This window comes from Coffea eugenioides, chromosome 10 (assembly GCF_003713205.1).
Source record: "Coffea eugenioides isolate CCC68of chromosome 10, Ceug_1.0, whole genome shotgun sequence".
Taxonomy (NCBI): domain Eukaryota; kingdom Viridiplantae; phylum Streptophyta; class Magnoliopsida; order Gentianales; family Rubiaceae; genus Coffea; species Coffea eugenioides.
The window spans coordinates 32,192,379-32,261,165 of NC_040044.1; the positions used below are offsets into that span (position 1 = coordinate 32,192,379).

Below are 68,787 nucleotides of genomic sequence, written 5' to 3' on the forward strand. Positions count from 1 at the left end.
TCAAAATTGAAGATATTATGAAATAAATTTATAATTGTGATGGGAAAAAAAAAAAGTCTGTTGAAACTTTTGGAATCACTTTCTTGGTGTATGGCTCAAATTCTGAGGACTAAAACTAGAATTTCCCCTGCATAATTTTGAGTACTCAAAGAAATCAGAACTGCATTCCACTGCAAATAGAATAGAGTCATAACATATACTAATTTCTTTATTTCTATGTTGCATTATTATATAGTAGAGAAGCAAATGCTGCGAACCAGCAGGTGAAGGAGCAGACATTGGTTCGTTATTCCGTTGACTGCAAAGATTGTGTTGTGTTAATTCAAGTCAGCTACAGTTGTTATGACTGTGACTGAGGATTTAACTGCATTAGCTACCTCCATTATTTTCTTCTTCTTTTTTAAGGATATTTAAATGGGATAAAATGATATTCCCTTCCACATGGACATCAATCATGTCTTTTTAGTTGACCAACTATCTTAATAATACTACCAGTTACAATAACAACACAAACAGTCATCTGGCCATCTAAATTTCTTGTCGCAATTCATGATCTACATAGTGCCATAAGGTCAATGAAGATCCTCAGGAAAACCCTCAATTTCCTCTGGAGAATGTACTGTAGTCTACAATAATGCTAATATTCTACACCCCCCCCCCCCCCCCCCAAAAAAAAAGAATAGGAAAATCCTTAGTTCATCTTGAGAAACTTTACTCTGCATTAGATATCCAATTGATCTTCAAAACCACACTGGATTCAATGCTTGTTTGCAGTAGTCTTTCTTGATTACATTATGGACGGTTTCATCATAATGTAATCTAATGTGTTTGACGTTAATGGATTCACTTCTTCATAACACTGAATAAATGTGTATATATGTTATTCGTTGAACAGTTTGGATCAGCTGTTTTTGGAATGTTTTTAAAAAACTTTACTGTAGCGGTGTATATGAAAAACTTTTTACTATAGATGATTAGATGTTTTTGGGAGTATTATTAATGGCTTTTTTTAGGGATGTTTATGAGAATATATTTTGAAGTATTTATAGAATTTAGGGCTTTAGTGAAATGTTTTTCTTAAAAAAAAATTAAAAAACCTAACCTACGCACCACCCCTCCCCTCCTTCCTCCTCCGTCCTCCACCACCATCACTGCACCTCCACTTTCCCCTCTCTCCTCTCTATTTATCCCTCTTCCTCCTGCTCCCTCCTTCCTTGCAACCCCCTCTCCTCCCATTCCCCCTTCTAGTTACGGCCCTCTCCACCTTGCAACATCAGTGTGTTTGGATTGTAAGTTATTTGAGATATTTTTACTGTAGCACTTTTTGTGATATGATGTATGTGAGATAAAAAGGTAATTGGGAAGATAAAAAGGTGTATTGGAAATTGTAATGGTGATGTAAACAAATATATTTGGGCAAATAACTTACAATCCAAACACAAAATATGTCATTTCGAGAAAGCAAACAGTCCAATTTCTTACCATCTGATGGAAGCATATAGGACAAGTTTATTTTTTTTTTTTTCAAAATGTCTTCCCTTTTTATTTACGGACAGAGGTAAATAATTATATGGAGCCTCCCTCGTGGCCTCTTTTGTTTTTCCTTCTTACTTAGCTTGGGAGATGGCAGAGATAGGGATGGGGGTTGTTCTTTGGTGGAATTTTGGAGAAAGAGGTGTTGGTGGTGGTGGGTGGTGAATGGTGGCAGTAGGTGAAAAAAAAAAAGAAAAATGGGATAATAATTGGTAATTTTTTACATATTTTTTTCTATTTTCGTAAGATGTATTTAAAATTGTACACGTTTTTTAAGTTGTTTTTGGTGTTAATGTAAACTCCAAAAAAAAAAAAAAAAAACAAAGATGCTAATCCAGACAAAAAGGTGCTAATCCAAAAAGAGCCAAGTTTGTCAAAAAAAAATACAAAAACAGTTTTTCAAAAAAAAAAAAAAAAAGGTGCTAATCCAAATAGAGCCAAGTTTGTCTCACAAGTGCCTGCTAATCAGTAATCACTCCTTAAGGTATATAAATGTAATGGAGTCAATCATAAGCGTAGTGTGTACAATGTCATACTAATTTCGATATAAATTGAGCGTACTAACGAGCGGCCAATGAGCACCATCCTCTGAAAACCCAATTCACGATATGCACTGCAAATGCAATTGTCTTTGATTTCCCTGTAGTTGTTTTGGCAGTTTAGCTTGGAGATGGACAGAAGGCAAGAGCTGAATGGGTTGACCTCCTCCTCCTTGATGACTTTATTAAAGGTAATCGATAATTAAATATAACATGGGGACTTCAAACCCACCTACTAAGTGGCACATATGTCGTCAGAAGTCAGAACTGTGAGAAAAATTTCTCATATAAAATTGGATACCTTGCAAGATGCCTATGGACAGACCTCCTTGTTTTCACCAAACCCCTCTTTTGATTTTTTCTCGTGGTCTAGAAAGCACATTTCAATTGTAATATAACCAACTTTGACATTACATTCTTTGGGACTTTTCAAAATCTATCTCACATGGTTGATGTCGCAAGCAAGAAAGACATGGTAGAAGACTTTGGCAATATATTGCTATTTGATTTCAAGGGTTTGGGCGGCTTTGAAACTCAGCAACATGTACAAGACTTTATTATGCTTAACCCAACCCTTGAGAGCAATTTCAACCAATAGTTCAAATTGGTTTGAGAGGGACGAAAGATCAAAGAAGATTTCAGAAAGTAGAAGTCTTGCAATGAAATAGCATGCACTAAATGTGGCACATATAGATTGGTGGATTGTGTATGAGGCACATATAGTATGTATTCAGAACAATTTATTCTCAACTAAATCCACTAAATATTTTGTTCCTTGCATGATCTGCAATTAGGTGGTAGAATTTACTGTTTAAACAAGGAAGATGAAATTCAGGTATTGATATTTGTAGAAAAAAATAGGAAAAGTATATGAATGCAAGTTAGAACGCAAAAATTGTTAGTGTGCGTGTTGACGTAATAGGTTAAGTATGATTTAAGTTTATACCAATGAGTTTCAGCTGGACTGTTTAGAAAAACCCTTTAAACAATAAGGAAAAGCAAAAAATTGAAATTAAACGAAGTTTCCAACATAATTACTTTCCCATGTTCACACCATATCCAACAATATTGACCATTATGAAAATTCAAATGTTTAACTTTCTCCAAAATGCTTCCAAATTGCCGTTCGCTGTCATAGTCTTGTCATTGCACTTTGATGTAAAGAAAGCCACTAAATGTATGCAGCATAAAATATAAAAAGATTTGGTAACTTTCTTTTTTGAAAAAAAGAAAAGAAAAGAAAGTGTACTAACTAACATAACAATTTTCATAAGTAGCTAGATTAGTTACCACAAAAAATAAATAAAGTTGCACTTGCTGCCCGTAATTACCAACTCGCAATAATCTATTCTCTTCGTCTTCATCTTGGTTGATAAGTTCCTTGATGTCTCTATAGTTATTTATCCTTGTTATATGTATAAGATTTCTTATTCGCGTTGAAAACAAATTTCTTTAATATGAATTCGAGCCGAAAAGTGTACAAAGTAACAACAAGAAAACCTAAAAATAATAATAATCATGCTAACAAGAAAACTAAAATATTTAAGTGCGCCCTAGTATGCATTTCTCAGATAATTATACAAAATTATTATGGGGTTAATTACTAAAAGAACGTACTAAAGCCATATTTTGTTCATCTCCTATGTCTTTATTATTTCACTTCCTATGTCTTTTCTTTTACTTATGTTAAAGATTTCTGAGGGAACTTATTCTTTACCAAAATTTTATTCTTTACCGTACGTAAACAATAGAGTTCTCATCAGACCCCAAAAAAGAAAAGGAAACAGTCTACACTAAACAAAATGTCAGAAGTTTCAATATAAATGCAAATTTTGATTTTGCAACACGTACAAGAAATGCATTTTTTGTATTATTGGCAAAATAATGCATCAGAAACTGTAAAAATTTCAAGATTCACACCATTGGTGTGCTGGTGTCTGAACAAATTAAAAGCCAAATTTCTAGAGCCAAGATCACTTGACGCATGACGCCTTCTTCAGAATTTTTACATATTTCACTGCCAAAACTAATGAATATTCCCTAGTGTTCGATATAACATGATTTACTATCAATTGCCTGGAGGAAAGAATTTTTATATGGCTAAGTATAAAAGTGCAAGAAAATTATACCTCAAGAAATAGCAAATATGCATTGACTGATAACTTGAAGGTAGCAGGATTTGTAACTCATCCCTCACATTATACTGAAGTAAAACCCAAAATAATCACTGGGATTCTGTAAATATACATGTTAGGCACATATTCTTCTTTGTTTATCTCATTAAGACAAGGAAAGAAAAAATTAATATAAAAAAATTAATAAAACAAAAACAAGAAAAAAAAGGTTATATTCATTGTCACTACGTCGTCCTTCTATACAGAATATGTATGAATATCAAACTCCTTGATACTAGCAAAACGTCAGCGCTAACTTTTTTCTTGAGTTGGCTGAGAATTTCCATAGCAAAATAGCAATATATGTTGTGCAAAACAATGCAAGAAAGAATTAATACTCACATTTACAAATACTACTATCCGTCACCTCAATCCAGAATCCAATTGCTATCTTGATGATATAACTAAAACACGAAAAAAGAAACACTACCACTTTTGGCGTGAGCCTGTAAGTTCAGGCCTTGATCATCAGTGAAATCTTTGAGAGTCATCTGCCCCTATGCCGTTGTGCCTTTGAGAAGGACCTGAAGGTGGAATGGGAACCCCTTTTGGCAAATATCCGTAGAAAGTTGTAGGAGAATAATTACGGGATGCTATTGATGGCTGCACCCTGAAGAACTGTGTATGTCTTGCTCCCTGAACATGATGATCGACAAGTGAAACAATGGACAGTATCATCAGAACTGATAAAAGCCTTAGAACTTTCCTGCCCATTAAGCACGTTAGGGCCAGTCGTATGGGTAGTTTGCGTGTGTGTGTGAGAGAGAGAGAGTTCTGGCCTTGGTATATTTATGAAGGAGGTTTGGGCAGGAGAAGGGAAACAGAGTTTCTTTTGGAGGGGGATTGGGTCGCAGAGTTGAAAAACTTGAAATAGAGGATGATATGGTCGGTCTTGAAAGCTATGTAATTTTTTCCACTAATAAATGTGAGTTGGGCAGCTTCTTTTTTTCTTCTTGTAACAAGAGGGTCCCCTCTCCAATTAGAGGGGATGAATGGGCGCAGGCAGGCATGCCAAGGGGAAAGTGGGGGCTGGCTAGGGTTATGGGTTGTGGGACAAAGAGCCTCTAGTATTAGGATTTAGGAGTAAGCAATCCTGATAAGCCATATTATAGAGTATAAACGTTCAAGATTTCCAATGTTTTTTAGAAAGTGAAAAATATGCTGTGTGTAAAATAACACGATATAAGTGTACATTTAACTTTTAACCCAAAACCGTTTGAAGTTAGTGTCAACTTAATTATTGAATTTTGAACGTGAATTGCATCTACTACTTAATAATAATTCTAATTAGTCTCAAACCATGAATTGTATCCAATAACAATTCTAATTTGTCTCTAAATCAGGAAGATGGTTCTTGGCGTAGGCAGTTGTCATGCTTGGTCAAGTGCTGCCCCTGCGGCAAGAAAATTACAAACAAGATATTGTGTGTGTCTTGTGTTGAGATGACTTGTATCTGAAGTATATGTTGGAGAAAACAAACAAAGCGGATAGGTAGAAACATGGGGCCATTAAATGCAGGCTCCGGTATATTTTTTTAGCATTCTAACCATTAAATTTTCATACCATGCCATCACTGATCACACCAAGATGTGTTTGTAAAGAGAAACCAAATATGTTCATGCACTATTATAGTCCTAGCCATCTTATTTTCAACTTCAGGGGTACTTTCCCAATGAGAACCTGTGCTTATGGTCGCTATATAAAAACTCATGAGACAAAGAAAAGTTGAAGCAAAAACCAGAAAGAGGAATGCCCAAAATGGTGGAGATGTGAGGGAGGAAAAAATGTAACCATGTCGCGTTGTTAGGTGAGCAAGTGGACCCAATGAAAGTAAATGCCCGCCTGGTGGTAGAATTGTTTAGGCTTGAACCCTCATCCACAGGGAATATTGTCTCTGCATAGGAGCTCTTAGCTGGGAAAATTCCCACAATTTTATTACTGTGTTTCCACTACATGTTTACTCCATGACAGCTTTAGAAGTACTTTCTTTCTTACTTAGGCTTGATATGAATGACTGCCCAAGAACACTAAGACCTCAAAGGTTGCCCCCCTACAATGTTTCCCAAGATTGATTTTGGTGAGGTTTTGAACGACTTGGGTGAATTTTATAGTTGAGGAGTTAGAGATTAGCTCCCAAGAGGACAGTTTTACATGGCTAAGATATATTAATAATACTGCACCATTAGGTAATTGGTTAGGTAAATCACTGTACAAATTGGTACGTGACTAAGTACTAAAGTAAAATTCCCAAAAGCATGTTGAAATTACTAGTACTGTTTTTCTCCACAAGTCAATGGCGTATCAGAGTAAGATTGGCTCTAATGGAGCAATATTTTTAATATTCTATCACTCATTTCGGTGCCACTGTGCTTCTCCCATCATCACTGTATTTCACTGCTTTTTGGTGCTTTCTTGTGATTTTTTTTTTTTGTCCTTTTACTGACGATATTTAAGGGAGGAAAGAAGCTATTACAATAATGTGCATTGAGTACAAGCATCCATAAAATTTCCACGAAGCCTATGGAATTGTTCACATTTTCGCATCGTCATACTCGAAGAAATTGTAATGTACAAGAGATTTAGTACCAGTAAGGTCCTCGCATATTTGAAGCTCCAAGGCTTCCCCCCGGGTCCGTCTCTTAAAGGAGCCCTTTGAAATTAGCCTTTATTTTTTATATCTCAATGTTGAAGGAGTATCCATTCTCCTTTTTACTTCTTACATATATACTAAAATACGTGAACTCTGCACAGTCGTAAAGCAACATTATTGTCTTGACAGTAGGGTTGTAATCAAATCGAGTTGCTTTCGAGTACCTCAAGCTCAACTTGAGTAACAAATGGAGGTACTTGAACTCGACCTTCGGTTCGTTGAGTACCTTTTTTTTTTTGTTTTCTAAGCTTGAACTCGAGCTCGAAATCGAGTTCAATCAAGCATGCTTGATCAAATATGAAAAAAAAATCTAATCACAAATTTTCAATAATCCACGTGCAATTATCCAAAACACTTAAATTAGTATTAAAACGATAAAAAAAAAAAATTAGCCATGTCTAGATGAAAGTATGATTCAATTCCATCAATAAAAAAAAATTAGAAACTAGAAACTAAAAATATCGTAAATATAAAACTAAAAGTAAAAAATAAATAATATAAAAATTAAAATAATGAAAAAAAAAAACTCAATTAGTTCAATTAGGCTTCCTAGCATAATATTTTAAAGCTCGAACTCAACTCAATTTGCTACTCGAGCTCAAGTTTGAACTCGATAAAATCGAGTCTGAGTTGAATTTTTCTCGAATCCAGCATCGAACTACTTATAAGTAGCTTGAATCACTTATGCCCCTACTTGAGGGTGAACAATTGTGCCCCTCAACTTTGCAAAAATGGAGAACATGTTTCAAAGTTTTATACATTTTAAAGCATTTCTTACAATCACTCCTCTCAACTTCGGAAAATATTCTTATCCTTTCACTTTACCCTCTTATACCTTGAGAAGTCTTCATCTCTTGTTACATGAATTGCCTTCCTCATCAACAACTTCTTTTGAACGTTTCTCCTATGTAAAATTGTTTCGGGGCTACTGTAATACAAAAGTGATCACTATCTAAAAATGCAATAACATTAGGAAATTTAAAGCCAACAAAAAAAAAAAGAGCTCAAAACAAATACATAAAGGTACAGATTTGATCCTGCAATGCAGTGAATATGGCATGAATTTAGGACAATAAGGTATTTGACGTGTGCATCTCGCTTTTGCAAATATTCCCTAACAAATTGTCTTCCAAGGTATTGGCAGCTTCCTCTAATGAACAGCCTTAAATTGTAAATTATTTGCCAAAATAATTTACAAAAATTATTTGGATTGTAAATTATTTGCCAAAAATTTATTTGCTTACATCATCATTACAATTTCCAACACATTTTTTTATCTTCTCAATTATCTTTTTATCTCACATACATCACATCACAAAAAGTGCTACAGTAAAAATATCTCAAATAATTTACAATCCAAACGGAGCAACGTGTTCTTAATTAATTATTTGAAGTTTATGATTTGGTTTTTTGGGTGAGCTTTCTTAATCTCCCGATCTTAAATGCAAAGCCCAAAAGACATTTGTATGAGCCACAATGTTGGTTTTTTGGTGTTGTCTCCCTGTTTTTGTTGGTAAGTTGTACGGGATCCTAAAGCCCAACTTTCGTGGATTGTGCCTTTACAAATCCAACAATGAATTTTGGGCTTCACTTCGCATGTAATTGAGGTTGCGGATGCTAATCCAAGAAAGATACGAGAGCCTTAATTATGGATGACTATGGTCCATGCTAACTAATCAACAAACCCACTCTTTTTTTAATTTTTTATCTTTTTGGTCTACTATGCACTAAATCTACACGTTTTTTTTCTTTTTCATTTAATCTACTGTACGCCGACCGTCTTTACACTTTTGAATAGACGATAAAATAATTATAATTTGAATTTAATATTCAAATTTTACATATGTGAAAATAAATCCAATTTTTCTAGTGTATATATTGTCAATATATAGAAAGATCAATCTCTTTCTCTCTTTCTTTCTGGGTATAAAAGAGAGAATAATATCAGCTAGTTAACGTTGGATTCAACCAAGGAAATTTTAATTCCTCCAATATCATCATAAGTTCATAATCTACACGTATTGTTTTGCTTTTGTTTGCATCAGAATGTCGTGAAAGTTACTGATTAGGAGTTGCAGAATATTCTTGGAATTTCACGATTGCTGTGAATTGGTGATAGCACTGCAGCCAGCAGACCTATGCAATTGCTCCCATGATAGTATTATAATGTTTGATTGATTCCAAAAAAAGAAAAAAAGAAAAAGGGGGCCACCTTATGGATCAATTCAATCCGTTGATATGATCCGTTTGATGCATTTTACGTAATAAGCAAAGAAACTGCTGCCAACATTCTCCCTACGCAAAGCAACCAAGTAATTTGGCCCGCCAAGAAAGGAATTTTCATTATACTGTTGTAAGGCTGTGTTTGAGATGAAAGCTTTAAAAACAGAAAAATCACCACCACCAAAGAAAGAAGAAAAAGGATGGGGAGATATTAGCTCAAAACAATGTGATTTTTATGGATAGATGATGCAGAAAACGGAGTTTGTTTTCATTCCTAGTGGTGCCTGATGCTAGCAAATATTAAGTGGCCTAGAAATCCTTCCTAATTAATCTTAACTTTCTAAAAATCTAATACTTGAAATATCTTTTAACGAGTGCCTAAATGGACACTCATTAAACAGACTTATTGCATACTAGAAAAACAAATAAGTTTGTTAATGTACTTTTTAAAATTGAATTATGAAATTTACAAGTTATAGCTTGTGGTATAGAATGTTTTTTGGTGTAACAAATTGTCTTATATTTGATAAGTGCAATCCTACTGCATTCTAAAAAGATATTAAGCCTCCCCAAAATTCTAAAAGTTAGATTCTATAATTTTTGAATGTGCCTATATAAACTTTGCGCAAAACAAAAAATTTCTCATCCACTAATAACCTAGAATTATGGCATCAAGTCCTGATCTTGATAATTGATTTTATTGGATGACAATTATGAGTGTTAAATAGAGTTATTCATGCCCTGTAAATATGTACTTATACCAAAAATATTGAAAAGATTCATTATTTGAAAATTTCTCATGTCCTTCATTCTCCCTAAATTGCCAAACCAAACCACATATATGATCTTTTATTTATTTTTTTTAACTATGATGTTTTATTTCTCTCCAATCCTCTTTTTTTCCTCCAAAACTACTTTTGACTCTATCCTCTTCTGCCCCCCACCCACAACAAAAAAAAAAAAGAAGAAGGAATCTACCCTCCTTGGTCACTTTCTCCCAGCTATCCAAACAGGCCACTACAATTGGTAAATTAGCTAACGTCAAAGAAGTGTAAAGAACCAAAAAGAGAAGTTTAAGAACATGGATCACTTTTACTATTTGTGAAAAGGCCCGAAATAAATGGATCCGGGCCACAAGATCCGCAGTTCGTGGGGTGGGCAGTTTGGGTTCCAATTTCAACTGTACACTCCACGTCTCCCTTTTTCTCAAATTCTTCAAGATTTCCACCTCCATTTCTCCCCCTCAGAGATCTCCACTCCATCCATATTTCCCTTCATTTTCTCCTCCTTTCCTCCCTCTAACCCACTAATTATTTATATCTTATCTGTAGCAGTGATCAACAAACCATATTACTACTCCTGAAGTAGGTCACTCATGAGTGAACGCTTCTTTGCAAGTGGAACACTTCCCAGGCAAGTTCATGATTTTTCTGAATTGGGTTTTCGATTTCTGAAAATGGGTCGGGCGCAAAATCTCATCTTGGACTCAATATTACCGTTTTTCTTTGAATATGTATTGGTTTCGGTTCGGGTTTCTGGGGATGCGCTTGCACTGTATGTTCATTTGCAGAATGATTACCAAATGTTTGTATGATTGTTCATGCGAAATTTCTGGTGAAGTCTGCAACTTTATATTCACTTATTGGGAACTTGAATATATGTTGAAACACAGGGAGAGCAAGGGTAACGAAATACTAATGAATATTATTAATGTACTCCAAGTTCCTTTATATGGCCTATATTTTGTTCTATACAATCTTGTTTCCATGTTAGCAATTTATTGACTTTTTCTCCTACTGTTGATCCATTAATTTAAGTGATGACTTGAGAAACAACATGAAATGATCATTGCTGGTGCTGTTGTGCCTTTTCTGCTTCTTGTAATCATCTGATAGAAGATTTTGTATGTTTGTAGACTCACTATTGAGTTCTGCTTGTACTGATATATGCAGCAAGTTAAATACAAGTTGTCACTTCATTTGCAGGTTAAATCAATTCATTTATTTCCAGTGTTTTTTCCGATATCATCGTGTGGTGATTCTTGAGTTCAGATGAGAAAAGTTGCAATGTGCTTCTCACTGTTACAATTTCCAAGATACAGGATTCATGCTTTGGCTAATTCTTGGTGGGAAACTTTTCCCATCCTGAATAGAAGGGCGGGAATCACTTCTAGCTTCAAGGTTCTTGGTTCTGGTAATTATGGGCCTCAGGGAAGACAGTATAGGAGGTATAGCAGACAGATAATAACCATGAAAACAGAAGGAAGAAAAAAGGATAGTTTAAGTAGCAAAGGAAACATAAAAGATGAGATATTGGAGGAAGCTTTAAGCACTAATTTGAATACCCATAAATCTAGTGTGGCTGACGTAGAGAGGACCCAAGTTCTCGATATTCGAAAAATGATTGCTGAAAACAAAGAACTGGCCAAACTTGTATCGTTTATTGTTTTTGATATTGAGACTACTGGGTTTAGCAGAACGGAGGACCGGATTATTGAGATAGCTCTCCAGGATCTTGCAGGAGGTAAAAACAGCACCTTCCAGACTCTAGTGAATCCCAAATGCTATGTTCCAAACTCGCATGTACATGGTATTTCAACCCATATGGTTAATAAACCTGATGTTCCAAGGTATTCCGTTCTAAATTATTATTCATTTTCTTGTCATATTGCTTACATTCAGCTTATATTGTGCGTGGTCTAGCATTTATGTCCTGTCAATTGAACCTACTAATGATTTTTTGCCATTCATGTCAATCATAATTCTGAACATTATGGAAATTTGGTAATCTCCTGAAAATAGAGTTTATATTATCTGCTACTCAAGTTTTGATGTGATCATGAGAATCCAGTTAAAGAAGTTACTTTTACATGTAAGTCCTGTTTGAGAATTCTAGACAAGACTCCCATGAAAAATATCGGAATAGCCCCAATGCTGAGGTTTCCTGATGGAAGCTTCCTTTCCCCCCCCCCCCCCAAAAAAAAAATGAGTAATGTTACTCTCACTATGTGCTCTTCACAAGCGTGGTAGTTGTCTTGGTGGATTCAATGCATGTTGCCTTGTTTCCAAAACAGCTTGCATTTTGACCGTGTATGGGGGCATGGCTTATTGCTAGAATAAGACTGGATCTCTTATGTTTCTCCAAAACCATGGCATACTCTTTTATTTCTGGAACAACCGTGAATGATTATCATCCAAGTCTTGTTAGCGAAATACTGTTTCTTTGTTTATTTTTATTTTCCAAAAAAAAAAATCAGGAGTGCGTCTGTGTGTGGTGGTCACCGGTACTGACAAAGAAAATGACTCTATTGAGCCAATAAGCATTGTAAGGAGGTTTACTAATCACCTTCCTGCAACTTTTGGCTTCAGAAGCACTTGTGCCACAAATTAAAAATTTGGTGCTTTTGAGATAACTTTCAATGTGAAAAACATTAAACAAAGGTTTGCCTATGTATGGGTAGCTCAAAACTAAGATTAGGGTAGCAAAATGTTCGGAAATTTAAACCTCTTATGAACATCAAGAGTAGTTATAGTAGATATACTCTCAAAAATCATAATCAAACACTTTTCTTTTTTGAAAGCACTTCACAAGGATTTTGAAACAAATACTACTGATTGGATAGCTTTTGCATTGGAAGGTTTAAAATAGCATGAAAAATGTCAGTAGAAAGTCTATGGATTTTTCTTTAATTGGAGATATTTTTCTTTGTCCTTATCTGGTTAACCTTTTGCAGGATGGAGGAGCTGATTCCCATTTTACTGCAGTACATTAAAAGCCGCCAGAAACCTGGTGGTTTTGTGGTTTTAATAGCTCATAATGCTCGTAATTTTGACGTTCCCTTCCTTGCTGGAGAGTTTAGTAGGTGCTCTTACAAGATTCCGCCAGATTGGCTCTTTGTTGACTCCCTTCCCCTAGCGAGGGAAGCTATGAAGTCCAAAGGTTTCACCCTCTTCCTCCTACCTTCCACTCATGCCCAGATTCTCGAGTAAAGTTTTCTGTTTGCATTGCATAATTGATGAGTTGACTTGGTTTTGATGTGGCCAAACAGGATTTAAAGGAGCTTTAAAGCTATCATTGCAAGCCCTTGGGGAGACTTTCAAAATCCCTTTAAAGGGCTCTGCTCATAGAGCTCTTGCAGATGTTCAAATGCTGTCCCTGATTTTCCAAAAGATCACCTTTGAATTGAAATTGTCGGGTTCTAGCATTATTGAGAAATATTCCTTTAGTGACTTAGAATTGAGAAACTCAAAAAAGAAGAAAAGTTCTAGCTAGACTAATACAGTTCTTCTGCACCTGTAATTGTAATTGTTGTAACATTTCTTACACATTCTTTATTAATGAAAAATTTTAGCCATTTTTATTACATTGCTCTGTTAATTCTTCATATTTTTGGTGTCAGTCTGTAATATTTACATTTTCAACTCGACCATTTCTGTGGAGTGGGGATGCCTGCTTGTTTGTCCTTGGACGCTTTTCATCTTGGCAGATTCAGTGCTCTTGCAACCTTGGTGCAGTTTCATATCACCACCACTGTTTGGGGAAAAAATCCTTTGTCAGTGGATGGCAAACTAGTTTACTTAGTAGAGAAACGTTCGGGTTTGTTCAATGATTGTTCAGACCAACTCTAAAATCTTAATCCACATCATCTCTCCAGTCGGATCTGTTGCAGAGTTGTGTTTCGATGAACTCTAAAAGGTCTGCTGCTGGTTTATTTGAGCTAATGCTGATGGAGTGTGACTTTCATTTCATCTAATGCGTTTAATATTCTTTTTCTTTTTCAAAGAGTGGTGTAGAGGGTTGAAATGGTGAACCATGAAGAGAGCCGTTAATAGTTTTTAAGTATAGGTGGCAAACAAATCTATTTAACTAAATTTACTCATATCCGCCCGTGAATAAGTGGATATGAGTATCTTCAGTTTTTGTATATGGGTATAAAAGGATTATCTAATAATATTCATTTATTAAATGGGTATTATTTGGTAATTCATCAAATCCAATTAACCCATTTAGATTTGTTTTCCTCCAAGCATCCTCTCTTCCCTTACTCATATTTTTTTTTTAGATTTTTCAATTTGTTATGATGTTAACTACTTTTATTTCATTATTATTATTATTATTATTATTATTTGTTGATTTTATCTTATTATTTTATTTTCTCGTAGTTTGTTAACTTGCTCATTTTTCAGTATTACCAATTTATTACAAGTTTTAGTCTCTTTTCCTACTTTTTCAAAATGAAATTTTAAATTTGCACACGAAAAAAATGCTAGAGGTTCAAAGTTTTTGTATTAAGTTTTTATGTTAACTTTCATAGTACTTAGTTCAAATTTTTATATTCTTATTGTTCAATTTTTAAATAGCATGTAATTTTGCGACATAGAATACGAATGGAAAAAAATTTGATAATTAGACTTATTGAACATAATAAGTAAATATTTAAAACTAATGATGGGTGCAAAGGGTGGTATAAATTGATAACTTAGTTAGCAAAAATGAATTTAAATGAATTTACAAAAAGTTAAAATAAAGGGTTATAAATGGGTAATTGGGTTACCCAACTCATTTTTTGACTTACCCATCTATACTCATCTAATTAAATGGGTATAAATGAATTGACTTACTTATACCCATTACCTATTTTAACCAACCTAAACCCGTCTAAATCATCCATTTTGACACCTCAATTTTGAAGTCCTTATTTCCACCCAAAGAAATTAAAAGAAAAAAAACAAGAAGAAACGGTTTAAGAAAAAGAACCATGAAGGGACGCAAAAACAGAAAATGCTTTATTTTTTGGTGTGCTTCTTAACTTTGATGCATGAAAAGAAGCAACACTTTATTGACGTTGGTGTTATTGGGCGAAAAAATATTCAAGTAAGAGGTGGCGTATGGCCACACTAAGGCTAAGCTTGGTAAAAATTGGGGCCGAGGACAAGCAACAAAAATTTGGACGGCTGCTTTCGTTGAGAGTCGAACTCAAGACCTCCCGCTTACTAAACGGGTGCTCTAACCAACTGAGCTACGAAAGCTGTTTGGGAAGTTTAAAATAAAGAAATTAAACATAGAAGATTATGCAGATTTGCAGCCAACGACACCCCTCCGCCGCCTTTTCATTAGGTATGAAAATATGTGGAAGATATATTAATGAAAATTTAAAGGGATAAATTGAGAGTTGTAACTAAAGAGGTATTATTAGGTATTAACCAAAATTTTGAGGCAAATTGGCCATAGAGTTGAGAATTTCAAACCTGTCATTATATACCTCTTCTATAACCTAGTTTATTATTTTTCTCTTTAAAATAGGTGTTGTTATTTGGAAATTTTTTTAAAAAAAGCTATTATTATTAAGCATAAATTTTAGAAAAAGAAGTTGTTATTTATAATTGTAAGTAAAATAATTCAGAAACTTCACGTACGCACAAAAGAGTATTGTATTGCCCACCAAGGGAGACGAGTCAGTGCAGTTGGGATCTGGTACGATTCAGTTCGATTATTGTACTTTTTACATTATATTATTGTATTTGAGATAAAAGCGATATAGATGAATAAAATATTTAGCATATGTTCAGTACAACATTATAATATATTTTGTATAGTAAAAATTTAAACATGTATAATAACTGAACGGAATTTCATAAAATATATAATTGTAGTGAGTCCTTATCCAGAAAAAGGATGTGTGTCCGAATTTATGGCTCAAAGCAGAATATCCACTTTGACATGATTTTTAATATAAAAAAAGTTTTGTATGAATCCACACGTCAATGAGAAATTGCTCAATTGGTAGCCCATTTCGGTTAGGCCATCATAGTTGCGAAGGATTGGCAAAAATACACCGAAAGAAGCTTCTGATCTCATGCCAATCAATCAAAAAAATATATACAAAAGGGCTAATTTAATTTCCAATTTGATAACTACAATCTACAATAGCTGAAATGTATCATCTCCTCTCGGGCAGCAGCAAAAGAAATAATCAATTGCAACTCATGCATCTGAATCTGTACACAATTCATTTAGAGTCTCTCTCTCTCTCACACACACACACACATACATATATATATATACACACACCTCTAGTAGTATACATATACATATATATATATATATATATATATATATAAAATGAAACTGAAAGTCTAAGGAACATGAACCAATTCATATCTACTTAATTTGCAAGTATAATTTAATTCTTTTAATGTCTACAAGATGCAATTCTTATTAGCATATCACTGAAAATTCTATTAATGATGAAGTTGAGGATGAGATAGTAGCTTTAGATCCTAGAAAAGAAGCACTCTAAGCATCAATAATTCTTCATAATTTCTTATCACAATATGAGACCAGAACTTTTAGATGCAACAAGAAAAATTAGGGATAAGATTCAAGTATATTTAAATTTTAAGAAAAACAAACAACAAAATACTCATATTTTTGAAAAATATGATATGTAATTTTAGTGAATTATTAATTTATGATATGAATGGGATCAAAGGATTATGTAAAATTTCTTAAAAAATTATTATCTTATTATTTTATCAAAATTATTCATTTATTGGGATCGAAAAAATCATTATTTAATAGAAGTTATTAATTTATGGAGTATTAATTTAGAGAGGTTTTACCATACTAAATTCTTGTTCTTCTTTAACATTTTTGGCCAAATGATGGTTAATTATGATTTACGTCATAACCTCCAAGCGTAAAGCTCGTGATTGACCATTGATCGGCATCTTGGAATTCAAGAGCACAATTAATCCAGTCCAAATCCCCTCATTCAAAACACGTTGTAGACTTTGTTACCAAACTAGAATTCCAACCAAATTCCAAAATTCAGCTGCACTAATTGCAAGATTGATTGCTTCTTTCCTGGCTCAGCTTATCTACATATATACGAATAAATGGAACATCCTCTCATGGTAAAGAGAAGAATATAAGTAATTAAATCAACAAACTCCCTCCGGAAAAAGGATTGATCTCTATCAAATATGTCTTTGCTAAGTTATGTTAAAATCTTCTCTACAAGTTAACTGAATCAGAAGATACACTGCTTTTGAAGTTGTAAATAATGGATGAAGAAAGATTTGATTATAAAAGCAATCGTTCAATAGTGATTTTTTTTTTTTTTTTTTGGTTAACACAGGGGTGTCCGGGCTTTGGCTCGACTAATCTCCTGCGCTTGTGCATCCTGTCCCCCCAAAAATACACAATACGGCAAAAGGAGTCGAATCCGACTACACGGTGTCAGAATCTAACTAGGCAACCCCAGCACCAGTCGAGCCAACTCCGAGGGGCAGTCGTTCAATAGTGATTGCACATCAAATCTATTCACTGGTATTGCAAAAATGGGTTTACCAATATACAGTAGAAGTGGCAAAAACCAGAGCTTGACATATTTGACTCATTTAATTTGCGATAGAGAAATCTTTGAAGGTAGAATGTTGCGAGAAATAAATCCATCAATATTTCATGCAATTTACACAAGTTCTTATCCTGTATGCATACCAATCACTACTATTAATAGGAAAAGAAAAAAAACATATATTGAACAAGAAATGAAATCATCATCAATTCTTTAATCATTTCTATCCCATTAGTCAATGAAATTTGTATCAGTGCAAGAAGTAAAAAGACATTAACGTCTCTTGACCGCATAGTCAAGAGTCTATAACACAATATTCAAACCGTGTGGCAAGTGTTTCCATCTTCTTTACTAATGCCAACCTAATACATAATACACATTTTACACACCACAGCATTGCTATAAGCTTCCTTTATTTTACACGCAGACACGCACTAAAAAAGACACACACACGTACACACGAGACAAAGAATTAATGACATATTTTTTTTTCCTTTTTCCAATCAAAAAAAGTCTTGATTGTTGACAAATGCCACTAGAATATAGCTAGAGGAGAACCCACATCCCTGAAAACATTGCTAATAATTTTCTTGATTTGGTTTGGAAGAAATCTAAAACTCTGGTCATTGTCCTGTCCGTCTTTGTCATTGCACCATTTTCTCTGGAATCCCAAGTTTGAAAATTGAAATAACTTTGGATGAAATTTAGGGATTACGTACAATAGAGGAATTTGGCACCATTGACTATTTGGTTCTTTAAGAACTAGCCCATGGTTATCTATTAGTATGTTCCATGACACAGCTTTAATTTTTTGATTACTCGTTTATTTGCTACTTGGTTTCTCATCATTGTACCTGCCAATGATATCTTAATTGCCATTAAATTGCCATAAGAGTATGCTTTTCTTTTCTGAATTTGGAAGAGAATATACTAGGACAATTTATTCGTATGGTAGAATAATAGGAGTATTCTTATACTAGAAAGAATACATAAATTTGAATATATAACCTCACATATGGTTAGACTGTAAACCCCAATACAATCAAGTATATGCACTCTTGGTATCCTCATGCCTTCCCTTCAAATCTTTTTGACCACTAAATTAAAACTTGAGGGCACAAAAATATTATTGTCTTTTCTATCCACTCATCAAGAAAGACTCAGTCTATATAAGAAAACTTTTATGTGCACATCTATTTTTTGAACTGTGCTCCATAGTGATTGATCAGTTGTTTTCAATTCAAAATGGGTTTGAAGTGTTAGGCAGGGAATAAGTGAGTGGAAGATGAAACAGCCTTCCTTGACACAGTAAAACCCTTCTTTTTACCTACCATGAAGCTACTTGCTTTAAACGCCCTTCGGGGTTCGGTTCACTGGTTGTAGTCCCAGTTGGGGGAGAGCCAGGTCACGGGATCGAATCCCCGGTTTACCGTGGCTGGTGATGCTTAGGGCGAGCCGCTCCCAGCCCGCAGTGGGATTAGTTGGGCCGTACGGTAACCAGTCCATGAGCCCAGATACCCACTGTGTAGAAAAAAAAAAAAAATGAAGCTACTTGCTTTAAACATATGGTGGTGAAAAGAGAATGAACAAAATAATACCTACATATTCCCTGGAATTGAAGTAGTTTTATATGAAGTCATATATAGTTCCAATGACTAAACAGTCAAGTAAGTAATATTACCCACCAAAATTAACTTTTTGCCTAACAAATTTGTCCCATAATGTACTTTATCAAGTTCTATGGTAGTGTTGGCAAGGATAATTACAACATAATTAATGTAGTGTGGTTGATGTGTGAATCCATCCAGGGTAGAAAGGTGCGCCAGGTTGAAGCTTTTCAAGTATCCTTGCATTTGACAATAAAATCTATCAATTCATGATAAGAGTTACATCCTTAGAAACCATGGGGTTCAAGGCCTGATATAGTGTCAAATCCAACTAGTCGAATCACTATAGACAACTACAAATTTTAGCTCAAGATATGGAGCAATCAAATGTATATTTGTACACGATATTATGAATATCTTCATTATTGGTTGTTTTCATAGTCCTGGTGCCCTTTTTTTTTTTTTTTGGGTTATTCTCTTATTTGTACACTTTCAATCAAAAGACTATACAAAGGTTTCCAGCGAGGATACACCGCCCACATGGATTGACAATTTGCATCATCAAAACTACTACAGCAAACTGGTGGATATCCCTACATATGAGGCCACTAATAAGAGACATCGATCATTGATTAAGGGCCTAGTTATTTAAGATTTAAGAAGGACCTTAGTCAAAAGATGGTGGAGTTTTTTAAGATTTTACAAAGCAGAAGTATCATACGTGTAAATTCTGAATGCATCATCAATTAAGGGCCTACTCATTTAATAAAGATATTTCCTTGAAAGGTTAAAATTGCTTACGAGGCCTCAAATATAACAATATTGCCCTAACACTTTCCCCCCAATTAGGTGTATATAACTTAAGTAAACTATTTCCCCTTCTTGTACCCAAGAAACTCTCTCTTGAAAGAATTACAATGTGTGTGTGTATATATATATATGTATGTATGTATTTTTAGACTCACACTTGGATATGTATGTATGATTTAGATTGTGTCACACCATCTCACCAAGTGTGTGGCACAGTGTGAGCGATTAGAATTTTTAAGACCTGGGTGGTCGGTCTACCCAAGTCTAGGTGCTTTTATACTATGTCCTTTTCAATTGATCTTATGGCAATATAATAATTTGTTCATAGAAACAAGAAAAATAGAAAAATAAGAATTCCTCTTTTACAATAAAGCTTTCACAATAAAAATCACAACGGGATTAATTACGGAAAATAGAATGATTAATATATCTTTAAGGAACAAATAGTGAATATCAATTTATATCACTTCACAAAAGAAAGTAGGAAATCCTTAATCCAGATGGAGATTTCCTTCGTAAAACCGAGTCCCCGTCTTGACAATTGGTCACAATAACAGCATTAGCGCTCCGTTGATTTGATGCTTTGCAAAGTTCATATTGTTGGCAATTTTTGGAATTTAACAAGACAAGTTGGGCTTGATTTATCTAGTTTAACAAGACAAGCATTAGCAATTAGTTATTTTATTCCCTCCTTAAAATATTGATTATGACCATAATTAAGTAAATGATATTGATGGCTATTGGGTAATATTATAGTGCGTAAATAGATTAGAAAAACTAAAAAGAATTGACCATTTTCGTGCAGATGATGGGAAGAGACATGCATGTAGATATACTTATGCAAGTAACTTTTTACTGTGGGAGTTTCTATGCGATTAATTCAAAAACCAAAAAAAAAAAAAAAAGAAAACTACAATTTTAACTATTAATATATGAACCAGATGAGATTAGAAAGAAAATAAATGACAATTAATATTGCAATACTTTGTGATGCTCTTGGCTTTGCAAAAAAGTGCAATTTGCGTCCAACCAAATAGACTATTACCTACCCTTGGAAGTTAGAACACAGACCAAATGGAGTATGTTATTCTATTTTAACCCAGCAGAAATAAAATAATTTAGCAGATTACATCAATCATGCAACATAAACCCATAATCATAAAATATACGTATTGCTCTTTTATGGTTTCTCAATCACTGGATTTAATTAGCACGTTATATAGTACTTTTTTACCCCCTCCATGGGGCTTGGTGAGGAGAAAATTGTGTTTATACAAATTCCATATTCCAAAGGACACTATGGAAACTACTAATTTTAAGAGACCAAATTTCTCATCTTCTTACCCATTTTGGTGATCCGAACTGAACTCATTCAAACTTTTTTCGACATAAAAAAAAAGAAGAAAATCTTCTTGTCCTTTCTTTTACGTCTTCAATTGAACTAGAAAGCATGTGGCAGTAGCTGCTGCATTAGTTTCCCATAACCATTTCAGACAGAAAGTTGAAATAGGAGTTTTAAGCAAGAAAATGAAAAAAGAATTACTGCATCCGGATTATAGAGATGAAAAGGAAAGTCATACAGGGCTGGAATTTGGTGAAGTTTTTGGCTGATTATTTCAGGTATTAAGTATATATTAACAAACTCAAACTTCAGAGAAAAGAATGACTGACAAAAATGTGCATATCCCCAATTTTCCAACCCTCCATTTCAAGAAAAACTACTGATTCCAGCTTAGAAAGTTCTTGACTTCGCAAAAACTGTTACTGATTAATCTCTCTTATATCCGCAGGCCTAAAACCATACAATACTTTCAGTATATAATGTGATCACAGTGAAGAGGGAAACAAAATTCTTCTTACTAATTACTCCATGATTCATCACGCATTTGAAAATTAAGTTCTTTTCATTTTGGTCAGGATCAATGTACCCAGATAGTACTATAAAATTCTTAATAGTTTAAACAACTCTCTCTAAACTCCGTTTCTTAATAATCCGTGCTGTATGAGCACAAACACACATGTACATGCTTTACAAATTAAAACCATTAGCCAAAACTCGAGCTACGATCTAAAACACGTCAAAGTTTTTAACTTAAGATTAACTTAAGAGCCCATCAGACAAATAATAATGTTCGTCTAGTCTTCACAGTTGGTTTCATGGAGGATGATATTTATGTTGGTAATGAATGACAAAAAACACAATTCATCACTCTTCTGAAAATCTCTCGTAACACAAGTTAAGCTATAATAAGACGTCTGATTCTAATAAAATAAGATAATATTGGCGCTCTAAAAAGGCTTAGATCCTTTTATTTCATCAATGCTTTTTAAAACAAAAGTTCGGGTGTTCGAGATATTTTTAAAAAATGCTAATATTATTTGCCTATCTACTATTTCTTTTGACTTGAACTCTCGAGTCTTGATCTATTGGGTTTTTTCTTCTTTTTTTTTATCAACACAAGAGTATTCCAACTTACGCTGCCCTGCGGCTGGATTCCCCACCCCCCTCCCCGGGGCGGGGGCCAAGGAGAGTCTTGATCTTTTGTTGATTACAACTCCTTTGTAGTTAATTTAACGGTTCAATCTCTAGAGACCAATTTGTTTACCTCAATCATAGTTGGTACATCACCTCTTCTAAGTTCTAAGAGGAAAAATATATTTGATGCATCACCTAATACAACACGGAATACAGGACCCCAAGATCCAAAAACAAATCCCGTTTGACTTGGATACCCCAACACACATGCCACAACAATTCATGCATATACTACTAAATTCCATAATCCCAATTTTCCAACACATACCCAACTAATATTTCAACGCGTAGGACCCACGCTCCTATATGGAAAAAAAAATCAATTTTTAAATCCTAATTCAATTCGAAAATTTCACACTTGGACGGTAGTCGTACTCGTTTACTTTAAAACTCGTCCCAAACTTTGACCAAAACGACGTCATCCCTTTACCTCTCTTCCTCCTCCTTTCATATATATATAGGATATAAGCCCCCCATTTTTCTACTCTGCTAAAGCGATCTTTCAGCTGAAGAAACAAGAGAAAAAAAATGGTGGGCGACAAGAGTACAACAACTACTGCTATAGGTAGAACTACTAATGCTGCTTTTAAAAGAGATGAGTTGTACCTTAATCTTACGGTACCGAACTTATTCCGGTGCCCGATTTCAATGGACGTGATGAAGTCTCCGGTGAGTCTCTGTACCGGCGTCACATACGACCGGACATCCATTCAGGCCTGGCTTTCTCAAGGCCACAATACTTGTCCGGCGACCATGCAGGTTCTTCCGTCCACCGACTTCACTCCAAACCTCACTCTCCGCCGCCTCATTCATCTCTACGTCCACCACACCACCTCCTCGCCACCGGAGCTCAGTCCGAACTCTTCACTGTCGTCGTCTTTGCGAAACTCTCTCATCTCTCAACCGGAAGCGCTCGAGCTCATCAAAAACCTCTCCTCCAGAGACACAGCCTCGTCGGCGACAAAGCTCGTCGAATTTGTTAGGTTCTCTGAGGAAAACCGGAGGTTTGTTGCGAATTCAGCCGTCGGAGTGTCCAATTTGGTTGAAATTCTGAGAACTTCCCAAGAAACTCAGGTTTCCGACCAGATTCTTTTGGTGTTGGAGATTATTTCACCGGAAAATGGAGTGAAAGAATTACTGAACGAAAAGATTTTGAAAAGCGATTTCGATTACTTGTCCAAATTCTTCTGGTTTTTTCGGAAAGGTAGCTTGAGCTCGAGGATTGCATCCGCGAAGATTCTCGAATCAATCGCTTCTGACGCCGATTCTCAAAGGAAAATCGCCGAAAAACAAGGATTATTATTCGAATTATACAAATTAAGCAACGAAGAAACCGATAGCAACGCCGTCGAAGCAAGTTTATCAGCTCTGATCGCAGTATCAACCTCGAAAACGGCGAAAAAGGAGCTGGTCCGGTTCGGAATCGTTAAAACCGTAGGGGAGATTCTATCCGGTTCAGAAGCGGTTCGACCGGTTATAGAAAAGGCCGTGGAGGTATTGGCATCAGTTGCCACGCGTACGGACGGGAGAGCTGCGATTAGTGAAGACGAGGGGTGTATTATGGGAGTGGTTAAGAGATTAATGAAGTGTTCGGGTGTGGCGACGGAGCATGGGATTGTGGTGCTCTGGAGCTTGTGCTGCTTGGCTCGAGATCGGACGGCTCAGGAGGCTGTGTTGAAAGTCAACGGCGTGACCAAAGTGTTGTTGGTGATGCAGAGTGATTGTAGCGCCGGCGTGAGGGAAATGTGTGGTGACTTGGTCAAGGTTTTGAGGGTGAAGAATTCCAAGTCGTGTTTGGCTAGTTATGAAACTAGGACCACACATATCATGCCTTATTGATTGAAATTGAATGTTGTTGAATAGCGACTAGTAGTGTTAGTACGTATTTGATTGACTAAAATGGTTAACCATGACAAAAACCAACTTGTTTACTCATTTGTTTCTCTTAGTGGAGAATTGGCATACTTGTAGTTGAAAAGGTGGACTACCATACCATCTCAACTTGTAATTTGTAAATGGGAAGTTTTTGCTTTGACTTGGAAATTTACAGTGCAAGAAGAATCATCAATACACAAAATCTCTTCGATTGATACTCTCAACTTTGTGCTATATGTACTTTTTTTTATTTTTTAATTTTTTCTAGCAAAGGAATTAATGATGGGATTTAAGGAGCTAAAAAAGAACGGAAGATTAAAATTCAAAACCTCGAACCTTCATAGCCTCAACCTGCTATATGTACATTTGTCTTCTCTTTTTTAAGATTTTCTTATGTAGAGGGTTCTTTTTGTTATCTACAAAATGCTTTAGCATTGTTGTTTATGACCGGGCTTCAATTTGATCAACAGCCAGTACATGTTTTAAATTCCATTGATCACATGCATACGTGGTGTGAAAATGAGTGTGAAAGAGTTCTTTAATTTCGTTAGAAAATTGCGAATTCAGGGCTTAGTCAATCATATGCCGTAAGCCAGGAAATTATGCTTTCTTTAGATAGATCCAAAAAAAAATTATTAACAAGCCATCTTCCAAAGAAAGCGACGTTAAAAGACTTCTAAATGCGTGTATATATATATATATTTTTTTTTTTTCTTTTTTTTTTTTGGAAATACTTACCAACTCCCCTACCATTTTAGGTGAACTAGAAAATTTTGGGTAGAGATCTCTTTAAGGGAAAGAGAAAAGAAAAATTCAGTTAAACTAGAGAAATGCATGATACACATTTTGGTTTGAATACAAAAGTTGAATCTCTTTCTCCCAATAAAAATAGTATTGCTATAGATGAAGTCTACAGTTTCACATAAGAATCTTTTTCTTTTTTTAAGTGTAAGTAGAGGTATCAAAATGGGTGATTTGGGCGGGTTGAAATGAGTAATAGGTATAAGTGAGTCAATCCATTTATACCCATTTAATTATATGGGTATAAATGAATAAGTCAAAAAATGAGTTGGATAACCCAATTACTCATTTGTAACCAATTTATTTTAACTTTTTGTAAACTCATTGACATTCAATTTTGCAAACTAAGGGCTTGTTTGGAAGTGAAGTTTTTGGCCAAGTTTTTTAGCTACTAGTTTTTTAACAACTTTTGCTACAGGAACCCCAAAAAACTTATCAAAATTTTTTATCTACACACTTTAAAATAATACACAAAAAACTTTTTTCCAAAATCTTAGCCAACAGCGGGAAAAAAACTTTTTTCCTTTGCTCCTTTAACTCTGCTCTCTCTCACAAGTCATAAGCACCTCAATCCTGCAATTCTATGCAAACCCCCAGGCGGGAAAAAAAAAATCAAATTTTGCATTAAATTTCCAAAATTCCAGATGATGCTTAATATGAAAGCCTCCCCGGAGGCCCGGATGACGTCGTTTTCATCATCATCGCCGTCCCTCTCAATCGTTACAGCGGAGAAGGCTTTCTCGTTCATCTCCAAAGGATGGAGCGAGGTCCGCTACTCTGCAGGTGCTGACCTCCAAATGATTAAGAACCGGGCGAACAGGGAACAGGGGAATAGGAAGGGGGGGCGGGAGAGAGGGTGGCGTGCAGAGGGGAGGGGAAGGGCAGGGCAGAGGGGCTAGCGGGGCAACGGGGGAAGGGCTGGTGGGGGGAGGGGGTGTGGCGTGCAGAGGGGAAGGGAAGGGGCAGAGGGGCAGGGTGGCGGGGGGAGGGGGTGGCGTGCAGAGAGGCTGGCGGGAGAAGGAGGCGGGGGGGGAAATGCAGAGGAGAGGAGAAGGGGAAAAGGAGGAGAGGGGTGGCGGGAGGGGGAAGGAAGAAGAAGAAGAACAAGAGAGGAAAGAAAAGAAAAAGGAAAAAAAAAAAGAAAGAGAAAGAAAAAAAAAAAGAAAAGGAAAAAAAATTCACCTTACAAAAACTTTTATAAAATTTTTTATCTTAACAAAACTTCTACAAAAAAGTTTTTTCACCTTACAAAAATCTTTACAAAATTTTTTTAAAAACTTCTACAGTGCGCTACAGTAAAGTTTTAGACAAACTCCCTAAAAACTCAGGTTCCAAACAGGCCCTAAATTATCAATTTATACCACCATTTGCATCCATCATCAGTTTTAAATATTTACTTATAATATTCAATAAGCCTAATTACCAATTTTTTCACATCCGTGCCCTATATTGTAAAATTACATACTATTTAATAATTGAACAATAAGCATATAAAATTTTGAACTAAGTACTATGAAAATTAACATAAAAACTTCATCCAAAAACTTTGAATCCTTAGCATTTTTTTCATGTGTGAATTTAAAATTTCATTTTGAAAAGATAGGAAGGGAGGCTAAAACTTATCATACATTGGTAATGCTAAAAAATGAGCTAGTTAACAAATTACAAGAAAATAAAATGATAAAATAAAGCAACAAATAATAATAATAATAAATTAAACAAAAATAGTTAACATCATGACAAAATGAAGAATATGAAAAAAAAAAATTAAGTAGGATATCTATATGCGTCAAAAATCCATCAAATATTTGTGAAGGCTGAAAAATAAAACATTCTACTATATACAATGTTTTAGCAATATTAATGCATGAAAGTCTCCAACAATGAGTTCTATAATCAAACGCAGGTCTCAAATTTCTTCTAAATGGGTTAGGGAAGAGTGGAGGCTTGGGAAAGATAATTTTAAATGGGTTAATTGGGTTTGGTGAGTTACCTAATTATATCCATTTATTAAGTGGATATTATTGGGTAACTAATTTATACCCATATATAAAAACTTAAGATACTCGTATCCAGTTATTCATGAGCGGGTATGGGTAAATTTAGTTAAATGGATTTCTTTGCTACCTATAAGTGTAAGTAGGAGTTCGAACTCGAAATCTTTCATTTACACTCCCTCCTCCTGTACCATCCAACACATCTCTCCCATTACAAAAGAAACTATTTGATGCTTGTAAAGTCTAATGGCTTGAAATTTATGTTGCTAGCTTATTCTTGCAACTATCAATTGCTCTATTGTTACTACTACGGTAGTTGCTTAGGATTTTGAATCTTGTAATTATGATACTCATTTTCAATTTTTGACTAGGTTTACTGGTAGACAAAAGATGTTAGCGAACGTCAAGTTTTCCCAAATAGAAAATTGGCTTTACTTTTCTCGGTCTGAGGGAGGGGCATTGGATGTTAGACAATAGCCAGATGAACTAGGTTATGGCTTTAACCTGGGTCAATAGCCTGTCAAAATACTAGATTGGGCCTCTTTGTTTATGTACAAAAAGAACAAGAATGAAGCTGATTTTGTTATTGGACGTGACAAGATTGGGCTAAGTCTTCCTTCTGAACAGGCAACAATGTGATCCAATTGGGGAATTTCAAACGAAAAACAGAGACAAAAATGAACTCTAGAAGAAATTTACAAGGCATCCAATAAACTGAGAGTAGAAAATGCTGAAACATGTAGAACTTAATCAGGAGGGTGATTATGATAAGAAATTCTTATTAAGTAGAAAGGATTATTAGTAAAGCACCAGATGTCTACCGGAGCAACTTCCTCCGCCTTCTATGTTGATTGAGCAAAAATTCAAGCTATGAAAAGAAAAAATCTTCTTCAATTGGATTATCAGTTTTAGAGAAACTATACACAAAACACACATATCATTTTTTTTCTCCATTTTTGTTTTCTTAAAAGGGAAACTCCTGAGCAATCACTAAGCCTTATTATGTCTGTTGGTCAATTAACCGATTGAGAGTTTAGAGACGCAGGAAAGATGAGAACTATGATTAACAAACTACAATTCCATTTCAGCGCCTTGGCTCCTAGCATCGACTTATTGCTCAAATTTAGCAATGTTTGAGTAGTTAAAAAAAAAAAAACTGGGGAGCCTCTAAACTATCACATCGTTGACTTTTGATCCATGATCTAAATTTTGTCTCTGATTGATTCTTGAACAATCAAAGGTTTCTAGTTTAAGAACTTCTAACCATTTTAGATATAAGTTCACATGGAATCGAAGGACATTTTTGTCAATCATAATAAAAAAAGAAAACCCTTCAATTTTTTTAATCTCACCATCAATTTGTCCACAAATCCCTGAAAAATCGTTGGTTCTCTAAGAGAAAGAGATGATTATGTTCTTGTAATTTTGCTCCCAATGCTTTTGATTACGGATGGACAAAAATGCCTTTCAATTCCAGATGGACTTGCGTCTAAAATGGCCAGAAGTTCTTAAATTATGCACTTTTACTTGTTCAAAATTCAGTCGGAGATAAAATTTAGATCATGGGCAAAAAGTGGACAACAGTGATGGTTTAGGGCTTCTAGATTTTTTAGTGTTTTACATCATATAGGTTAGCAAATTCACACAAAAATCTTAACAAACATCAGCAATTTTCTTTTTATACATTGAAAAAATGTGCAGTGCAGAACAAAGAAGGATTTTTTCCTCTTCATCCAAGAATGCGATACAAAAGTTTTGCATATATTTCTCTTTTAATGAAATCACATTAACATATCAATTACTGCATTTCACACCATAATAAACTGCCTTTAGCCTAATTTCTTGGCCAAACTCATTCTAATCTCTATGTTGCTTTTCCTTGTTACTATGTTGTCCTCAATTCAACAAAATAAACACATCCATAGATTATGTCTCGTGTAAAGATGGTTTTTGGATTTTATTCTAAAATTTTCTAAATTGAGTGATTGGAAGAGATGCTTCAAGATTGCTTTACCTGGTACCTACTTGGCTGGTTCTACACCTGGCTTTCTGACACAGTATCCAAACGCCTCCCGAGTATTCTCCATCACCGCATTATGACCTGAATGAAACAACTCTGGTAGCAACCAATCCCCACAAATGGAAATTAGCACCAGCAAACCCCTTAGCTTTCTCTCATCAAATTCACAAACTTCATCAACTTTCCAAGATTTCAATACCCTCTTCAACAATCTTAACACCACCCTCTTATCCACCAGCACCTCATCCCTCCGTCGCCTCACAAATACCCCATGTAAAGCAGAGAAAATAAAAAATGGTCAAAATTTCAGCCCAAAAAGGATTCTTCAATTTTCATCGACTTCAATCTCCATTCAACCTGAAATCAAAAACCCAGAAAACCCCACTTCTCGAATTTGGCTAAAACCAGCCTCAAGAGGCTCTCCCCAAGTCTACGCCCTGTTCAAGAATCTCTCTGTTTTGGAAAAAGCCCTCATGGGTGCTGCTGGTGGAGGCATTGCTGGTGCATTCACTTATGTCTGCCTCCATCCTCTTGACACAATCAAGACTAAGCTCCAGACAAAGGGGGCATCAGAAATTTATAGTGGTACAGTTGATGCCATTGTTAAGACCTTCAAAACCAGGGGAATTTTGGGGTTCTATAGTGGAGTTTCTGCGGTGATTGTTGGTTCTACGGCTTCTTCTGCTGTGTATTTTGGGACATGTGAGTTTGGAAAGTCAGTTTTGTCGAAAATCCCTCAATATCCAGCTGTTTTGATACCCCCTACTGCTGGGGCTATGGGGAATATTGTTTCATCAGCTATAATGGTACCTAAGGAATTAATTACTCAGAGGATGCAAACTGGTGCAAAGGGGAGGTCTTGGGAGGTTTTATTGAAAATTTTGAAAAAAGATGGAATTTTGGGATTGTATGCTGGATATAGTGCTACATTGCTGAGAAATTTGCCTGCTGGGGTGTTGAATTATTCATCGTTTGAGTATCTTAAAGCTGCGGTATTGAATAGTACTCATCAGGTTCATTTGGAGCCATTTCAGAGTGTCTGTTGTGGTGCATTGGCTGGAGCCATATCAGCTTCACTGACAACTCCTTTGGATGTGGTTAAGACAAGATTGATGACTCAGGTTCATGGGGAGGCTGTGAATAAGGTTGCAGCTGTAATGTATAGTGGTGTCTCAGCTACTGTTAAACAGATTTTGAAGGAAGAAGGCTGGATAGGGTTTACACGAGGAATGGGGCCTAGAGTTGTTCATAGTGCCTGTTTTTCTGCAATTGGTTACTTTGCCTTTGAGACAGCTAGGCTCACAATTTTGCATCAGTATTTGAAGCAGAAGGAGCTTCAGAACATGGCTCTTGATTCTTCATCCACGGTCAATCAGAGTGAATAAAGTGGCAACGAGGTGCTTTGCAAGTGCATCTGGGTAATTCCTCCTTTTCATTTCCAATTATATTAATTTACGCATCCTTTCTTCTGGTTCTTAACTGCTTATGCTTGATTTTTTAAGAACGCTTGACCTCTTCAGAGATGCTGCTTTATGGTATCTGTTTCTTTGTATTTTTTTGAATCTCATGTAGTCTACAGATCATTATATCTTGTCGAAAATTTTATACTTTACAAAGAATACCTGAATCAAACCTTATAAAGTCCTTCTGCTCTAATAAAACTTCTGTTTATGTACCTAATTTGGAGTGATTTCTATACTATTCTTCTTTCTGTGTAAAATTTTGGTTTGTTAGTATTTGGGGCATAAGTAAACCTTCGTCAGTAGCAAGGGAGCAAGTTGTCAGTTAAACTGTAGTATGAGTCCATCTAATTTGGTGTCTGATTATAGGAACTAATCGAAACCCTATTCTGTCAGCAGGTCAGATCAATGACAGAAGATGCATTTGTAGAAACTTACTTAGACTGGCCATTTGTAGGAACTATTGAGTTTATGATTTTGCTTCACTTTAAGATCTGAAAATTCCTTGTCACTTTGTCACTGCGCTTTTGCCTTGAGCAGGTTATGGTGATATGCAAGGCTCAGGAAGGCCAAAAGCTAAGACGAAAAGTAGTGTTAGGCGGTCTTTTATTGTTTTTGGTGGGTAAAAGAAGTTCATTAATTGAAAAACCAAAGGTCAGTTACAATCATTCAAGGAAATTTATCTCATTGTGCTCCATCTATACAAAATGTGTTAACTACAGGTTGAGGAATACAAGAAAAAAGGAAAAAAAAAATCCAATTCCTATGCCACTCCCATATTAGCTAACCAATCCACCATTCTGTTTGATTCCATGTAAACATGCTTAAGCTTGACTTGGGTTATCTGCTGGATTAAAGGTCTGCAATGAGGAGCAATTAAAGAAAGTAAATGTCAATCAGTATGGTTACTAAGCAATATATCAACAACTTACTCGGAGTCAGATTCTGTAATGATGTGAGTGAACTTGAATCAGCAACAACAGGGAGATTGTAACATCCTGCATCAGTTTTATCTCTTAATCATGTTATGACTGCTTTGACCTATAAAAGGTCCAATGTCTGTACTATTATTCTGACATTGCCGGGGTGTTGGAGCTTTCACACTTTTCTTTTGAACTGAGCCAATAATGAAGAGATATTTATGCCCATTGCCTATAGATTCAACTGCATTGAGAATTGTTAACTGGCAAAAAATTGAGCTAAAGAGTTTTTCTGAGCATTGTAGTCTTTGTGAGTTAATTTAAGTGAAAAAAATTAAAGTTGGTTAATCTTACTTATTTTCTTATTTTTATTTATTATGATGATTAATGCCTGGAAAGTGTGCATATTTTCAAAAGTTGAATTTGATTCTGTTGTTTTTATTTTCTCAAATTGCATTTTAGAACATACAGTATGAGTTTGAAACAATTATGAGCTCGAATTTGACTTATTCAGGTTCATGAACCTTATCATGCTAAGGTTGTTATAAACAAATCAAAGGGCTGAGCATGAATATGATTAACAGTGGGAACTGAGAACATGAATGAGCTGACCATGAAAGCCTTTTAAAACAGATAAGTGAACAATCAATAGAATTGAGCAAGGTTGTTGTGCCAAGCTGTCTTTTTAAGCCCAGTAGGTTTATTTGTGAGATTGTTCTGCCATGTGAGACCCCTGTAGAAGGGTGAGATTCCTCTGTTGAAAAAACAGAGGAATATTTGTATTGCTTGGAGGAAACAAAGTGGAGAGTGATGGATAATGGCTCACTATAAAAGTCTCATGGTTTACAAGAATGTGGGTTGCATGGAAAGTATGGGGGTGACCATACAGAACTATTAATTTGTCTAGCATCTTATTGGACCCATGTGTGTTTTTGGTTCAAGGTTGCTCAATCAATTACAGTCCATCTTATATTTGAACATCTTCAAGAAGCACTTAAATGGCTGTGTTCTTATTATATCTTATGTCTCAGCTTGGTCATGGAGAGTATCTTGGTGAAACAGTTTCCAATAATAAATGCACTTTTCCACACGCTCTAAACTTTGCCTGTAATCTTGTTTAAGATCTTCTGATGTTAATGCTTTTCATCATTATTTCTGCATTTTATGTTACAATTGCGGTTTTGATGGTACTTCATAATCTTCATGCTTGGCATTTTTTGGTCTGCACCTATCAAAATGGTCTTATACCCCTGTAATGATATTGCAGTAATTCGACACATCTGCACGTTTTTCATTTTTTGATGAGTTGTTAGTCATAGGCAGTGTAACATTTGACGGATCAACAGCAAGAAGGGCAACGTGTGATGTGGTGGTAGAGACAAAAATTGAGGTGGAGCTACCCACTGTAGCAATCTTAAATGGCTGCCTCAAGATGGGACTTGGCTGAGTTGCAGTTTGATACAAATTCTTGTTATCCCAGTTGTTTCCTCCAATATAAAACTCCAGCTACCTCTGTTGAACTCAAATGCTGAAGTTCTTGGATTCATTTGGTTGCTTTTCTTGGATGATGATGAAGTTCCTCTGAAAGTCTTTTGACACCTGAAAATGTTCTTAAACTAAGCTTTTGTTTGTCATAAGCATTTCAAACAATTTGTTGTATCCATCACAATTCCCCATATGACCCTTAATTTACAGCAGCTCGTACAAACTGAACGCCTACTAGAGAGACAGGAAGACGGAATTCTAATTGTTCTTGAGTTAATGATTATGTCTTCTATCAGGGAAAAAAAAATGTGTTCGTCCTCGCATCCTTTATGTATGGAAAAATCTGTAATAATCTTGTCCTTGGATTGGATTTCCTTCAAGCAATCTGGTTTCTGCTTACACCTACTGCCTACTTCTTGACGTACTTAGTAAGCATGAAGTTGTGCATCCTGCACAGAACCAGAGAATCACCCCTGAACAGGGTAAATTCTATGTCTGTAGTTTTGTACGTGGCTTGTTTCATCATTGCTCATTCGCTGAGAGAACTATTGAAAGGGGTTCCTTTTATTGCTTTTCATGTGGTTATTACTGCAAAAAAACAGCAAATCCATTGAAGGGGAAACCTTCTTGGTGCTGAGCAAACCTGTTACGTTTACCTAAGAAAATGTCTAAATGAAGCATACGATTCTTTCAGATTTTAATTGAATTAATCTTTCGTTATTGCCAACATAAGTTGACTCAATTGATAAGGACGGGTTACTTCTTTACAAAAAGTGAGAACTGTATTAATAGGCGATTTTTAAGAATCTCCATAGGTGACCTATAGTTCCAGAAGCATATTCCGATTATAAATTTCAATAAAAATGTAAAGTCCAATTTAAGTAGAAAACTCTTTTTATTACTGGTGATTGGAGTCAAACCTACTAACTTTTTTTTTTTTTACCTTAAAAAAAAAATAGACAGCACTAACGAAGCACCCCCTAAAACAAATAAAAAATGGAAATTTTTTTTCTTAACCCAGAAAAATGAGGCCTGTTAATAGCAATAGAAGGTTGCTACTACTAGGTGAAACCAGGCAGATCCACAAAAACGAAAAAAGAAAAACGAAACAGAAAAAGCCCACAATACAAGCCCAAGTCCCTCTGACACCAAATCTGTGCGCTCCCTAATATCCCGGTTACTCCAAAGTCTGCAACTGATTTCCCCGCCATATTTTTCCACTCCACATTTCAATTTGCAAGATTCAACCCCTTCTCCCCACCTCATTTTTCTTCGTTTTTTCTGCAGTTATCAACGGGGTTTTTCACTTTCTTGATTCTTGGCAACGTTCTCCAAAATCCCTGGTTGTAAATTGGAGAAAAATCACCCAATCTGTCATTTCTCATGAGCTCCCAAGATCAAAATCAACCCATGAAAATCCTTGAGAAAACTTCCTCCAAGAACTCTCAACTTTCCATTTCTTGATCAAAGTTTGAATCTTGAGCTCCAAATTCCCAGAATGCGGTCATCTTCAACCATACTCATCTGGGCTTATCTTCTTTTTCTCTATGTCTACACTTCATCATCTTTCTCTTCCTCAGCTCCACTTTATTTTCCTGCAAACAATGTCACCCTTTTTGGTGATGCATCCGTTGAGAACGATTCAATCAGACTAACTCAAGATCACCAATGCACTTCGCCATCACAATCCACCCTAGAATCAGCTTCTTCCACCTCTCTTTCAGGCATTGGCCGAGCCTTTTACATCAACCCAATTCGGTTTCTTGATTCTTCATCCAAAGGCACTGCTGCTTCATTCTCTTGCAGCTTTTCATTCAACATTTCCCCCACCCCTTCTTGCCCTTTTGGAGATGGACTTGCATTTCTGGTCACTTCCAATATGGATTCTTTAAGCATTACCGACGGTTGGATGGGCCTCCCGGAAGAAGTTTCCAACACTCAAGATTCATTCATTGCTGTAGAATTTGACACGAGTTATAATCCCTTTTTTGATGATATAAATGGGAACCATGTTGGCATTGATGTGAGACAAATTAAATCTTTGGCTTCTGTTGACGTCGTCTCAAGAGGGATTGATCTTAAAGCTGGAAAGGAAATGACTGCTTGGATTGAGTATCGAAATTCGGAGAAGATGATCAGGGTTTGGGTGGGATATTCTCAGGTTAGGCCACTTAGTCCTATTCTTGTTGCTCAGGCTGATTTTACTGGCGATTTTAAAGAATTTATGCATGTGGGATTTACTGCTTCTAATGGTGGAGGATCAGCTATTCACAGTATTAGTCGTTGGCGATTTAAGACTTTCTGGTTTCGATCTTCAACATTGTCTATGGATACAGTTGAAGAAGGGGATTGTCTGGCGTGCTTTCCAGGGGATCTTGACCTCAATTTTGATCATTCAAGAAAATGGAAATTTGGATTGATTCTTGTCATAGGAGGTTCTGCTGTAATCACAGTGATTCTAGTTGCAGTTGCTCTGTTTGTTATTTTATGTTGCATAAAGAGGAATAGAAGCAAAGCTAAGAGAGAGCGGCACATTGAATATCATATTGGCAGATTTCAGAGCTATAAAGTACCAAAATACTTGTCACTGAGTGAGATAAAGGAAGCTACAAAGGGGTTCAAAGAGGACAGAATTATTGGTGAAGGTGCCTCAGCAGTTGTATATGAAGGAGAAATTCCTTCCTGTGGAAATGTAGCAATTAAGAGATTTACTCGTGGGAAAAGCATAGGCCCTTCACACAATTCATTTGATGAGGCCTGGCGTATTCCTTTTGACAATGAATTTGCTACAATGATTGGCTGCTTGAGACACAAGAACTTAGTTCAGCTCAAGGGATGGTGCTGTGAGAGGAATGAGTTAGTCCTGGTTTATGAGTACATGCCTAATGGAAGTCTGGATAAGATCCTACATGGCCGGAGCAGTGTTACAAAGTTCCTGACATGGGAGCGAAGATCAAACATAGTACTTGGTGTGGCCTCTGCTCTGGTATATCTGCATGAAGAGTGCATTAATCAGATAATCCACAGGGATGTTAAGGCCTGTAATATAATGCTTGATGCTGAGTTCAATGCCAAGCTTGGAGATTTTGGTTTAGCAGCAGTGTATCAACGTAGTCTCGAAATACGAGATGCTACTGTACCAGCTGGAACAATGGGATATCTTGCTCCCGAGTATGTCTTTTCTGGAGTTCCAACAGTGAAAACTGATGTTTACAGCTTTGGTGTCGTGGTACTGGAAGTCGCATCAGGTAGGAGGCCTGTCGATGACAACAGAATTGTGATTACTGATTGGGTTTGGGAATTGTGGGGGAAAGGAAAATTAATTGAGGCTGCTGATCCTAAACTGAAGAGGTGCTTTACCAGGAAAGTAATGGGAAGGATGCTCATGGTTGGACTTTGCTGCACGCACCCTGATCATCAGAAGAGGCCTACCATGAGGGAAGCTGCAAGGATGCTTCAAGGGGAAGCTCCAATCCCTTCTTTGCCACCAAGGAAACCAACAGTTAGGATTCAATCTGTTCTTCCAGAGGGAATACTTGAAGACATAATGAGCATTGGTGAAGAAGCAGATGACAACACACCATGGTCCACCCCTAGAACTCAATTCAGCAGGAACTAGCTCCAAAAGCATTCCGTCAAATGCTAGAGAGATGTACAGATATTTCGCAAGCAGATATGCTCTACACATTGCTTCTACTTTCATGCGTAAAATCTGAAGTCAGAAAATCTGAGGAAACTACAAATCTGAAGTCAGAAAATTTAGTTTATGTTGTGTTTGGTACATTTGAGATTACTCACTTACCTTCACTTCCCTGTTGAATAGAACCTTTGTGATTTTCTATCTCCTCTGGACGATGCAACAATTAATCTCTTTGCATAGATACTAATGGACATCTTTAAGTTTAGTCAAGTATGTCAATTTTTGTACTTTGTCACAAACACTTGAATAGGCTTTTGGTCAGACTTTCAACAGTCTGGTTCCTGAACTTCTTATGTCAGTAAGTTGTTTAATACATGGGGAGAAATGAAATACCATATGCTGTGGATATAGGTGGCTGTAATGAATCTGCAACTAGTTTGCCGTTCGTTATTAGGCATCCTACATAGTCAACCAACAAAGCAAAGAAGAGCAAGATATTGAAACAATCAGCTACAATAGTCTGCTGGAAGCATTGTCATAATCTGATAGGTCCAATTTTAGTTCCTTTTTCTCTTCATTGCTGCTCTCTGCCTTGTGTTTTGTCATCAAGACAGATCTTGGATGCCATTTTTGTATGCCCTGTGAAGATGTATGGTGAAATCAAGACTAATCAAAGCCCTTGAAGCAAGACTACATGGGAGGGATATATTGAAGACCATGTGTAATGATGACATTTCTCATGTTTTGGCTCTAGACTTGATTCTTTTGATTTTTGTAATTTTCTTGTTTCCCTTCTTCAAATTAATGAGTAGCTAGATAAATTACCCCACCTTATCCATATAGGCATATGGCACTTTATGTCACATCATTTCTATGTGAAAAATTTTATTACCCAACTTATGTATACATTAAAAAAAGAAAGATTGTGATTGCAACTATATCAACTGAAGTTTAGACTCTCTCATAAAGTGGCCATAATCAATTGATCACCTCGGTATTATCATCCTTGAAATTGTATATATTTCACATACCGATGAATTATTCACAACTTTTTACAAATCCGCAAGATTCCCCTATTTTTTGTAACTGTTTTTTTAAGTCATAATAAATTATTAAAAAATATTAATCGCACTCTACTTTTTGTTAATCGCATTCACAATATTATTTTTATCATATGGTTTTCATGTATTAAATATACAATAAAATAAATGATAAGAGTGTGATTTACAAAAAGTGAGGTGCGATTGATATTTCTTTGAACACTATGCTTATATTTCTCGACTAAAATGTATCATATGCTAGTTTATGTTTTCTCAAGAAGACTCGTTAGACAAAAATTGTGCACGTGTATTAATTTTCCTACCACACAAAATATAAGTCAATATTCATTGAAACTTAAGGAAAATTTGATGCAAAATATTTGCAGAGTGAATTTATGAATAAAATTCTCTTTGTAATATTCAAAAATGATTATGAATTGGTGGTGCTCTTTTATTTTCTATATTTATACAATTTTTGTGCGACATATATATATATTTTTTTATTTTCAAGGAAAATGTGATATAGTTGGCAAGTTGGAATAGTGCATTGAAGATGACGAACTTAAAACAGTAGTGAGCTTTACCCTCCAAAAAAACCACCGCTATCCACCGACTTTCTGATGAGTAGGTGGGGTACTCGACCAAGACCAATTTTCATGATGGTCCCTTATATTTACTGTTAGTTTTGTTTTGTCCTCTCTATTTCACTTTAAACGGATTTAGCCCCCTGTATTTCAGTGTTAGAAAATTGTAGCTGCTTATGTTTTGGTGGTGTAGAATTTTGCACCTTTGTAGTTGAATTTTAACACAATTAGTTCCTTATTTTTACAAGATTGCTTTATTTATAGGAATATATTGAAATATCTAGCGACATAACATTTGAGAGAATTTTTACGAAAATTTAAATGTGAGAAACTAAAGATGAGATAAATACAATATACATATAAGAGTAAAATGTACTTAGCTAAAATATAAAAAGCTAAAGTAATGTTAGTATCCAAAGGGTAGTTCAAGTTATTGCATTTTCACTTAGAAAAAAATTATGAATAGATTAATCCAATATTGATTTGTCACTCCATGAAAAGTTTAGCTATGCACTTGGATTAAGTTGGATTCTCTCGTCCATGGGTTCAAATTTTGGCGAGTAAATCAATTATGGCATAATATGTAGTGATATTTGCTCAATTATCTCTAACTATTAGATAAAATTAACTTAGAATAAGGGATTAAAAGAAATAATTTTTTTTAAATCATCAAGTACTTTCAGTTAGTGAGTGAAAGGTTCTCAATTTTTAAGCTTAATATTATCAAATCTATTTCAATTTTTCCAATAATAATTGGAATACTTGATTTATACGAATATGGATTCAATTGTGCTTATAACTTCATTCATGTCCTAATTTCAACACTGTAGTCATTTGTAAAACTACTTAAACTTTTTGTGTACTATAAAATATTCTAAAAAATATTTCATTAGTGCAAAATTCATGAATAAAAAATTTTAAAAATCAAACATAACTTATTTGTTAGTAATTATTGTTCCGCATATTAGAATAAGTATTTGACGCTCACCCCTTAAAAATTATATCAATAATTATCCAAAACTTGAACGACTGAATGCGCCAAACTAGGAAAATGAGGGACTAAACCGAAACTAATCGAAAACAAGAAGGACTAACAACTGCAAATTTCCCTCGTCCAGAGCCACTTTAACCGAAGAAAACAATTGTCACATTCACACACATAAACACACATTCTCTCTCCCCCAAAAACACACACCAAAACAGGGAAAGAGAGAATTTGCTAAGGGGGAAAAAAATAGAATTTTTGCTCTCATTCAATAATTCTCAGAGGTAAATTCAGTTAAACCCCAGCATGAATTCTTTTGTTTTCATGATGCAAAAAAGGATGCTTTAATTATTTTCCCTCAAACTCTTGTCGGTTTTGTATAACTGCTTATGATAGAACAAGTTAATTAAAGTGTAAATATTTATTTCTGGGTTGTGGGTTTTGTTTGCATGCCGTTAATTTTATGTTTCTTGCAGCTTATGAGATGGGTTTTTGTTAACTTTGAATTTAAACGAGAGACTAGTATTAATTTGGTTTTGTTCTTTCGTTTCCTTTATTTCTGGGGTCTGCTTATTTTGGTTGTAGTGCTTACTTTAGTATTCTGCTTTGATATCAGCACAATTAGGAATTATAATTGTTAGTTCAATGTTTATGTATTGATATTCAGATTCAACTTTTGTTTTTTCCTTTTTTTACTTAATCAATTGGAAAAGACTTTTTTTTTCATATTTGGACAAAAAATCTAATGAATGGGGAAGGATAAGAAGAATTGGTTTAACTGTGGGTAAACATATGTACTCCTTGAAAGAAAATCTTTGTAAGGGGATGGATTACAAGAAATTGGAAGGATTCAAAAGAGGTACTAGATATGGAGAATTTGTGCTGAAATAAACGCATCTTGGACTGTTTGAGAGAATACTTGTATAAAAGAAACTAGTAGCCGTGTTTGTTTAGCTAACTAACTTGCAAATTACCGATTAACTGTTTTATTTAGTTTGAAGGGATAAGAAGCTTGGTGATCACAACCTGAACTAATAGTTTCGGAAATTTGATGATAATTATCAGAAAATAGTTGGTGTTAGTGATTATTAGTCAGCGGCAAGTTTACTTGAAGGTTTTATTTCCATTCGACCATGGTTTTGCCATGCATAGCAGTTTGATGACCTGTGAGGAGTTGTAAAGTTTTCTTATAGATCTTCTTTTTGGATACATGGAATTATGCAAAGTAATCAGCCGAAGCTTTGTTCTTATGTATAGTATGTGTATATTTATTTATGTATGTGTGTGTATTTGTTTCTGCATGTTAATCTTGTCAAAAATGAGAGAATTTGAGATCTCACCTTTTACTTTTCACAGTGAGTTATAGTGGAACTCTTCTTTGTCATGATAAAAAAGAATGAGTCCACTTAAACCAGCTTCTGATGAGACTTCTTTGACTCTGGGCCCTTTTGGAAGAAAGAATTCCAAGCGCCGGAGTGATGCATCAAAACATGTGGCTGAGACTCTTAACAAGTGGAAAGAGTACTTTGATAAAATTGAATCTATCAATGGTAAGCTGGTGCGTAAAGCTCCAGGGAGAGGATCAAAAAAGGGATGTATGAAAGGTAAAGGAGGTCCTGAGAACTCTCGTCATAATTATAGAGGTGTCAGGCAGAGGACATGGGGTAAATGGGTTGCTGAAATACGGGAACCCAAAAAGGGTAGTAGACTTTGGTTGGGTACATTTGGTACTGCAATTGAAGCTGCCCTGGCATATGATAAAGCCGCAAGAGTAATGTATGGTCCTTCTGCACAGCTCAACCTCCCAAACTATAACGTAGTAAAAGAGGCTTCTACTGAACCTTCTTTGGAGTTGACAATGTCGATACCAGAGTCCACTCTAACCACTTCCCATGCAGAGTTTGCCAAGGCTGAGGATTCGAAAGTGACGTCTGAAACAAGTTATCATAGTGCAAGCGTTCCCAGCAAAGCTGGCAAGGAAGAAATGGTAATGGTGAAAACTTTTGGTAAATCAATAATTTCATACTAGGAAAAGGAACATTTTTTTTCTTTTGGAAGAAGTATATACTGACGGAGAATTAAATAGTTAGTTTCCTGTATTATGCTTTGCCTTATTTGCTGTTGCCATCCTGCCTTGTTCTTTGTGCTGTTGTTCATTAGATCTCTGAAAAGTAGAAACAAAATGTTCTGTTTGGTTTGATAATCTTAGCTTTAAATTCAGCAACAAGTACCTTTTTAATTGTTTCAAACAAACCCTGAATAAAAATTTCACCTCTTTGTCAAGTTTTATAATTTCTGCTGTTCCTAATGGGATTCTTTTGATTTTTCTTGAACTCTGTAATCATCATCCAACTCTATGATTGTCTTCTTTTATGGCATTTACTTGAATAGGGATAGAAATGTCTGGATAGAGGCAGTCAAAGGATGCATGCATGACTTGTTTCTTGTGATTACGATTCCATAACTAAATGTTGCTCAAAAACTGCTTTCCAGTTAGTTGTGATCATCCAAATTTTTAATATGCTCTTCTTTTTCACTCTGAGAAGAAAAAACTAGCTCAACAAGGTATATAGTTTACTCACACTGACATTGAGCCAGAGAATTGCGCCTTGGGAAAGATAATTGGAACATTGCAAGTGAATCTGTATCTTCTTGCTTCACAACTCTTTTTTCGTGTTCAATTTTTCAATGTTGTATTATATCTGGAAGGATAAGAGATGAACATATGTAGAATGGTTAAGTAGAAAATTTCTATTGCTACTTTTATTTCGCTATTGACTTTGGTTGTCGACCTGGATTGTAAGTGCCCAGCTTTTAGATCTTGGATCTATGTTATTGCCTTTATGTTATCTAGGGGATCTATCTTTGTGCCCCTACTGTGCTAGGTCCCAAATACCATAGGTGTATGGGCAAATTACCAGACATGAGATCCATCATGAGGGAGTATACATGTCTTTTTTGCTAGACTTGTGCTGCCTTTTGTGTGGAATCATTTGTAATTTGTATAATTTTACCTTTTAACACTTATTATGGAGGTAAATAGATGACATTCTAGAAGTTTGTACTGTTTTAACTTCTAAGATCAAGTTACTTGTTAATATGTTGTTTTATATTGGTACTGATTATGGGAGCAAATGCTTTAGAAAGTTTATTGACTCATTGAAAGAAGAAGATGTATGGATCCTTCAAGCTTGAGTTACTGATATCAAAGATTGGAAGTTGCCTGGTATAATGAATAAATTTCCACGTGTATGCTTCTCTATTCCTTTGAGTTTTATGTAGTTAAATTGTTATTGTGATATCATCACCGCAGGGATATTCGGTTTCCCTTTTTAACTTTCATAACTGTTCTTTGTCATTCATTTGGCCGTAAACATCGGATGGTGTTGTCTGATAAGTAAATGGGTAAGCTTCCCTTCTTTTTGTTTCCCATTTATCCAGATGGCTGCCCCATGGAGTGTGTAGAATCTGATAAGTTAAACCAAAGACTAACTCATACTCTTTTTATGCAGAAAGTGTAAGAAAACAAGGATCTATCTACCTGCATTCTTGCTATGTTTAATAAGCTTTAACTCTTTAGTTATTCGTTCATTCTAGGTTCTGTAAACTACCTGACTATTTGGTAGTCTTTTTTGCATTGGCAAGTCATATTGTGCCCAACTGAGTGGAAGGTAGGAATGGCATACAGGTGTTACTCTTTTTCTACACTAATGTATACTAGTTTATCCTTTTTTCGTAATTAAAACTTTGAGATGAGTATTCAACACGGCTTTTTAAGTATTAAAACTTTCATTTTGAGAAACAGGGGCTAAGCTTGTGATATGTTATTTATTTATGATCTGATTTGATACTTTGCAGAGTAATCTGATCTATATAACTTTCTAAATGTATATACTTTAAAAAAGCTAGTTTTAGGGACACAGTCAATGTGTGTTCAATTTAAAAATAATTAAAATGAATTAATATTATATAAATTTTGTTTTTCACATAAATACAATTTATATGAATTTATTAAAGAACTTTGATTTATAAGGTTATAGTAATTGGTAATTACAATACTTAGGGTGGTTATGAGTAGTTATTTTGGCAAAATGTAATTAGTTAATTAAGGTAGAAATTAGTTTCTATAAGGATAAAATTGGAAGTTCAAAAAATGACCAAAAAAAAAAAAAGTTTACACCAACTGCTATCCCTCTGACTTTATATATTGTATAGATAGATATCGATGGTGATCATGCATGAAAATCTGACATACTAGTTTTACTGAATAATAATCTTTTGTGAGCCTGGACTTTGATTTTTAGAACTAAAAGTTCCAGATATTCTACCTTTTTATGCCAGAGATGAAGTTTTTCCTGCATGAAATCTTACCAGGATTGATTTGTGACAACAGCCAATTTGGGATTTGGAGTATACCTTAGGTATTTTCTAAAAGAGATAGAGAAGACGAAAATGATTGAAATAGAGGAAGAGAGAGAACATAGAACGGTGTAAATGAGATGATGCATCAAGTTTCTATTTATCAGTCTTTTGCATACTAAAAAATAAACTGCTTAAAGGGGCAATTTCAACCAATTCTTATGCATGTTATGGCATCATTGTAAATTGATTTTTTAAAAATAGTCTAAATGCTCTTTGTTGGTTTCTTTCCATTAATTACCTGTGCTACAATGACTCTCTCTCTCTCCTCTCTCTCTCACACACACACAGAGGCACACACACATTTATTGGTACAATTCTTACTTTCCGTACATTTAACTGATTAAATTTGTGAGATGAAATATATACACTTTTTATATGTGGTATTTGACTTGTTAACACAAAGGCTGTTAGTATATGCATGATCCATCTTGTGAGCCTAATATGAGAAGCTTGTTCTCTAAACCACATGGGTTGGAATATATTTGAAAGGATAAACAATTGGAAAAGCTCTGTAATTTATAGCTGTGGGTTGCCAATGAATCTATTGGAAAAAGTTCTGTAATTTATAGCTGTATGCTGCCAATGAATCTAAGTTCTGGCAGAGTGGGATGAGATTGCCTTTGTAAAACTGTCTTGTGCTCTTTATACCATGTTCCCTGAGTCATCTTGGTTAGGATCCATTAAATCTGAGAACTATTTCCACAACTGTCTTTCCCTTGTAGTAATCACAAAATTTCTGTTGACGTTTAAAACCTCATAGAATTTAGTACCTCAAGTACGTTCCAATACTTTTTGTCATTGCAGGTGACAAGCTTTCCAGAGCATGGTGAGAAAGGGAGTTCTAGTCCTCTGCTTTCCTCTGTTGAAAGTCAAGTCGTGCATGAGTAAGTTGTGAGACATCCAACTACTTTTAGCTCCAAATGAAAAGAATAGTTTTCCTGTTGACATCATTTGGTAATAGATTTTGGCTCTTCAGCTGAGTAGCATATTTTACGGTTCTACCCAAAAAAAAAAGAATTAAAGAAAAGGCAGAAAATAGGCGCTTTAAATTTTGTCTTTTCTAAGGTCATCTTCTGCTTTCTTTTGCTCTATTCTTTTGCAGCCGGGTGCTTGCTTATGTTGGATGCTTTATATTTACAAGAATAATTCAATCTCTTAGAAGTGAATTAACTTGGTTGTTGGTACTGGGAATTTTTGCTGTAGCGCATGTCACTTACTCTGGGGTCATAGATCAATTTAGTGGGTGGTGAGTTGGTAAAACCACCCCAAGTGTCTAGCTGGGACTGCCTGGTTAAGAGTATTCCTCATTTTTTTTCTTTGTACTCGGACTAAATGATACCCTGGGTGTGAAAGAAAGTGTGGGGACAATTATATTTCTGTCTTCTGGATCCATTTTTATGGTTTCTGCCCTTAAAGTTATGGATTCTTGATTTCATAATATAAGTGGTAGCAGTTTTGATTATTTATTTGTTTTCACAGGTGAACACTGAGATAGTTATGTTAAACCATGACTTGCTCAAGGACATTCTTTTTAGTGTTGCAGATTTGAGTTTCATATGCTATGTAGGTACTTAGGTTTAGGGGACTAATATACATATATAAATATGTGGCATTTTTTGAAACTGAGGAGAGTTGCAAAATTAGGCATGATTAAAGAACAAAAAGGAGAAGAGTGAAAATTAGGGTTTAACATTGTTATGCTCATCTTAACTGTTACCAAAGTGCATGAAGTAAAAAATTTTTGGTTGGACTGATATATATAAGCTTCCTAATGACTTTGAGAACATAATTTGCCTCCCATCTCTGAATTTTGTTCATTAGGTAATAGGTGGTTTAAATGGTACTCACTTTGTTTTGGGAAATGTAATGGGGGTCTCAAAACAATAACAGGACTTTTCTTCTTTACAATTTCAGGAATAGTAAGTCAAGTTGCAATGATGAAGCATCTCAGCATGTGATAGATTCTCCAACAGAAAGGAAAGAGGTCACTGATAAAAGTGGCCCAATGGATGAAGGTTGCAAGACTATGTATGAGGAGAATTCTGAAAATTCAACAAAAGAATGCATAATCCCAAGGGGACTGGAGAAATCAGATAGCAACTATGAATGTGTCGAAGAGATGCCATTGGCTGAATGGTTTGCTGAGATTCGGAACAGAAATATGAGAGATAGACTCCCTTTGGGAACAGTTGGCACTGCAAGGTCGATAAATGGTGCTTCTTCCTGGCTTAAACTTTCAAATGATTGCTCAAAAGTGTCTACGAGAGAATCCTTCTTGGTTCCCACTGTCTTGGCTTCTAACTGCAAAACGACATCTAAGTGCAAGAATGAAAGTCCAGAGGTGAGGTCTAGTTGTAATATGATGTATTAAGTTCTAAGGCTTATCTACTTTATTTTACAGGTTCCTATCATTTCACAAATGGCAAACTATTCTATTCATTGTTATGGAGAAAAGATTGACCTCTGAAATTGGAATGCTGTGGGTATTTTGCACCAAGTTAGTGACCACCTAGTTCCCATACTCTTGTTTGTGTTGCATTTTAGGGTTCTAAAGACGAGAAACAGAAATTCAAATGGTGCTCTCTTCTTCCATGCAATAGCTAGTTACCCACTTAAAGACAATCTGAATGGCCTATAATCTACTATTCACCAAAGCTAGAAATTTTTTGAGCTACGGACTTGAGCACAATCCTCAATTATTTTCCTGGTGCTTTTCTCTGCTATTTCCTTCTGCTGGTTGCTGTTGATTTTCTCTTTCATTAACTAAAGCCGTTGCTGTTTGCTGCTTGTTTCTTCTATAATTCACTAGTGTGTTGTGCTAGTGAGCAGTGATAATCTATTTAGTATTTCATGAATGAGCTTACTGCTTTTGTCAATTCCGTTGCTAACTTAAAAGGTCTTCATTTACCACCTTACGATGGCATTTTCGTATATGCTCGGTTGCTCCGTGTCTTCTGGATATATGTCAGACTTGTCAGTGCCTCGACTTTGGAGATGAAAATGATAGTTTTGAAGGTTTCTTTCCTTGCAGAAGTTGTTCCCTTTCTACATAAAACCTCTCCTGGCTTTGCTTTTGTTCATAGAAGATGAATTGCTTGCTGCAGGTTTAGGGACTAAGCTTCATCATCCTGGTCCTCCAAATGTTCTGTCTACATCCTGTTTCCTTCTCCAAGCTCCCTTTTGCAAGTGAACGATGGTGGCGCTTCGAGAGTAAATGCTGCAGACCAGCATATGGAAGGCCTAAAATTAATCTCTCATAACCTGGTTGATGTTTATGTTGACTGTTGAGAATGGTTCTCAGAGCCCTTCGGAATAGTCTGGACAGGAAAAGCAAACCTTTCACTTGTTCAACATAGGTTCAGCTGCTAGAAAGGTAGAGGGTATTAGTTTCTTGTTTAATCATTCAATGTAGTCAGTCCGCGGATATTATGTCTAATGTAGGATGCTTCTCAACTTGTAATCATTTCTATGGTAAGCCTTTTTCTTTGCATTAGCTAATGTTGTTTTAGATTAGATAAAGTGTGATGCACTCACATTAGGACTTGATCTTTTATGTAATTATTGAGGTAAGGTTTTAGGCCTTCCCCTCCTGGTAATCACATTTGATTATTTTCACTGCCCTTTCTGTTTTGTGTGAAAGTAGAATGCCTTCTTCCCATAGTTTTTTTTAGCAAGAGCATCCATGAATAATCCATCACTAATGCGAACGACAACCTTCATAAACTTGGTTATTATTATTATTTTAGAATCTTTTTCATAATAAGGAAGATTACTAGTGATTCCCACTTACGTCTGGATGATTCGAATCCGTGATCACTTGTTTATATATATGATTACAAGTAAAGCATCTTATCAACCTAATTGCACTTGATTGTCACCATAAACTCAAGTGTTTGATGAAAACAGCACCGGTAAAATTAATCCTCAAACTATTACCTGGTGGTTGGTGGCCGCTTCTTTGTTGGATATAATGATGAGGTGAAAGTTTACTTCACGGAAAGCTGTAAGATAATTTGGACCAAAGCTTAGAAAGAATAATGTCATTGCAATTGTTCTTTCCATCCATAAAAGCCAATGCCCAAACCAGAATAGAGAATGGATAAAGGAACAAGAAAATGTGGCAAGAGATATTTTGCTGCATTTGAACTCTAATCACAGTTAGCTGTGAAAGATAAATGATTGATACATTTTCAGTTAAAGGGAATACAGAAAATTTAAGATGTTAAGGTAGATAAAACTTAAAAGTTAAGAGTTCATCTTATAGAATGAATTTCAATCTCCTACTTATTTACTGCTTCCTAATGGGAAAGAAATTCCCTTACTTTTGCTTTCTGATTGAGGTATAATAAACGAAAACCATCCGAGAATTAATTTTATACACACTGTCAGCGAAATCATTTCTTTCTCGTTGGAAAGTAAGTGGGAGATTGAAATTCACTCCAGTCAAAATAATTGAAATATTTGTAGCAAGAGGAGAATTTTCAATGGTAATAATTTGTGATACAACAGTGAAGTCATGCCTTTGCATTTGGTTGCCAATTCATGTAGGATACATGATAAAAGTTATATGTGCAATTTCTTATACAAGAAATAATAAAAGCAAGTGTTTTTTTATTTTTATTGTTTTGATAACAATGCTAGAAGATTTTTTATTTAAACATTTTTAAATTGAAAAATTCGCTTTAATTTATCAATTAAAGGAAGATGCATGATAAAAGCAAGAAGTTTTTTTTTTTTGAGTCTATTTAGTGTAATGTTATGAAATTAATGGAATACAGATGTACATTCATCCCTCTAAATAAATTAATTAATACATTCATCTCCACTAATGATTCATCAATAAATTCATAACACTTCAAAGGATATAAACTTCCCCATTAACAGAGATCATTGAAACCTCATTTGTATATAATTGTATTGAAGAGATGTACCTGATGAGATAAAGATAATAAAGAACACGGAAATGTTATTTGTCCTTCCAATTTTGTTAATCACACTTTTATTATCGTTTTAATCATAAAATTTTTATTTATTAGACTATGTGATAAAACAAACGGTGAGAGTGTAAATAACAAAAAATGGAATGGAAATAACATTTCTGATTTCCCTAAAGAATAATACATTTTCCTATTTGAGCTTCTTGTCTTTATTTTTTCTAACTTTTGTTAGCATTCATATATTAAGTTTACAGGGTTATCAAGTCTTGAGTTTATATATTAACTTTTGTTAGTTAATTTGATCAAGTATTATCAAATTTACAGCATGAAAATCATTAAAAATCCAAAAATTAACAAACCAAATACCCCCAAAACATCAATAGAAACGAAAACCTCAAAAATTTACCCGGGCAGCCAGCGCGTGAAGCACCAACGCCAGCCTGAGTTCCATTTTCTTGCCGCTCAGTACCTGTACTCTCCGGAATTTACACTCCTCTGTTCTATTCTGTTGGCGCTATTTATATTTTATACAGGGTTGCTGAAAAATTCGAAAAAGAAAGTGGGGGAAAAAAAGAAAATAGAGCTCCTCAAAATCCCCATTTCCCATTAATGCCTTACTTGAATTGTCACTAATCAGTCGCGGGAAAAAGCCCTGACAAATTTTTCACTGATTTGATAGTCTTTTTTACTAGTATTCTTTGCCAATCCAAAGAGGGCCTTGAGGTTTTACTCTTTCAAAGAACAGAATTTCACTATTAGGGCTCTTCTAGTTTGGCTGTTGAAATGAGGTCTGTGATGGGATTTTCCTGAAATTCGTTAGCTTTGATTGGTTTCTTCCCGGGCTCTTCAAATTATCCCACCATGGTAGTTTTTTCTTCCATATTTTGTTGAATATGTATATTTTTTTTTAGCGAATTTCTGTTGTACTTGATGCGTGTAATTGGACATAGTCCAAACATGAAATGTAGTATATCTTGTTGCATGCAGATAATAATCCTTTTTTTCTAAAGGAGTAATCTTTAAGTTTCTGTTCATTGAATGCTGATTTGATAATTTGGTTCCGGGATTCATCCTTTTGTAGGAAGGAATTACTTCTAAAGTTTCATTTTTTTTCTTCCATTCGAGGCCCGGGAAAGTTTTGGAATTGGGGGTCCAATTATCTGGGAAATTTTGTAACTATGCAGTCCCTTTTCTTTATCTGTTTGGTTATTTAATGAGCAAATTTATAAGTGTCTATGGCAATATGATTAGTAGGGAAAATGAATATAGAGAACATAGTGCGGTTGGCATATGTGTCGCTGTGGAGTTGTTTTTGGTTTTGAGGAGAGTTGCTGAAGAGGGTCATAATTATCCGTGCACCATCAGGATAAGGACGGATGAATAATTTTAGTTTGTTGATAAAATGGATATGATGCTGTAGGAGTCCTTTCTTTCTAAAGTATGAAAGGCATTCCCTTTTCACAAGGTGTAATGCTGAGAAGATAAAAAGGTAATCAAAGAACATGTTTCTGATCATCTGATAGGTTTGTTTATTGGAGTTCATGTTGTGATTCGGTAAGACTGACCTGACTGTACTATGGAGATGTATCAGATCCTAGGGCTTCTTCTTTTGATGTTTAGTCTACTCTGTGTTTTTCAAATTCTGAAGATGGAATGGTTTGTTCCATACAAAGTGAAAGTACTTCTTGTACATGTTGTAGATTCATCAGCAGACATATTTAATGGCGTTATTGTTCTTTTTTACTTAATTCTGTTTACCAAGTTTACTGGGCAAATCCTCAGAATATTTGTCCTTCCAAAAAAAAAATCTGCCCAATATGGTTGTGTGGAACTCGTGTATTAAAGTATGCATGGCGTGACGGGAGGTCGAGATTTTTTTTTTAAAAAAAGACAGGGCCATCGGTCCTACATGGCGTGACGGCCCAGTTTTAATTTTTTTTTAAAAATCTGTCAGGCCGTTGCGCGATGGTGGTGTGACGGCTGACAGCTTTTCGAAAAAAATATGTTGGCACAACGGGCCTGACACCTTTGGAAAAACAAAAAAGACCATTTCTAGGTAGCCGTTGATGAATCTTCCAATCAATGGCTACATAGAAATGGTCCTTTTTTTTTTTCCAAAGGTGTCAGGCCCATGGCGCGACAGGCCATATTTTTTTTCAAAGGTGTCAGCCGTCACGCAATGTAGGGCCGATGGCCCTTTGTCTTTTTTTTTTTTAAATATTGACCTCCCATCATGCCTACATGGCGCGACGGGCATACTTTAGTACGCGAGTTCCACACAGCCATATTTGGCAGATTTTTTGGGGACGTAACAATATTCTGAGGATTTGACAAGTTTACTGCGCAGTGCAACATTCTTCTTGTTGATAACCTACCTAAGATCAGAATTAATGCTGGTATCATCCATTGCTGAGGAACTCATGATATATGACAACTTTTTCCGTGGCATGCTGTAATATTTTGGCATTCATATATGTGCTGGTCTTTTCTGACCTGACTGAAACAATAGAAGTTGATGAAACTTCCTTTTTCTACTTCTTTCAGTAATTTGATTTCTTAGTAGTTGACACATATGGTGGGTAATTATGAGAACTCAAACCAAGTTGTTATCAAAGTTCTAAGTTAATATTCATGTTCTGAATGGCACTCAAACATTCTTTTGTAGTATATCATTTGCTGAATGAACATGCCACCTTAGATGCTTGAACAGCTTTTGGTTTAGAATGCTTGCTCATACTCTTGCGTTGCAATAATCTATAGAGTTCTCACAATTATCTTTCTTCTGCAAAAACGAGTTTCATTTGTTTGCTCAAGGTGTCTGGTTTTGGGGAAGAATTATGTACCTTTTTGTATGTCTGAGTTTACTCTAATTGTGCCCTTGTCTGACCTCCTTCAAAGGGTAAGCGTTATCCCCTGCCAAATATTTTCTTCTTAGTGGCATAATGGATATCCAACAGATATTCTTGGATAATTGCTATTTTATCAAATTTGATGGTGTTTGCAGGCCCAATGGCCTTAAGCTCATGTTATTTGGCTGTCTATATGATGCTACAATCTGTTTGCTTGGTGTTGCAGGTGAGAGTTTGCCTGCAATGTGGTGACAAAGGATTTTCTAGTGCATTGAATGAATGTGTGAAGTGTCAGAAATATTTTATTCACAGGTATGTTGAATTTGTACCTCTAGTCTTCCATGATTTCTGCACCTATTTGGGTATAAATAACCCCCCCCCCCCCAACACCCCAAAAAAAAAAAAAATTTGTACGCCAAAACAAACACAGAGACATTACCTGCTGTGTGCATCTATGCATTCAAACACCCTGCAAAACAGAGAAGTTGATCAAACAAGTATAGTGCAGCAGAATTGTCATACTTTAAAATTCAAAACATAATTGCTTCACTACTACTGCACATTACTTATCATGATTTTTGGCCTGAGTATTTAATTTCATTAAAGATAACAGTCACGTTTCTTCTTAATATAAAAATGTACAACCATACGCTTGATTTTCATGATTTTTGGTTTTTGTGTTGGAGGTGGATCAGTCTGAGAGTTAAATGTTTTTCGTTTGCTTTACCATTTGCTTCCTCTGCAGATATTGCCTAGATAAGTTACCAGAAAAACTCGATGAATTCGTCCATTGGGTTTGTGATATATGTGAGGTTGACTTGTCAAAGGAATTACCTTCCATGAAATTTAACCCTGTTCAAGATGAGGAAAGGGTCCATACTGGCTTTAAAGATGTTGATGGACAGTTGACAGTCGTTGAAGGAGAAAGAAGAAGACCAAGACTGAGGCCGAAGAAAAAGAGTGTAGCACTGTTAGGACAGGAAGACGATGAAAGACTTGAAAGTAGACCCTCTAGTCTACTTGAAGATGTTGAACTGGCTATGAGCTCTCCACTATTAACAGGGTTGGAGAAGAAAGAGGGCTCTTGCTCAGCAACCAAGGTGAAAGATCATAGATTTCAACTGGTTGATGCAAGCACAGACCTAGAGCTAACAGAGAAAAGCAATGGCTTGGATACAAGCTCAAAAGATATTGAAGGAGAAGAGATGGTTGTTGCCAGTAAAGGCAGAAAAAGAAAAATACTGCAGCTTAGGGTTAGCCCCTCTGAGCAAGTTCAAGATACTGTTTTGGCTACCAGTTCATTGTCAACAGATTTAAAGGAGAAAGAGGCCTGTTGCTCAATAGCCGAGGTGGAAGATCATAGACTTCAAACTGGTGATACAGATAGAAAGCTGGAGCTGACAGAGAGAAGCAACATAGAACATGAGTTATCTTCACTACATGATGAATTGACTTCCAATTCTCCGTTGTCAGCAGAATGCAAGGAGCATGTGGGCTTTTGCTCAGTAGCCGAGGTGGACCATAGATTTCATCTGGTTGAAGAAAGCACAGAGCTGGAGCTAGCAGAGAAAAGCAACAGTGCTCGTGAGGGAAGGAATAATACAACTTTAAAAGGTCTTGAAGGACAAAAGATGGTCATCACCAGCGAAGAAAGAAAAAGAAGAGGACCACAGCATGGGCACACTGAGCAAGATCAGCATGCTGCTAGTGCTACCAATACTCCATTGTCTACAGAATTAGAGATGAACGAGACTTCTTGCCCAGCAGCCAAGGTGGATGATCATGAGCTGTCTTCGCTCGAGAAGCTCAAAAAGGAGAGAATGGAGGTTAAATTTTCATCAGCTAATTTGCCACAAAAAGGTGCTGGGGAATGCTTGGAGGGTTCTCAATTAGCATCAGGTCATTTAGAAAATAATTTAACCGTTGACAATCGTGAACAGGCAGTGCCACGTATTGAGCCAATCTGGAGGTTGATGATTATTTGGTTTATATGTTATTGGTGAACTAAGTTATACATGTTTGCTTAAAAAAATTAAATAAATACATGCTTAGTGACCATGTTGACTTTCTTTCCTAATTTACTTACAGGGGAAATTTTGTCATACTGAACAAGGATTATCAAGAATTTGATGATGGATTAGTAGCTCATTTATCTAGCAAAGCATGTGAGAAAGTATATGAGGAGGCAATCTTGTTGCCATCAGCGCTTGAACTGGAAATGCTTGCCAAAATGGATTGCTGGCCAAAGAGTTTTCAAAAATCACAGCCATCTGATGACAATATTGCACTATATTTCTTTCCATTGGATAAAAGGTATTGCTTTCAGTACTTTGCCCTGCCCTAACCCACTTTATTTGTCCAAAATTTGGCTCATTTTGAACTTTGAGGCTCTTACCTGCAGGTCTGAAGGGCTTTTTGATTGTTTGGTTGAGGAGATGATGGACCAAGAACTTGCTATGAAAGCAATTGTCAAAAATGCAGAGCTCTTGATTTTTGCCTCTAATGAACTGCCACTTAGTTACTGGAGTGAGTTGCATCTCCTTTAATTGATGAGACACTTTAGCATTTTAGACTTGCTTAGAATTGAGTGTCTTAACAAATGCCTTTTACAGGATTTCAGGGGAAGTATTATCTGTGGGGTGTTTTTAGGGGGCAACAAGCCCCTGCTTCCAAGGCGGAAGGAATCCATGAAGGCATTGAAGAGGGAACAAAAACACTTGCGGGGGCCAAAAGTAATGATGCAGGAAGTCCTTTTGGTCCTTTGAGCAACAATGGTAATTTTGGGTCTGGCAAGTTTTGATGTATCATTGATTTCGCGTAGTAGTATACGTTCTACTCGTAGTGAGGATGCTTCCCCATTTGTGGAGAAAATTTTGCTACTCTTGGGCATGAATTATGTCTAAGACCTTTTGAAGATTTGGAGCTAGCATGGGATGGGGAAGAATGACAATAAAGATTGTGGGAAGAAGATATGGCATGAAATGCTGTGGACCTTAGGCCTCTAACAAGTTCATCATCCAATTACAAACTGTTCCATTCAACTGGCCACTTCCCATGCCAATAAAATTACTAGGGGAGTTGTAGTTATTTTTCTCTAGATCAACTGTAAATGTACTATGTTGTTGGGATGTATAATATAAAGAGAAAATTCCACCTTTGGTTCACTTAAATACTAGTACTGTTCAGATTTTGATGACATTTGCTTTACCTGGTCTGTAATGTGGCTTAATGACTCATGCAGTTTCCTGTCAAAAAAAAAATTAGCACAAATGTTGGGGTATTCCGAGAATTGAACTCGGGACCTCTCGCACCCTAAGCGAGAATCATACCACTAGACCAAATGCCCGTTTGTCCACTCTATATTAGGCAATATAAACCTCAAAAATGTTGTCCTCAACATATAGCTACAGGGTTACTGTTTTTGTCAGTAGTCCGTGTGGAAAGAGAACGGGTGTTCTATTCTATGCCATCAATCACATTCAGGCAAAATAAAATATCAAAAGAAGAGATAGGTTACTATAAAAATTTTCAACTAACCATCCAACTTGAATTGTAGCCTATTTTCTAATAAAATTTTACATTTTTATAGAAAAAAAACACATTTTTAACGGTGGTGATATGAAGCCTACAATTTATATGGTCACTAACAAAAAAAAAAAGATTTAAAGAGATTTACGTCCCATCTAAGACTGCGATAGCTTTTAAAAAAACACTTATGATACAAGTGCTTTTAAACTACAAAAAATTGGGCTATTTAAATAACGAAAAATTTGTTATCAAACAACTTATAAATACTTTCAATACTTAAAAGCAATTTTTTTTTTTTGTAAACGCACTGCAACTCCAAGCGGGGCCTTATGGATGATAGCTTTGTCTCTATTGCTTGTACCTCATTCAGTTAGACGTAAAAGACCATGCCCAAATGTTGGATTAGATGAAGTGACGCAATCTGTAATCTCAAATGTAAAAATTTCATTGCTTGCTAATGATTAAAGCGGCCAAATTTTCCAAGTGGCTATTTTGGAATTTGTCGGTGATGAATTTATGATTTTCATCGAATCTAAGGGGAGATGCAACTCATCAGAAAGGATTGTAGTTTTCCTATAATCCCCTATAATGTTCTTCTTCCATATTTTCTCTAAATTAGGTACAGAAAAGGAATAAATAAGAAGAAGTGGGCCAAAAAAACAAAAAAAAAAAAAGGGAAAATTGAACACCATACCATGTTCTTGATCTGATCATGATTTGGCTACGTCACTGAAAATGGCAATCTTCTATACTCCACCAAAATTGTTTCATTGTTTTAGCATTGGTCTGATATCACAGCTGAATACATCAATGACGACATATAAATACTTTGAATCTGCAATGTATTTGGACAGTCTGTGATGTGTGTTCTATGAGACAAAGGGCAGCTGAAGAAAGTTAAGACCTAAAGTAAAAAATAAAAGTAAAAGAAAGTTAAGTTCTACGGTTTTCAAACTCTTGTTATATTTGCATTTGTATCTCCCACCTTTTGATTTTTCTTTTCTTTGCCTTTTAAAAATCAAATCATAAATACGCTAGCTTGTAGACGTCAATTTGACTTTGATGTATCTTTATTGTATCCTTGGTCGTTGGATGATTTATTTATTTTTCCCTTGAACCAAGATTATTATATAAAAGGCCATTTTATTGTGTTCTCAATTGATTTTAAAAAATTGATTTTAGATTTTTTGGGTCCAAAAAAGTTGAAAATCAGAAGCAGGTTTTGAGTTGCGTTTGTATTTTGATTTTGGCCTTCTTTTTCATTTAGACTAAATTACCCTTCAAATTTTAACATAATTACTAAATTACCTAAAGATTAGGTAACTTTTTATAGACTTTCTATTTTCTTCCAATTCTTATCTCACTTTCAGATTCATCTATGTAAACTTTAATTTTCGCATCCGCCATTTAATCTTCATAAGAAAATTAATTAATTAAATTAAAAAGTTATTTAATTAGCACAGAAATGTATTTTTGTAACACATAAGGGTAACAAGGTCATCTTTCTATCAAAATCAGCTTTTTAACTCTTTTTTTTTTTGAGAATACCTACGCATTTATTATAATGGCTTTTCTAATAGTAAATGAGAACACATGAGTTATTCTAAAGAATTTGATTTTCAAAAATCAAATTTATAAAATCAACTTTTATAAAATCAATATCAGTTGAGAACAAGCCCTAAATGTCCTTTTTCTCATGTGATACATTTACTACAGACTAACTGATCCCAAATTATAAAATGACTTATTTCGCTCTTAATTTAAAACAAGTGGCATTTGTACTTCAAGAATAGCTTTTAATACTTTACCTTGCATTTTATGATGCGAAGGAAGGTAGAGTGTTAGAGAATTATTATGGAATGGAAAAAAATATATGATTTGCCTAATTTAATCAAAATGAAAGTTAATCCCTCACCGACATGGAGAATGTGTTTTACCTTATAAACTAGAGCTGAAGTAATGCACAAGAATTGCAAATGATTGAACAAGTTTCAAAGATTCGTCCCTAATTTAGTGATGGCCATTTCTTAATACTCCTATGGCTGGATTAGAACTTTGTAGTGCTTACATTTCCATGAAACCTGCTGGCACACCGCCTGGCCCTATATTGTGGAAATGATTAGAGGATAAGGAAGCGTTTAACCCATATTTAAAAAAAAAAAAAGTAAAAGAGTCAGGGCTGAATACAGTAGTGCAAAAAAAAAAAAAAAAAAACAAACATCCTTATCTTTCATTGACTTTTGTTACTTTGTAGTTGTTCAGATGTATGACAAATTGTACGTATAGCTGTGACATTTTGGTTATATGAGCATCAGCAATTTTTTTAATACCTAAACTTTACGTACTGATGATTAAAGGTGACAAAATATATCGTGTATTGACCCCTTTTTCTTTAATTGTTTGTCTAACGGGTGCCTTGTTCGTTAAAATATATTTCAAATATTAATTTTTAAAAATATAAGATTAATTAGAAAAAGTATATAAATGTAAAGAAATTAATTAGAAAAAGTGTATAAATATTAAAAAAAGTAATAATTATCAACGTGCGTGTATACATGATTGGTTGGATAGAATGTAGGTATGTTAACGAGTGCTTATAAGATATCTGTCAGAAAAAACCGTTCTTTTAATACTTATAAGATAATTCCTACCTAATAATGAAAGTTGCAACAGTTTAGAAATCTTTGGGGTTTAAGGGAGGGAGGTTGGGATAGATGTTAGGGCCGGAGTTGAAATCCAGCTTTTGTCTCTTTCAAGATATAAAAGACAATATTTAGCCTTTTCTTACCACAAAACGCCATCCCCTCTTTCCTCCTTTCTTCTTTCTAGTCTTCCACAAAGTGTGAATATTTCTAGATATTATTCTCCTTCGTACTCTGGAAATATTTATAGAATTAAGTACCAAAAGGCTGTCGCAGCATGAAGCAATTTGTGGTCTAAATTGGGCATATAGTACTAAACCGTTCAGTTTTTTAGGGGGGAAAAAAGGCCAATAGGTCTATTTGAGCCGCATAATTGTGCCCTAATTTGGATTGCCAAATTATCTGGGGTTGTTGCTTCTACGAACTCTTTGAAAATTTATGCTCTTGATAAATTACGCAGTATGAGTAGCCTTTGTACCCTTTCTAAGCATATCACCTCAAGTCATTGTCAAAAAACAGTGCAGATCAGATTAATATCCTGAGCGTTTAAAGGGACACAGAATTTTAAATGCATTGTGAAAGGGCCCCAGAATGAATTTAATTTTCCACCTGCCCAAGGAATACATTTTAAATTCTGGCAAGGTTAAGATCTGATCATGTCTATCTGTGATTGCTATCAATCGGCAGAATCTGAATTTCAATCCAAAGTAAAGAATAACAATGAAAGAAATGGAAAGGAGAAAACTCCAACTGCAAGAATTGAGGCAGGCCATGTAAAAGCATACGAAAAAAGAAAATAAAACAAGGAAAACCAATAAATTAATAATGTAATAATTGTTGTGTTGCAAAAATTACATTCCAGAAAGTATATGGCAAAAAATCGTGTATAAACTAAGATGACTACAAAGACAAACAGACAACGTAATCCAGCCAATCAATGCTGACTTGTAGTTTTCTATTCAACTTCAATGAGAGCAAGTAAAAACCTCAATCAGAATCCTAACTTGCTAGGCATTGAAATCCCAATTCATCAAATCTTCTTCTCTTTCTTCCTTCAAAAAAAAAAAAAGAAAAAAGTCTTCTTCTCTTTCAGGCTCATCTTCAAATTCCAAGTAGGAACAAATAAACCAGAAAGCAGATTTCTACCTTTCTATACCTGTGTTTACTTGTGCTTCTCTACATGGTACTATAGGGGTTAATCAAAGGTCGAAAAGATTATTGAAAAGGTCTAGATTTGGGGTATTTGGGGAAATAAAAGTTGAAGGACTAAACAGAAAGCTGTTCTCTGCATAATTCTTGTTGCTGTGTAATACAGGGCTTAAATCATGAAAAAACCCTAAAGGATTTGGATCAGATGGAGGAGAGAAAAAAGTGGATGGAATAGGCTGTAGGGAAGCTGGATTTGGCGATAAAATCCCTGGAAAAAGCCCACTTGATCTTTCTAGCTCACCACTGATCAACTCCATCCCTTCTACCACTGATATGTCATTTTCACTAACTTGTGGCTTGTTCTTGCCTAAAGGAGCCTTAGTTTTTTCTATGGATGCAAAGCGGGCTGCTGGCGATATTGCCCCACTGAAATCTTGAAAACTTGAAGAAGATGAAGACACTTCTGAGTTCACAACCGTGGATGAAGAACATGTGGAGTCTGGACCCGTGAGACGTTGCACTAGAGTCATGAACTCATTAGGGTTTGCATGAATTACCTTGGGAGAAACTGTGTATATAATTACCGGCGGGCGCGGCGGTGCTTGTGGCTGTGATGGCTGTGGTGGGACTGGTGGTTTTCTTATCTTGTGAGAATCCTTTCGTACTTTTAGAGGTGTCGGCCGGGGTCCTTGGAGCTCCCGCCTTGGCGACTTCCCGGAGGAGTAATCAGAAAAGTCCATGGTCATGAAAAATTTGTACTTGGATAAGTCAATGATTTGAGGATGATTTGGAAGGGGAGCTCTTTTTTGGTGATGATGGAAATGGCAAAATAAATTTGTTATGTAATTCAAGAAAATATGAGAGTTGTGACATGTATATATAAAGGTTGAAGTCAATGAAATGTGAAGACTACACAATACAAGAAAAAAGAAATCATTGGTTACTTGAAATAAAATATTTAGGTACTTTTTGCTGAGGCCGGTTTCGTAGTGTTATGGATGTTTGAACATGTCTAAATTTTGAAGAGGGATCGATGGGGGGTTGGTATAGGTGAAGGAAGGAGTCATGAGCCGCGTGAGATTGGTTCTTGATGATGCAGCATATCCATGTAAGAAAACTGGAGAGAAGTTAAGCCTTATTTTAATTGCAACTGGGGTAATTAATTTACTTGACTAGTATGGATCAATAAAATGAATAGGCAGTGAAGCAGGAGAACATGAGCAAATTAATTTGACAACACTGCAAAAGGGTCCCAAAAAGCTGCTAGAAGTAATTGAGTTGGGCACAGTTCGTCATCAACTGGAGCAGATGTAGTCTGAGATTAGTTGTTGCAATGAATTAAGTGAGGCCAAAGGGTGGCAAACTTTTTGCACACTTTAATTTATGGCTCCCTAATTATCCAAAAAAAAAAAAAAATTTTTTTTATGGCTCCCTAAGGAACCAGAAATGGCTTTCATTTTCTTCTCTATTTGGCAATATTCTTGCTTGGAATTTGTGGGATTTGAGGTTTACTTGGACACTTGGAGTATTGCTGTACCATTTTGAGCAAGCATATGAATTGGAAAATGACAAATGATAAAAACAGCTTCTTGTGTGGTCAAAATTCTTGGTACATTAAAAATAGGTGCATAATCCAAGAACAATTATATATTTCTAAACCAGTTAGAAGTTTTATATTGACATTGGACCACATTTAAAAGAAAACTGAGTCGAGTCCGTCTTGCTCTATGGATAAGTGGATAAAACTTCTTTTGAAATGATCAGTATAAATATATATATCTATAAGATGCTGCCACGTTAGGTGGTGATTGGATTGTAATTTTTTATCAAAAAATTTTAACGTTTTTCGTAAACACATTTTTTAATCATCTTTTTATCTCATATACATCGATACGTATAAATAGGAATTTAATCTCATGTGATACACTATTCTTCGAGAGAAAAAAATGTAACATAAGAAGTATCCTTGGAAAAGACGCAGTCAAATAAATCAAGTTGCAAAAGTAGTTTGAACACTTTAAACTTCATTTGGATACCTTTTTCTTCTATTTTGGCAGTATATAATCTTGGATTTAGGATTCTAGACCTAGACATGATGACAAGTAAACTAGTGGGAGTAGTTTAGAAAAGCCCTTTCGGACTGCCGTCTTAAACTTCGCTGGACCCATTAAAGTGGAAAATCTGAGTGATCTAAAGGCAGTGTATGTATCATTTAATTCTGCGTGAGCTATCAAAATTGAGGGTGGAGATAGTGGAAACTTCTGTGTTATTTTAACTACCAGATTGATGCATGAATGCTTTCCAGCACCAAGTGCAACCAGAAATTAAAGTAAACCAAACAATAATTGACAGTTGTTGAGATTCATAACTATTGCTAGTATCATTATTCAATTAAATTGCTTATATATCACTCAGATAATGCTTCTTTAAGTAACATTTCAAACCGCTAATCAAGTTCTTAAACGGTAGTATAGTTTAGTTTATATAGAAGATGCACATGATGTTGACTTTTAATCTTATAGAGCATAATTTGTGTAAATTAATGGATTGTGTAATACCTTGTTTACAAGGTGTCTAACTGTCTACCTACTGTTTTATATTCTTAAGAGAGGAACCTAATTGGACCAAAAAGAGGGGGAAAAAAAAATCTAAGTCTGCACTTATTCTAACAAAGAAAATGTGATGTGAAAAAATAACAGCACAAAATCAGTTAGGTAATCTACATATAGGTGAACTCGACTACAAACTATTTTGAAAGCAAACTCTAGCTTCGATTAGCAAAACAGAAATCGTCTGGATTGAAATTTTTGTAAAAAAAATATACTATAGTTGTGTAATGTATGTGAGATAAAAAAAAATAATTAAAAAAAATATGTCAGGGGAATATTTCAAGAACTTTTCCCAAAAAACTCGCAATCCAAATGGGCTCATGGTATTCTAGAGTGACTTGAATTGAAGAATGAATTTTTCTTATCTAAGTGTTCAACGTTATTTTACTCTACTGAGTTCTGACAAGATTCGTTTTAGATGCTTAACATACTTTTGAATGAGTTAACGTCTTCTATTGAATTCAAAATTTTTCAAAAATAAATTAGCAGAAGCAATTTTAAATAAAGAAACAATAAATTGTTGTATACTTCAAACAAATTATTATTATTTTTATATAACCTCAGGAATGGATGTACTATAAAGGTGGCCATAACTATTGTCATGGAATGATGGAAATGCCATAATTAACGCCTTTAGGAAATTGGATAAAAGGCAACTCATGTCAGAGGTAATTGTGAGCAGTTCGACTGAGGAAACCTCAATTAATGCCAATAATTTACTTTCTTCAGAATCATAGTCGAAGGTTCTAAGCAGCCTGCCTTTTCCAAGTTTAGGTTGGTTTCTAGATGATTTAGTTGTCAAACTTTTAACTTCGTCAAAGTGATGTTCTATGACATAAAAAAAATTTTACCGAGGAAAATTGTTTCGTTCGTGTTTTTATTTCCATTACATCTTTCTAAGATAAAAAAAAAAAGTCAAATTTGGAGCCTTATGCACAGTTCATTCAGCCTAAGTCCCATAAGTAACTAATAGTGTTGGCTCGTTCCAAGAAAACAACCAGAGATTAATTTTGACTGAGGTTGTAGTCTGAGATTCCACCAGAAAATGGAGCAAAGAAAAATCAATGATCCGATCACCAAAATTAAGGGACACCTGAAAATTATTGAAATTTCCACTGCAAATGTTTTCTGTAAGTTGGAATACAAGTCATACTTGACTAAAGTGCACACAAATTAAGATGAGAGCAAACTTCAAGATTGTTGCAGAAAATTGACATGTCAAAATTTCCCTCAAAAAATAAAAGAAAAATGGATGACGGGATAAAAAAAAAAATATTAGAGCCATCCATATTACTTGATTTAGTAATGTCACACAATGATTGCTGTTAAGGTAAGTGTAGTAACTATTTTTTTTAATGCTAATGCCAGCTACCCTTTGTGGGCGGTAGTGTAGTAACCATCTTTCTTTACTGCAAATTGTAATGGTTTACATTTGAGTAGATCCGATTTCAAAAATTTCATAATTCAGATTGTATCACACGATCTCACTAAATGGCATGACATAATTGGTTTTTGAAAATTAGGTCTACTCAAGTTTTGACCAATTTTAATTACTCGATTTCTTAACTTTTAATCGACCAAAATCAATATTTCCAAGAACTTATTGAGACCGGGGTTTATACTAATTTCTATTTCATTCTATTGCAGTTTTGGCCTCTGATTAATCTGAAGTGAAGATTCAATGAACAGAATGGAAGAGTGCAAATGTAAATTTGCATAAATATACATCAAAGAGGGGAAAAAAAGAAGCCAAGAATACTTGAATTAATGCAAAGATAACCCAAAAATCACGCAAGCCGAAGCAGCCGCACGAGTTGACCTGACCCAACTAAATTGCAACGTCAAGATTAATTCATTACGAGTCATGGAAAAGACTTCCGCATAAGGTACTAAAACTAAGAAAGAAGTGAATTGAGGGTCCTGGAAGACAAGTAGGCATATGGATGCATAGGAAACTAGGCAAAGGTCAAAACCTTCATCCTCCCCCAAATTCAGGTGGACCTCCAAGTTTTGACATGGCTTTGGGGTTGAATGCTACAAACTTCTACTAGCTTGACCCCTTGGAAAGCCTCTTTTCTTCTCTTTTTTCAACTGGTATACCAATCATCATATAGTTTGATTTGGTACTAAAAGAAACACATGTTAGTTGAAACATAATAAATAGGCTAACGTGACCCTTTTCTTTCTTTCTTTCTTAGTTGTTTTAATTTCTTTCTGGGTTTGGTCAAGCTTGGATTTGAATCTGATACTTGAATTGGTTTGATCTCATCTGTAGAATAGGTCATGGAGGCATGGTACTTTTCTGGACCCCTAGAAGTGTTAGCAGTTTCTATTAAGGAATACCTAAAATCACATGCTTATACAGCATTAATGCATGCATATTACTACAATTTATAACGTAATTAGTATTTTTTAGTATATATTATCTATAGTATATTAGTGTATGATTTGGCTACGATTGTGCTTATTGCGTTAAATTAGAATCCTAATGTGATAAATGGTGCCAACTAAAAGTTATTTTGGTTTGAGATTTTGATTAGAAGGAGATAGGAATTCAAACCTATGCTATGCATGACGACAATCGCACCAAGTCTTGCCTTGCTTCAGCCATTCTGAACTCAACTGGCTAATTAATGGGAGCAATCCAGAGAAAATTTTGGCATAGAACTTGGTCAAAGAAGCTTAAAATCGTGATATTCAAAGAGTAAATGATTGAGGACAAAAAGACTGATAAGAAAAAAAAAATGTACATGAAGGCAAACAACTACTTAGAAAATAGAGCATGAATTAAATTAGTTACTGCATACCAAGTTTAAATTCCCATTGGGACCTTATTCTGTCTCTAGAATCTTAAAACTTGTTGAACTTGTCCTTGGGAATTTTAAGCTTTTGTATTAGTGGCCTTAATCTTGAATTTTGTTAATCTCATATATATTAAACATGTTCTAAAGTACACTTTAAGATGAAATGATCATAGATTACATAGATGAATTAATTCCGAGGTTAGATGAGTAAGTAGGACCAACATCAATACTCTATGTGGATGTCCGAGGATTCCTCTTTCTTGATGTTCTAGTCACCTTTTAAGGTTAAGAGTACAATTGATGCCGTAGGAATTAAAAAAGAAAAGACAGAATATGAAATTTCACTTGCAAACTAAACTGATTAAATTTTGGAATTGTTTCATCCTCTCAATACAAACAAGCAATAAGATATATTTAGAGGTGGCTTTTCTTGGCATCATATGGAACATTATGTCTCCCTTATGGACTCCAAAATTAGGAGAGGATAGCAAGGGAGTGCCAAATGCCCAAAATTGCAGTGCCTACCCATCCTCCAACCAAAGAAAAATGTGCTGGAGACTAACTGCTCCTATAATTTTCTAGCCTTTTGGGTTGTGAAAGTGGAAGTTGTGTTCAAATCTTCCTGTGGCCATTTGCAAGTTGTACTTACCGTAAACGTTGATGCCTAAAATAGACAGCTTCACAAGTTAACCAAATGAGGAAACTCTTCTATTGTTGTCGATCTGGTCCCTTTGCTCTTTTTTTTTTTCCGGAAATGATAGATGAATATATTTCTACTAAGAGACAATTTACAAATATGAGCAAGGGCTCAAGTTGTCCTTTACAAAGTGTACTAAGACATTGAGGATCGAATAACTCCTCATCCAAATAGATGTGCATTGCTTGCTTACTCAGTTTATAACTGAGTGTATTAATGCTACCATTACCAGGCTGGCTAACAAAAGAGATCCGGTCCTTTGCTCACTTTGTGGAAACAAAGAATTCTTTATTTGTGGTTTCTGAAAGAATGTGACTATCTTTCCATGCTAATTTTGTTGTCTACTTTTTCTGGTACATGCTTCTCTGCTGGTTGGTTTTTTAGTTTAGTAGTATTTCATTTGTTATTGTGTGTGTAAGCATGCCAAGAATGTGTTTGCAGTTGACTAATATAAGTATTTCTAACAGATTTAGATCAAAAACTAAGGATGAGTTGTACAAACTCGTGCAGTATTTACTACGAAGATAGTATTATAAATTGAGTCAGCTTATAAAAAGTGACTAAATCAACGATATTTCTAAGTGATAGATGCAATATGAGAATCTCTAAAATCAATGAGATAGATTATTCTTTAGTTTGTTTGTTTGTTTTTTTTTTTTTTTTTTAATAGAAGTTCTACCTTTAGATACTACTATTAGCTCTTTGGACAATATGGGCTGTAGTTGACTCACAAATGCATGCAGAGGATTTATTTTCAGACGTTGGTCCATGAGCCAAACATTGGGCTCGTTGCAAAGGTCAAACTTTTCTTTAGTTGCTTCGGCTAACCTTTAAATTCCTAGCCCCAACTGCACTTCGGGCCAGCTTTAATTTGATGAATAGGCCTACTAGAATGGCACTTTTTAACAGCCCTTGTGTTCCTTAAACTTAGCTTGGCAAGTAGGGTTATTAATAGCTTGTATTCCCCAAACTTGCTAGATGACCGTGAGATTTCCGGTTTGATTTTTAAAGTTTAAACCCGCTCCTTCCCCCTCCCCGGGTTAGGGTTGAGAGACTACACAAAAAAAAAAAAAAAAAAAAAAAAAACAATGCTTGTAAAGTATGAGCTTGACAACAATGTTGGGAAGTTATTGAAATTCATATTTTGTGGGAGTAAAGATAGGATGGAACCTTTGGCATCTGATTGAAGAGAATTAATGGTGGCGGTGGGTCTTTTAATAAATTTGAATGATTCTTTTTATTCATATATGGTAACTTTGTTTGGTGTGAAATTAATTGCTACTCTGATAAATTTATTGACTTTGTTAGAAACTAATAAATAAGATCAATTGCTACAATTTTTTGTTGTCTTGAATTAGAAAAATGAATATAAGTAGGTGGAGAATAATTGTAAAATTCAATTACTATCTCAAAGAGTATATGATTCTTTATGCATTATAATATTTAATGAATATTATCATATTAGATTAAATTTAGCTATAAAGTCTTTGAAGATCAATATGGTAGTTCAATATTTAGAATACGATAATTTTTTTATATTACTATGTAAAAATATTGTTGATGAATTATTTATGCAAAGTACTGATTCCTAACTAATCACAAAAAAAATTTTTATTGCAGAATAACATTTTAGGTGAGAGATATGAATTATGGATTAAGATGGCTATGTGAGTTTACTTTTACTACGATGATGGTATTTTAATCTGTATGTTTTTTTTTTCTTTTAAAGTGTCTGCTGTAAATACACATTAAAATTTACACCTAATGGCTAAACTTACCACCATCCAAAAGTTTTAGGTTGGCAATTAATGAAGGTCTCCTACGACTACAGACATCTTTCTATACCAAACAGGCTTTTGCACTAAGTTGCATGCCCAATAATGCACAAGAAGCATATGTTTGCGAGGGATCAGTATTAATCAGAAATTTATTTACTGCTCATCATATGTGTTTTACTTTCTAACAAGGAGCCAATTATTCATAACTAAACCAGCCATGGATTATTGATTGGCAATGATCGGCTGTGAGTGTTAATTAGATAATTAATTGTATTCTTCGTTGATGCTGAGTGAGTATAATTCAACTCTTTTTCCTTACCATACCGTTTTAGAAGAAAAAGAACAAGCAAAAAAAAAAAAAAAGGATTTGTTCAAGGATGGAATATCTTCACTTCTTGCATGGTTGAATATTTAGTTTAAAAATTAAAATAAACTTTTATTGAAGCAAGATCCAAACATCATTAGAAACTATTACAGGTAGTACAACAACATATATAGTACCTTGAAACTTATGCTATAAAACTCATAACACTGTAAAGATATAGCACTTCTCACCCCAAAAAAAGAACAAAAAAAAAAAAAAAAAAAAAGACATAGCACTTTTATTCTATAATAGAACAGAATCAGTTTCTGCTCTTCTAACTTGTCCAGTATTTAGCCTTTTTCTTTTAGGGAGCCTTATTTAGCCTTGTTCTTTCGGTATGATACCCACTGCTTCCTGCGCCATTGTACCCACCACGGCCTTCGGTATTGTACTCGTTGAGAAGTCTTCTTCCTGCGGCAAATGAGAAACAACCTTTAGTATATGACCAAACTCAATGTACAGAAAACAAATGCGACGTCTGGCATATATATATATATATCTTGTACCATTTGTACGTAGTTTGAGTGAAAAAATAATTTGATGATTATTTGAGGAAATGCAAGAATCAAACTCATTCGATCAAACTTAGCCGTTATGAGGTTTGGTCCACTTTTGTGTATAATATTTCTAAATGAAAAATAAGGCAGATTTCCTGGCTCAATTAATTGACACATATATAGTAGTACAAATGCTTTTCTTTAAAGAGAAGATGAGTTCTAGGATATCTTTTGAATACTGTACTATTACGTATCAATTCATCGTTGGATTTATAAATGGAAATATCAACCCTTAAATGATTTTAAAAGTTTAAGCTATTGAATAATGTGGCAAGAATTTATTAAATTATAATCATGGGTATGATAATTAAAGGGGATGATAAAATTTCCCTAAAAAATAGTACATTTTTTGCAGTGTACTTATTTGCACATACCTGGACGAAGCTCTGGCATTGCCTCGTCAAGAACAGCAGCATTGACATGTGGAGTCCCAAGCATCAAGATTGCGATGAAACTTGCCCATATGATCAACAGGATTTGGCTTGCCTTAAGGGATGCCATTGTTGCAGTATTACACTTTGGCAACCACAAAATAGAACAAAGTATCAAGTTGGTAACTATGCGATCAGTTCTTAGTAAGATGGTAATGAAGTGTTAACTGCATGGCTATATTTATAGGTGAAGATTAGGGCTTTGTCTTTATAAGTAAATTTTTTGGATAAAAACAGTCGCAATAAGTAGAGAAGCAGATAAGAGACAGAAACCTTTGACTAAATGGAAAGGCCTTTAATTTTGAGCAATTGTTTAATCCGGCCGTCATTGATATGGAAAAGTCAAGTCAAGCACAAATCTTATCACTATAACTCCCATCTCAAAAGGCATTCCAATATAATTGCTCAAAGGATATTTCTATCGAGTCCTATTAAACACTCATCAACACATCTAAAATTTACTTTACCTAATATATATATATATATACACATATTACAATTATTACCCTTCCTTACATTTATATACTTTTTTTTTACTTTATCTTACCTATTATTTTTTGTATTTATTTATTTTTTTAATTAATCTTACATTTTTACTTTAGACTCTCTCTCAAAAAATACAAAATCACAATTTTCTTTTTCACACAAATTTTCTCCCCCAAGTATCATTACAAAAGGAAAGTGAATCCCCCTTGTTCCTGTTTGCCCATCATCAACTTTGTGAGCGTGCACTTCTTCGCTGTCTATGGTGCTACATGAAATGCTAAAATCTTTCTTTTCTT

The 68,787-nt window shown here is 35.0% G+C and overlaps 7 protein-coding genes and 2 non-coding genes across 15 annotated transcripts; 6 read left to right on the forward strand and 3 right to left on the reverse strand.

Annotated features, from left to right (window-relative positions):
- Positions 1-10,281: 10,281 nt before the first annotated feature.
- On the forward strand, positions 10,282-13,482 carry LOC113749632 (exonuclease DPD1, chloroplastic/mitochondrial-like). The gene is made up of 4 exons (XM_027293445.1): positions 10,282-10,532; positions 11,105-11,748; positions 12,853-13,058; positions 13,168-13,482. Exons 2-4 carry the CDS (start codon positions 11,171-11,173, stop codon positions 13,389-13,391), a joined length of 1,008 nt encoding a protein of 335 aa, XP_027149246.1. The 5' UTR covers positions 10,282-10,532; positions 11,105-11,170; the 3' UTR covers positions 13,392-13,482.
- Positions 13,483-15,074: 1,592 nt separating this feature from the next.
- Positions 15,075-15,148, reverse strand: TRNAT-AGU. The gene has a single exon. It is a non-coding gene; the product is annotated as a tRNA-Thr (tRNA).
- A 7,783-nt stretch (positions 15,149-22,931) lies between these two features.
- Positions 22,932-24,523, forward strand: LOC113749557 (U-box domain-containing protein 28-like). Its single transcript, XM_027293337.1, has one exon. It carries the CDS (start codon positions 22,960-22,962, stop codon positions 24,268-24,270), a length of 1,311 nt encoding a protein of 436 aa, XP_027149138.1. The 5' UTR covers positions 22,932-22,959; the 3' UTR covers positions 24,271-24,523.
- A 4,634-nt stretch (positions 24,524-29,157) lies between these two features.
- On the forward strand, positions 29,158-33,388 carry LOC113750224 (protein MITOFERRINLIKE 1, chloroplastic). Of its 5 annotated transcripts, none has more exons than XM_027294208.1 (2): positions 29,158-30,542; positions 31,125-32,760. In XM_027294208.1, the coding sequence occupies exon 1, from the start codon at positions 29,244-29,246 to the stop codon at positions 30,507-30,509; it is 1,266 nt and encodes a 421-aa protein (XP_027150009.1). In that variant the 5' UTR covers positions 29,158-29,243; the 3' UTR covers positions 30,510-30,542; positions 31,125-32,760. The 5 variants fall into 5 exon arrangements, with proteins under 5 accessions (XP_027150009.1, XP_027150005.1, XP_027150008.1 ...); XM_027294204.1 differs by lacking the exon at positions 31,125-32,760 and adding an exon at positions 32,772-33,388 and having other exon boundaries at positions 29,159-30,542; XM_027294207.1 differs by lacking the exon at positions 31,125-32,760 and adding an exon at positions 32,818-33,388 and having other exon boundaries at positions 29,159-30,542.
- Positions 33,389-34,487: 1,099 nt separating this feature from the next.
- On the forward strand, positions 34,488-36,608 carry LOC113750686 (L-type lectin-domain containing receptor kinase S.6). The gene has a single exon (XM_027294637.1). It carries the CDS (start codon positions 34,488-34,490, stop codon positions 36,606-36,608), a length of 2,121 nt encoding a protein of 706 aa, XP_027150438.1.
- Positions 36,609-39,429: 2,821 nt separating this feature from the next.
- LOC113749020 (dehydration-responsive element-binding protein 1J-like) lies at positions 39,430-47,281 on the forward strand. 3 transcript variants are annotated; one of them, XM_027292646.1, is made up of 6 exons: positions 39,430-39,522; positions 40,595-41,225; positions 44,465-44,544; positions 45,575-46,001; positions 46,630-46,675; positions 46,765-47,281. In XM_027292646.1, exons 2-6 carry the CDS (start codon positions 40,635-40,637, stop codon positions 46,848-46,850), a joined length of 1,230 nt encoding a protein of 409 aa, XP_027148447.1. In that variant the 5' UTR covers positions 39,430-39,522; positions 40,595-40,634; the 3' UTR covers positions 46,851-47,281. The 3 variants fall into 3 exon arrangements, with proteins under 3 accessions (XP_027148447.1, XP_027148448.1, XP_027148449.1); XM_027292647.1 differs by having other exon boundaries at positions 46,557-46,675; positions 46,765-46,853; XM_027292648.1 differs by lacking the exon at positions 46,630-46,675 and having other exon boundaries at positions 46,765-46,851.
- A 1,847-nt stretch (positions 47,282-49,128) lies between these two features.
- LOC113748697 lies at positions 49,129-54,644 on the forward strand. The gene is made up of 6 exons (XM_027292229.1): positions 49,129-49,461; positions 51,673-51,758; positions 52,192-53,415; positions 53,535-53,759; positions 53,848-53,972; positions 54,059-54,644. The coding sequence occupies exons 1-6, from the start codon at positions 49,459-49,461 to the stop codon at positions 54,244-54,246; spliced, it is 1,851 nt and encodes a 616-aa protein (XP_027148030.1). The 5' UTR covers positions 49,129-49,458; the 3' UTR covers positions 54,247-54,644.
- Positions 54,645-54,720: 76 nt separating this feature from the next.
- On the reverse strand, positions 54,721-54,792 carry TRNAP-AGG. Its single transcript has one exon. It is a non-coding gene; the product is annotated as a tRNA-Pro (tRNA).
- Positions 54,793-58,459: 3,667 nt separating this feature from the next.
- On the reverse strand, positions 58,460-59,628 carry LOC113750061 (protein MKS1-like). Its single transcript, XM_027293979.1, has one exon. The coding sequence runs from the start codon at positions 59,509-59,511 to the stop codon at positions 58,816-58,818; it is 696 nt and encodes a 231-aa protein (XP_027149780.1). The 5' UTR covers positions 59,512-59,628; the 3' UTR covers positions 58,460-58,815.
- Between the last annotated feature and the right edge of the window lie 9,159 nt (positions 59,629-68,787).

Coding starts and splice junctions, on each gene's coding strand:
- LOC113749632 (XM_027293445.1), top strand. CDS start 11,171: ATGAGAAAAGTTGCAATGTGCTTCTCACTGTTACAATTTCCAAGATAC. Junction 11,749..12,852: donor AATAAACCTGATGTTCCAAG/GTATTCCGTTCT, acceptor AACCTTTTGCAG/GATGGAGGAGCTGATTCCCA. Junction 13,059..13,167: donor GGAAGCTATGAAGTCCAAAG/GTTTCACCCTCT, acceptor GTGGCCAAACAG/GATTTAAAGGAGCTTTAAAG.
- LOC113749557 (XM_027293337.1), top strand. CDS start 22,960: ATGGTGGGCGACAAGAGTACAACAACTACTGCTATAGGTAGAACTACT.
- LOC113750224 (XM_027294208.1), top strand. CDS start 29,244: ATGGAAATTAGCACCAGCAAACCCCTTAGCTTTCTCTCATCAAATTCA.
- LOC113750686 (XM_027294637.1), top strand. CDS start 34,488: ATGCGGTCATCTTCAACCATACTCATCTGGGCTTATCTTCTTTTTCTC.
- LOC113749020 (XM_027292646.1), top strand. CDS start 40,635: ATGAGTCCACTTAAACCAGCTTCTGATGAGACTTCTTTGACTCTGGGC. Junction 44,545..45,574: donor GAAAGTCAAGTCGTGCATGA/GTAAGTTGTGAG, acceptor TTACAATTTCAG/GAATAGTAAGTCAAGTTGCA. Junction 46,676..46,764: donor TGAAAATGATAGTTTTGAAG/GTTTCTTTCCTT, acceptor TGCTTGCTGCAG/GTTTAGGGACTAAGCTTCAT.
- LOC113748697 (XM_027292229.1), top strand. Junction 53,760..53,847: donor TTCTTTCCATTGGATAAAAG/GTATTGCTTTCA, acceptor TCTTACCTGCAG/GTCTGAAGGGCTTTTTGATT. Junction 53,973..54,058: donor ACTGCCACTTAGTTACTGGA/GTGAGTTGCATC, acceptor TGCCTTTTACAG/GATTTCAGGGGAAGTATTAT.
- LOC113750061 (XM_027293979.1), bottom strand. CDS start 59,511: ATGACCATGGACTTTTCTGATTACTCCTCCGGGAAGTCGCCAAGGCGG.